General features: G+C 40.3%; 4 protein-coding genes across 13 annotated transcripts; all 4 read left to right on the top strand.

Annotated features, from left to right (window-relative positions):
• Positions 1-15,303: 15,303 nt before the first annotated feature.
• Positions 15,304-24,076, top strand: si:ch211-199g17.2 (uncharacterized). 2 transcript variants are annotated; one of them, XM_053334588.1, is made up of 12 exons: positions 15,304-15,373; positions 16,310-16,422; positions 17,828-17,869; positions 17,964-18,035; positions 18,122-18,264; positions 18,352-18,474; positions 18,571-18,628; positions 18,823-19,149; positions 20,347-20,483; positions 20,607-20,708; positions 20,855-21,400; positions 21,477-24,076. In XM_053334588.1, the coding sequence occupies exons 3-11, from the start codon at positions 17,845-17,847 to the stop codon at positions 20,972-20,974; spliced, it is 1,107 nt and encodes a 368-aa protein (XP_053190563.1). In that variant the 5' UTR covers positions 15,304-15,373; positions 16,310-16,422; positions 17,828-17,844; the 3' UTR covers positions 20,975-21,400; positions 21,477-24,076. The 2 variants fall into 2 exon arrangements, with proteins under 2 accessions (XP_053190563.1, XP_053190562.1); XM_053334587.1 differs by lacking the exons at positions 15,304-15,373; positions 16,310-16,422; positions 17,828-17,869; ... (5 more) ...; positions 20,347-20,483; positions 20,607-20,708 and having other exon boundaries at positions 20,973-21,400.
• Positions 24,077-25,286: 1,210 nt separating this feature from the next.
• LOC128374016 (regulation of nuclear pre-mRNA domain-containing protein 1A-like) lies at positions 25,287-33,339 on the top strand. 2 transcript variants are annotated; one of them, XM_053334237.1, is made up of 7 exons: positions 25,287-25,662; positions 27,729-27,858; positions 28,196-28,302; positions 28,981-29,075; positions 29,335-29,461; positions 30,473-30,648; positions 32,259-33,339. In XM_053334237.1, the coding sequence occupies exons 1-7, from the start codon at positions 25,512-25,514 to the stop codon at positions 32,355-32,357; spliced, it is 885 nt and encodes a 294-aa protein (XP_053190212.1). In that variant the 5' UTR covers positions 25,287-25,511; the 3' UTR covers positions 32,358-33,339. The 2 variants fall into 2 exon arrangements, with proteins under 2 accessions (XP_053190212.1, XP_053190211.1); XM_053334236.1 differs by lacking the exon at positions 32,259-33,339 and having other exon boundaries at positions 30,473-31,139.
• A 231-nt stretch (positions 33,340-33,570) lies between these two features.
• On the top strand, positions 33,571-44,394 carry si:ch211-13c6.2 (uncharacterized protein LOC100000125 homolog). Of its 2 annotated transcripts, XM_053334629.1 has the most exons (13): positions 33,571-33,735; positions 34,920-34,988; positions 37,381-37,405; positions 40,269-40,355; positions 40,448-40,593; positions 40,705-40,824; positions 40,912-40,957; positions 41,770-42,649; positions 42,761-42,881; positions 43,019-43,084; positions 43,199-43,300; positions 43,411-43,609; positions 43,945-44,394. In XM_053334629.1, exons 1-13 carry the CDS (start codon positions 33,676-33,678, stop codon positions 44,199-44,201), a joined length of 2,178 nt encoding a protein of 725 aa, XP_053190604.1. In that variant the 5' UTR covers positions 33,571-33,675; the 3' UTR covers positions 44,202-44,394. The 2 variants fall into 2 exon arrangements, with proteins under 2 accessions (XP_053190604.1, XP_053190605.1); XM_053334630.1 differs by lacking the exon at positions 37,381-37,405 and having other exon boundaries at positions 33,677-33,735.
• A 3,041-nt stretch (positions 44,395-47,435) lies between these two features.
• nfyc (nuclear transcription factor Y, gamma) lies at positions 47,436-69,950 on the top strand. Of its 7 annotated transcripts, none has more exons than XM_053334212.1 (11): positions 47,436-47,514; positions 59,147-59,256; positions 59,405-59,473; positions 60,876-60,989; positions 62,836-62,931; positions 64,009-64,185; positions 66,377-66,445; positions 67,447-67,602; positions 68,000-68,104; positions 68,205-68,264; positions 68,624-69,950. In XM_053334212.1, the coding sequence occupies exons 2-11, from the start codon at positions 59,158-59,160 to the stop codon at positions 68,741-68,743; spliced, it is 1,065 nt and encodes a 354-aa protein (XP_053190187.1). In that variant the 5' UTR covers positions 47,436-47,514; positions 59,147-59,157; the 3' UTR covers positions 68,744-69,950. The 7 variants fall into 7 exon arrangements, with proteins under 7 accessions (XP_053190187.1, XP_053190182.1, XP_053190186.1 ...); XM_053334207.1 differs by having other exon boundaries at positions 59,402-59,473; XM_053334211.1 differs by lacking the exon at positions 47,436-47,514 and adding an exon at positions 50,468-50,596.
• The last annotated feature ends 715 nt before the right edge of the window (positions 69,951-70,665 follow it).

The raw sequence follows: 70,665 nt of genomic DNA, 5'->3' as shown, positions 1-70,665 counted from the left end.
TTTATTTTTATAGAATTAACTGACTGCAGATTCTGTACACACATTACAGAGATAAAATGTCTCATTTTGTCAGTCTGTGCAATCTTACTATTGTTATGCATGTCCCTTCCTTCTGCTTTATCACCCATTTCCACCATCTCTCTCATTCCTACCTGTGAGCAGTGAAAGTGGATAAACTTCATATTAGTGCTGATCCTCTTGCCACTGAGTCAGACTCCACAAGCACACATCACCCAACTGCTCCTGCACAGCAAGAGACTCCTGAGAAGAGACAACAGCAAGATAAGAGTGAGGGGACACAGAAGGAGCTGGAAGCCACTCAGGGGAAGTCATCTCCAGCAGACTCGGTCTCTGATGCTGTTGCTGCTGCATCATTGTACACAAAAGAGCAGAACCCATCAATACCCAGCCAGAAAACAGAACATGTGATGAAAAGCTCAGGAAGTGGACCAAGACCTGAGCAGAACAGAGCCTACCGAATTGGTAGGTGTAGGGCATTAACAACTACATGAATCTACAGCTTAGGTAATATTGTACTGGATATGTTGTACTGATTTGTTGTTTTATGGCTGTCACAGGGGACAGTACTCAGGGCACCAGTCATTTGTCAATATACATGGAGGTGAAGGGACTGGACACTGAGCCAGTTATAGGTGAGTGTGTTTCCACAATAATTACTCTCATTATTTCATGTTATTTCACAAAGCATACGATACGATAAGATTAAAGATAATGTCTCCTCATCAGGTCGTGGCTGTGTTTGGGAGTGTCAAGGGAATTCTCTGATGACATTCTACTTGTGTGAATGCTGCAGTGAGAGGGTCTCTTCCCTGGACATGCATCAGCACATGGTCAGCCATGAGCACCAGTACAATTACATTGTGAGTGGTAGGAGTTTAAATGAGACAGACACTGTGACACAAATGTGCATGGTCTCAAGACGTGGTTCCTTTTTTTGTGTTCCACTTGAAGTACATTCAAATGTGCCATTTTGTTCACATATCCTTGCTTGGTACTGTATGTGGTCGAAATGATGACCACAATTATACAGAGATGTCAATTCTGCTGATCAATTTTGGGAAGCTATCCTGGTGGAAAAACAAACTCTGCTTTCTGACCAGTGACTGAAGTGACAGCTTTCCATGGTGGATATATTTTGGTTAGCTTGGCATTTTGCCTGAATGGAACCAAAGGCAAACTGCAACAAAGTAGGAATTCATCCACTAATTCGGACCAAAGCAAACAAAGTAGTGTAAGATAATTACTTGATTACTTAACTTCAGTAACCCTAAAGATAAGAGACTGAGAACAGAAGCTGTCAAACAGCCGATTGGGATCTCATTCGATGCGATGATACAGCAAACACAGCAGACACCAACGAACCGGTGACAAACCGTAGAACAGCGAAAACAGCCCCGTCATACATTCTTCCAAACACACACTATACTACTGTAGTGCGTGTGCCAGGTCAATCTGACCCGACGTGTTCAGCCAAGATTCAATTTCCTGGAAGCCTAAACAACTCTCGTAAGTGCTGGCTTCCTGGTCTCCTTTGGGGATATAGATATGGTAAAAACAAGTCCTTTTTTAAAAAGGCTTGTTGCGACATCCCCAGCTGGTTCAGCTGTTGACCTTTCATCTCTCTCATTATTCTCGCATTTTACCATGATGCACACATATCTGCCTCTACAGTAGTTGATTTGGTAAACCCCCCCCCCCCCATTTTTGTGTGTCATTAAACACCCAGCCACAAAAAACAAATTGTGGTCTGAACCGAACTGAACACCACTAGTGAATGGCATCTCAGTAATTCACAGATAATCTCTGAACAAGATTATTTAAAATTTCAAAGTCATTGTCATGTTACTTCTGCATTTTCTAATATGATTTCAATGTTTTTTCTTTCAGCAAAGAGAGTATCCTCATTTTCTTTCATTATTCTGGGCAGTGGATTATCTGTCCCCAGAGATTAAAATGGAAACTTTTGATGAAGTTGCCCAGATGCTCTCAGCCCGGGAACCATGGAGCAAGATAGATGTACAGGTACCCTGTTAAGTCTATGTGTCAAATATGATGTCAAAGGCAGAGTTTGTCCTAAACAGTCGTCTTGGAGAGCGCAGGGAGATAAACTGTTTCAACAAGAAAATCTACAAGAGGGTAGATTTAAGATTTAAGATTTAAGAGGGTAGAATTAAGAGCATGTTTTGGATGGGGATGATGTCAGTGTGCATCAATGTGGAGTGGAAGTATCAGTGCAGGTGAGCATGTTGTCAGGGGACTGAGGAAGAGCATTGTTATCTCGATGCATTGACTTCCTATTTCACAGAGCACGGATGCTGCTGTCAGCGAACTGACTTATACAGAAACACTGATTTTACAGCTCTATCAAGTGTCAAGAACATGTTTTGCTGTTTTAGCAGTTTAAATGTAGTAAACATACATATTTACTAAAATATGATAAATTACATTTATTGTGTATACATAATTTATTGTGATGTTTTTTTGATGAGCACGTAAAGGAATTGCATCATTTATGGTGGACAACATATGTTTAATGGCATACTATGTAGGATTTTCCTGAAAAAAAATGTATAGACTCATACAACCCTCTGCCTGTATTTCAACCCTCTGCCTGTATTTGCCTTATTTTCATATTATTTTGCTGTGTTCGAGACGCTTGTGGCTGTCAACCTCTGGGCACTGTATGTGTACCCCCCAGCCAATAACAGTACGCAGGGTGTGAGATCAGGACTTGATAGCGTAGTGACCAGTGTTCAATGAACGATCGTTTATGAACTTGTTCATATTTTGGGCGAACGTGAACTGAACGTACTGTATTTCTGCCTGATGAATGTTATTGTGAACGCGTTCATTCTGGCGTCTGTGAACTGTGCTCTCTCCCATTTTAACTTTGTTCAAGAGAGTGCCAGATTTCCATTCCATTTCTCCCAGCTAAAACACACTGTAAATCTGGCAACAGCAGCCACCACAGAGTCACACCACCGCATGCGTCATCAAAATGTGAAGCATGGAGGCAAAAACAAATGAAGGCAGCAGCACCGAGCAGCACTACCTCAGACTCTGCCTCCACCATTAATACGGCATCTTCGTATGATTACTTTAAACTATTTTGAAATCTGATGTATAATTTGTTAAAACTGATAAAAGAATTGCTGTCTGTGGTTCTATATGGGCTGTGGCAATAATTTTGAAAAAAAAAAATAGCTGGCAGCAACAAAAAGAACTATGAACATTTTTGGAACTGTGAACTTAGTTCAAATTTTTTAATTGTGAACTATGAACTGAACTAGTTCATTTTAAAATTTGTGAACTGAACTTTGAACTAGTTCATGTAGTAGTGACCAGGTTACATTCCTCTCTCCATCTCTATCCTCGGCTCTGCTCATTGTCTCATGGATGTATAAAGAGCTGTAGGTCTGTGTGTGTGCACATGTATTTGTGCTTTAAAATGTAACTGCCATGAAACAATAAGAAAATATGTTTTGTTTTCTTTTTTTAATGTGGTTCATGGTGTTGTTCCCTATCTTCATTCACTTTCCAGCTCCCTAGACCATCACTGCTCACTCTCTCTCTCTCTGTTTATTTACAAACAGTAACCAGATCCTGCATAGTATATATCTTGAAATTGCTGTCTAGGCGAATAAAAAAATGTGCAAAGTAGAAATTTACATCCATTATGCTAATTGTTTGTGTTTTCTCTTGCTAAGTGGATCAGACTGGGAGACGAGCTACACGAGTGTATTCGGACGGCTCCAGTCAGTGAAGGTAGATGTAAACTTAATTTGCAATAGTCTACAGAGTTCATGGTGTGTGTGGGAATATATAATTTAGTATTGTGGTGGTAGTTTCTGTAGTAAAACACTCACGAACCAGAGAATGACTTAAAGAGTTAAACATCACACTTGCACGTGGGTACAATACCAACAGCATAAACATAGAGCTGTCTTAGGTAAAGTACAAAATAATGCTCTGAATAGTCCATTATACCCTCAGCAGATAGGTATGGCCAGCCTCCTCTTCTCTTATCTCTACACATACGCAGTTTGTTACTATATTATTCTCAATAGATAGTGCAGCTGGCCTCTTTACTTGTCACACACACATACACACCAACACAGTCTGTCATTGTACTTTAAGCAGACTGGTGCAGCTGGCCTCTATTGTGTCGACAAAATAGTTACAACCATGCACAAATACCACCAAAGTCTAAGTAGAAACATATATTGTATTTAAGTCTACATATTGTATTTTTACATGACAGTATTAACTGTGCTATTTGCTTTTTATAGCTCTGAGCATGTTACAAAAGCTCAAAGAGGAGAATCGGCGCAACTCTCTATCCATCAGAGCTCTACAACAAAAGGGTGAGTCTCTCTAGCCCCATCACAAGAAGATTATGTATTTTTGTTAGTCTTATACACGGCTAAACAAAAGTGATGAACACAAGTAGCATGTAGGTGTGAGCTACAGTGTGAGTTATGGTTTCTGATGCATAGACAAGCAGCCTGAGGACCGGCAGAGTCGAGAGGAATCTTTTCAAAGGAAAACGCAGCCAGCCCCGGCATCTGAGTTGGACAAAAGCAGTGACAATGGTATGCATTTTTATATTTCTTACAATGTTGAAGTTTCTTGAGATAAAAAAAATGTAAGCTTATTTTTTTCTCAAGTGTTTTCTCATTCCTCTTCCACAATGTTTTTTCGAAGCAAGACAAAAAACAAAGAAACATAAGTTGAAAGAGGCTGCAACGGTTGGAGAATTGGATGGGATCAAACAAGAACGAGTCGGGCCTCCTCCAGATGTGAGCAGTATCCCTGCAAAGACTAGTTCTGTTGATCCTCCATACCCTGTTGCTAACACATATCTGAGTCCCCAAGAGACATGCAGAAACCCTTCTATACAAACAGCACTCAGATCACCGATCCACCAGCAACAAAATCCCATCTCACAGCCTGATACGTATATGAAACAGACAGAGGTGTTGTCAGAATCCTCATCTTCCTCTACTGTTTGTCCGAAAACCAGTCCATCACTGTCACTGACGCCAAGAGAGGAACATCCAACAGCCAGGACTGTTGCCTCTGTTGAAACACTGGCTTCCATCAATATCCCCAAACTCCAGGATCCTTTGGGAGCCAAATTCACAGAGAGCTCTCAATCAGTTTCCGAGTCCACTTCTGTGAACCCTGCTGCGACCCTCACATCGCTTTCTCCTGATGACCAAGACACAGGCCCTAGATCTGACAGACAAGACCCAATCGAAATGGCATGGATGGAAAGTTTGACAGCTCTGGTGAAGGTAGAGAGGTCTAAGATGATCAGCTCTTGCAAGTCAGCTCCAGATTGTGCTGAGAGTAATACCTCCTACACTACCATTTTTTCCAAAGATGTGGATAGTAGATGGGATTCAAAGTGTGAACAGGCTGGATCTCAAATGGCAAAACACAAAACAAGATGGGATTCAAAGATTCAAGTGGTTAATGACACAGTGAATAAATGTCCATCCACCACTAACTCATTGGAGAGAACGTTTTCAGCAGCAGCACCTTTGGTCTTGGGCTATGAAAACCAACAAGTCAACCCTAATGCCAACCATGGCCTCTCTGACATTAATTCATCTCTTGCGGGCTTTTTAGCTAGAAGTGACACCCTGTTCAGAGTGACTGAAGGCCAGGCTGCTAGTACCATGTTACCTACTACTGGCATAGCCAACTCCACTGACCTACAACAGGGAAGTGTCACTGCTCACAACATTCTTGGATATGTGAGCCCGACCACACCTACTCTGGGTTATGGTCATGTAGCCACCAATCACAGTTCAGGTCAGATACCACAACCGCAAGACAAGACAGAGACTGACAACAACAAGGTTTGTGAGTTGCCAATTAAAACAATCGCAACAGTCATACCAGACCCCACAAACCAGCAGTTTATGAGCAGCTTTAACAAACAGGACCCCGCTGAGGTGCAAGGAGGCTATCTATCCTCTGGGACCCCTCTTTTACAATATGGGAGTTTATACCAAAGTGAAGGGTACCCTGCAGGCCTCTACCCAAGACAGATTTACTTCGATCAGCAAAGAAATGTGGTTAGTCTGCCATCATTTGGACACAGTTTAGCAACTCCAGTGCCCCCAGGATATGTGAGCCTGCAAAGGCCGCAGCAGAACCAGCAGCTTGGGTTGCAGCAGCACCAGCTGATAATGCAGCAGCAGCAGCACCAGAACCAGATACTGTTGCAGCAGCAGATGATGCAGCAGCAGCAGCAGCAGATACCATCGCAGCAGCAGCAGCAGATACCACCACAGCAGCAGCAGCAGCAGATACTGCAGCAGCAGATGATGCAGCAGCAGCAGCAGCAGATACCATCGCAGCAGCAGCAGCAGATACCACCACAGCAGCAGCAGCAGCAGATACTACTACAGCAGCAGATGATGCAGCAGCAGCAGATACCACCACAGCAGCAGCAGCAGATACTACTGCAGCAGCAGATGATGCAGCAGCAGCAGCAGCAGATACCATCGAAGCAGCAGCAGCAGATACTACTGCAGCAGCAGATGATGCAGCAGCAGCAGATACCACCACAGCAGCAGCAGCAGATACTACTGCAGCAGCAGATGATGCAGCAGCAGCAGCAGATACCATCGAAGCAGCAGCAGCAGATACTACTGCAGCAGCAGATGATGCAGCAGCAGCAGATACCATCGCAGCAGCAGCAGATACCGCAGCAGCAGCAGCAGCAGCAGATACTACTGCAGCAGCAGATACCACAGCAGCAGACACCAGCGCAGCAGCAGCAGCAGCAGATACTACTGCAGCAGCAGATACCATCGCAGCAGCAGCAGCAGCAGCAGATACAGCAGCAACAGCAGCAGTACTACTCATTGACAGGTGCTGCCCTGACTGGCTGGAGTGGTGATTGGAGAAGCATCTAAGCAGAAACATCACTGGTCACTTTTGCATCTCCAGCAATCACAACAGTTAATGAATGAATACAGCAACCAACAGACTCATTCCAACGCAGGACAGTCTTAACATAACAGCACTCCTCAGGTTATCCTCGACCTTCTAGTCATTCATTATCCTCCTACAGCCAACAGTGAAATCATCACTTTTTAAGTCCATTTTAGGGTCTGGCAGAGGGGTTTTTATTTTATTCTCAGTGGTCAGTGCCACTTCTAACAACAGTACCAGTTAAAACCATCAAAAACATTTAAAGAACTATACTCCTGATTGCACGGTAAACATTTCTTTGCGGTACACCTGTTTAAATATTGTTTTGAATTTGTCCATTGTAGACATAATTAAGTTTAGATATACGGCCTAAATTTTCAGCCTGTATCAGTGTTGTACAGAATTATACAATTATAGAATTGTACAGAATACATTAGTGTTCTCTCAGAAAAAGATGTACCATCATTCCACATGTGGTGTAAGTGATTTATTAGCTTGCTTTTATATGTGGCTATAGAGGCACTCGTGCATCTGAGCATTTTATCTGGATGTTGAAAAGGGAAGACACATTTCCATTTATTCCTAACCCCTTCAGCTTGTCAAGGTGTAACATCTGGAGACACACCCGACAAAATTTGGTTCAATGTTCATCTTAAATTTCACTGGAGTGTTACATTTTTGCATCTTGATAACATTAAATGTTCAAGTTTTATTCTTTTTCAAATATTGGGCAGTTTCATTCTTGCCACAAACAGTTTGTCATGTTTTAAAGGAAGTTTTTATTTCAAAGGGACATCAAGATTGACTATTCTTTTTGAACTTTAAGATTGCTTTCAACTCTCAAAACACCTTCAACTGACTTTTTTTATGGAGATTAAGTTTTAAAGAAGGGAACTGATTTAGTAGAAACAAGTTAGGATACTTTCAATATCTTTAAAACTATTGCTTTTTGAAAAACCATATAAATCCACTGTAGCTTGTTTTGTTTTCAACTTTTCTAATTTGACATTGTCATCTACTGTAATCGTTCTACTTTATATTCATTGTAATAAAGTTGCTGTAAAATTGAGCTCTTGTGTTGAAAATGAATGTATTCTTTTCATAAAAGTGGCTAAAAATAGCTTACTTCAAATGCTTCTTGTATTTTGTATATTTTGTAAGGAGAAATTATAATGAACATTAAATAAATCTCATTGTTTAAAGGTCATGAGTCCGTTTGACTTAGTGAGCAGATGCGTGTTTGAACTGCAAATTAAAATCATCAATCCATTGCAGCACTGCCTCTGCTCTTTGAAAGAGACTTGATATTAATTAGAGTTGTGTATCTGAGTCTGAATCAAATTTCTCTCACAGAAAGAGTGGGCTAAAACTTTGTCAATGTCCATGTGCCAACAAATTGTCCATATATCATTCACCCCTGTCACTCAAATGTTTTTCTTGGATTTCTTTCCAGCTTTATGTCAGATTTTGTCTTTCATCTTTACGTCCTAAAATTGCTCAGCTATAACAAAAGATGAAGTTTTAATTTAACCTGTAGGATTCTTGCTCTCCAGTCATAACAGTCCGCATCACAATCAATCACAGTTTTTCACCCAGTTCTTGGTTAGGACTTGAAACTGAGGAAAAAACATATTCTATAATGGCAGTGCTCAGACTTCACACTGTTAACAGGATGTGAAAGAAGAGTGAGGGAAGGCTGTCACCTGTGAGATACCAAGAATGGGAGTAATGAAAAAGGGAGTAAGCACAAGTTGACCTTGTACTGTTACAAACTGTTTGAGTTGTTCAGCTGTGTGGGAAATTGTCTCTGAGACAAAGCAAAGGATGTTTCTGGGCTTACTCTCCTTGAGATTTATGCACACAGTCCTTGAAAGTAGTATATAAGTAATATTTGGGGGAGTAGAGGAAATATCTATTTCACATTTTGTTTAATCTGTCAGGTTGAGCATCCTCCTCCACATCTGTGGTATTAAAAACGTCATGTAAGAAAATGCATCTATGAGAAATTAATCAACAGGTTTCCTGGAAAATGCAAAGTAGATGTTACGTATGTGTTACAGTATGAAAACCTATGTCTTAATGTATGTTTATGGGCTACAACCAAGATATATTAATTATTACAGTTACCCAGTGTGTGCTTTGTCTAATGTATGGATTGTGGACACAGATGTTCACAGAATGGAAATATATTGAAATCAATCAATCTTTATTTGTATAGCGCCAAATCACAACAAAATCATCTCAAGGCACTTTACACATAGAGCAGGTTCTAAACCGAACTCTTCAGGTTTTAATTTTAAAGAGACCCAACATTCTCACATGAGCAAGCACTTGGCAACAGTAGCAAGAAAAAACTCTCTTTTAACAGGAAGAAACCTCAGGCAGAACCAGACTCAGAGTGGGCGGCCATCTGCCTCGACCGGTTGGGGTAGAGAGAGGAAAGAGGAAGAATAGGAGAGAGAAGCACAATGAAAATCAACATTGAAGCAAGTAGGTCTGGGACTGTCATCCTCTGTCATCCAGACGTCTACAGGCCATGAATGTTTGAGTGAGTGAGTGAGTGTGTGACTGAGTGACTGAGTGAAAGAAAGAGAAGCTCAGTGCATCATGGGAGTCCCCCGGCAGTCTAAGCCTATAGCAGCATAAGCTAAGAGCTCTAAGAGCCCTAACTATAAGCTTTATCAAAAAGGAAAGTTTTAAGCCTACTCTTAAATGTAGGGAGTAGGAACTAGGAACCACAAGTAGACCTGCATGCTGGGAGCGCAGTGTTCTAGTAGGTACATAAGGTACTATAAGCTCTTTAAGATATGATGGAGCCTGACCATTGAGAGCTTTGAAGGTAAGGAGAAGGATTTTGAATTCAAAATTTTACAGGAAACCAATGCAGTGAAGCCAAGATGGGAGTAATATGATCTCTCCTTCTAGTTTTTGTCAGAACACGAGCAGCTGCATTCTGGACCAGCTGGAGAGTCTTTAGAGACTTGTTAGGACAGCCTGATAATAATGAATTACAGTAGTCCAGCCTAGAAGTAACAAATGCATGGACTAGTTTTTCAGCATCATTTTGAGACAGGATATGTCTAATTTTTTGCAATATTGGAAATGTTTCCAAACAGAGTTCAAATGTTGACAGGGGAGTGAATCAGGCCTGTCCTCTGAGGAAGAAATTAATATTTGGATAAAGACCCCTGATGATCTCACCTTTAAATGAGGTGATGTCTGAGAAAAGCCCTTAAATCAGTTTTTAACTTTTGCTACCCTCTTGTTTTGACCCTTTACAGTTAACATTGTCAACTGACCACCTAAAGACACCTCCCCCCTTTGACCATTGATCTTGCCTGTGTGTCTTACTGTATAAAATGCTTCCATTTCATTTGATCTGTGTCAGTCTAATGTCTGAGACCCGCTCTGTGTCAGTCCACTGTCGTGTTCAAAATTTGAGGGAAGCGATGCAGGCAATGTTTGAGGGTTCAAATATCAAAGTATTTATTTGACGAAACAAAGAATTCTACACAGCTGTGGACTTAATCTGCTTTGCTCGGAAGTAGAAGAAGAAGAAGGCCTGAATATGCATTTTTAATTCCTTATATACCTTTCAGTTTGGGTGATGCTATGTGCCACGACCTCATTGGCTCACACAGTGGATGCTTTTGTTCTACTTTGGAGGTTTTCCATATCATATGTAGTCATGTCATATGCTGTAAGTTTGTTGTTGACTCAGGTGTGTGATCTGTCAAAATAGATAATGTATTTGGCACCACTTCCTCTTTAATTAGTCCACAGGAACCCTAAATCCTCCAGTGGAACAGCTTAGATGCATAAATTGTCCTGCTTGTCTCGTATTGTTTACTTTCCTTCTCCTTGATATCAGCTGTCCTGGCCTTCTGTGCTTACTGAGAATGGAAGATATACTCTCACTTCTGTCTCCTAGAGTTGAATCAAAGGTCTTGGTTTTTCTAATCTTGTCTTTGTTTTGGAATTCATAAGGAGAAGGAATCACATTTAACACAGCAGTCTTAGATTTCAACAATGTATGAGTCTACAGCGAGTTAGCTTGCAACTATTTGAAAAGGACCCACTCAAAAGGTTTTTAGTAATCTCACCCAATAATGTTTCCTGGTTCAGACAAAATTGCAAAAAAAACCAACAACCTTTGCATTTCACTTCTTTAAAAGTAACTTTATTTACGATCTTGTGTAACCTTTATCTCACAAAAACCATGAAAACTCTAACATATTGTCTCGCTGCCAATGCCAAAGAAGTAATCTAGTCAAACACTACTGTAATAAACCTGCCCAAACGGCGTCTGTCAGAGGTCAGAGATCACACACACACATGCACAACAGGACATTTGAGAAGAATGTCACTTTATGAATTAATTTTAAAGAATCTAAAATTGGAGGAGATGATGGGTGTATCAACAGGGTTATCACTTCGGCCCAGGAGGGACTGCTCTCAAGCCTCGGAACACAAGGTCCATATGCACAGCAATATAAAAATCCACACAACATATAAAAAGGGTGCACACCAGTTGGATGCGAATGCACTCAATTGACCCCCCTCCCTCTATTTCCTCTAAAACCAGTTCCCAAAACACACAAATGGCAAGCTATGCATACAATTATATAAAGTAATACACAAGACGTACATGAATTAACAGATTTAAAGTACTTAACTCGCCCCACTGGTGATACCTAAATAATACCTAACCTTCATCCTAAAAAAAAACATGTGTTTGAATGTCACAGGATGCCACAGGATGCCACAGGACAAAGGCAGAACAGATACCACAGAAGAATGTTTGCAATTGGTGACCGATTTTTTTTTCTTCTAAAGCTTAAGGCATTGCAGATGATGCAAGCTAAAAAACTGAAAAAATGGAGGGATTCAAACTTGAGTTTGGGTCAAAAACTGGAACTTGGTCAATACATGCAGGCTTCCGGCTTCTCAAGAGACACAAAGAACAAGAATCAGACTGAGGTGCCTGAACACAGACCTCCCACCTACAGCCATAAATTCCTCCCGAGAAACACGGTGTCTGCAAAATGTAGTAATCCAGAAGATAGTATCAGTCCCTGAAACTCTTAGAGTTAACGTTAATGATAACAGGGTGGACAAAATATAATTGAATGCACCCCAGTATATCACCACCACCCGCTACAACTCCAAAAATAAACATAAAGTAGAATGATCCCCTTTTTGACAAGGTCAATAAAAACTGAACATCTGTAAGTTTAGTAAAAGTACAATTTATGGCAGATTTGTTGTTTTGGATTGCATTAGATTGCACAGGTGTTTCTAATGAAGTGCTCGGTAGGTGTGTATAATTAAGACTAGTGTAGTATCTACTCTGTCTTTGTCCTTTGTTAGGTGAAGCCTGGGGGCATCTCATGATGCCCTGATGAATCTGAATCAGATGTTGTGCTTAGGTCAAAGGTGAAAAGTCAGGTCAGGGGTTATTGTTTTCTAAACTGACCAGTAAGTTAGAAGGTCTTTGTTTTAGAAAGAAGGAACTATATAAGGGGGAGCTACAGCTGAAGAAGGCAGAGAGCTTCACATTGGGACTAGGACTCTCTCAAGATTGGATGTTTGACACTGTTCTCTTTGACACTGGTTTCCTTCTTCATCAACACATCAAGAATCTACCTATTAATAGAAACCTCGCTAGTATGAAGGTAAACTAACAGGAAACACTTAGAGTTATCATTTATTCATTGAATCTGTGTTACTTTATCCCTATATGTAAAGGAGGTTATGGTATGTGGTGTCATGATACATACGGGGGCCCCAAGGGGCCCCAAGTCTTGTGTTCCTGTTTGCCTGTGTTTCTATAGAGAAACTTTTTTTTCTCGAATAATTTCCACTACTGTAGGTGTTTTTCTATAGGTTGATTGTCTATAAACACCAAGGGGCCAATCATGCAAGGCTTCTTTGTGTTGCTGAATACTATTGTCTTCATATATGAAGACACTGAGCTTGTCTCTCCTTTGAGACACTTCCCTCTGACTTCAGTATCAAGGAATGATCTCCAATATAGTTGCATGAAATATATTTTAATCTTTAGCTTTTCAGTGTTGTTCATGTTGTTTCATAATTGACTGTTTGCAGGCAATTTCCATGACATTCTTTATTCGGCAGCTGACACAGGAATCTGACTATATGCTGTATGTGTACATATCGTAGATCCAATAATTTTTTTTCAAAGGTTAAGGCTTTGCAGGAGATGCATGTTAAAAAACTTAAATAATGGAGAAATTAAAACTAAAATTTGAAACTGTGGTGGAACAAATTTACCTTGGTGAGAAGAGGAGAGAAAAATGTCTGTAAGACTGTTTAATATGTTTAGAAGCAAAACAGAATTACACTCATGCAAGGGTGGGTCAGAACTGACTAACAAAGGGAAAGTTGGGTACAGCTTGTATGTATATCTAAGTGAAAGTGGCGTACATAACCTGACCTGAAAGAGGAGATCAGTGAGAAAACAAAAATAGAAAAGGAAGAAGTGTGTTTTGCAAATAAGGGAAGAGCTGTCTGAAATATCATGAACAAATATTTGGATAAAATTACTGGAAAAGAAACTAATAATTCTGGTTCTATGGTTAACATGTGTGGGTGTGAGTGTGTATGTGCTATGTCACAAACAATGGTGCAGGGTCAAAAGTGTACATGTATGAGTAAAATTGCAAATCACTGAGAGTAAAACAAACAACAACCCAAGGACAAAACGAACTTTCCTTAATGCAAAAATGAATAACAAATGAAACATTAAAAACAATTTCCCTCACAGGAATAAAAACTAAGGTGTAAATAATCAGATTGGTAAATTTAGTTTTAATTATGCCTGTAAATTTAAAGTGCACAGGGTCAATACAGGCATGCTATTAGTTGCTCAAGAGAGACAAAGAGCAGGCAACAGATTGAAGTGCCTTAACAGAAACCTCCCAACTGCAGCTATAAATCCTGACTGAGAAATAAGGTGTCTGCATCAAAGGAAAAGACGTCGTAATCCACTAGGGAGTATCACAATCTGAAGTACTTAACAGTTCCCAGACAAGAAAGAGGTCTGCATAGTTGCTCCTTTGCTGTTTTGTCCCTTTGACGTTTGTGTTAATGTTTGTCTCCTTATTGGACAATAATAAAATATAATCTTCAATTTAGCAGTGTTTAGGCATTATTTCATATGTGTGTTCAGTGTCTTTGACAATTTCTGTCACAGTGTCTTCTATAACAGGATATCTGGAAAAAAACGCTTGTGATGTCGTTAACAAGAACCTTGTCTTTGTATCATTTATTGGTAAAGAATCATATCAGTGTACAAAAACAGAGCCAGACTATCTCCAAGGACGCAGTCAATGCTCCTAATACTGACAAAAAGATATGAGCTGTTTTTATCACTTAGGTTGCCTCCTTTGCCCTATTTCACTTAGGAGATGTTCTTAGTTATTGTGAGCACTATTGGTCTGTGATGATCCACAAGGCACAAAGATGAGATAAAACAAGGAGTTCTCTTCAATGCACATTTAATAAGAGCTCAGGTCAAAAGGCTACATGCATGATTAAAATGACAATGAACAAACAAAAAGGAGCAGCTTATAGAGTATTCCTGACATGCCAGCTGTTCTCCATTGCACAAGGGGGTAACCTAAACAAAATATGAGCTGAGGCCTGGCCAAGTATTTTTGTCCAAATCTGTTAGTGCCTTCCATTCCTTCCACTGAGTGATAGCCATACTGTGTGCTATGTATGGAGGATAGTTATAAAAAGCTCACTAACGGTTACCTTTAGATTTGCTATAATAGTTTGCAACATCAGGTGCAGCTCATTCCAGACTTAGAGAACATACAGTTTTACTTGTTACACCTATGTACACTGCTTGTTTGGAAACTTAACACACTGTGTGTCCATCCACATCTTTTTGTTTCAGGGATTATGTCTGCACAATTTTAAAATGTCTAGCGGCAAGTTCATTCATAGGGTAGAAATTCATATAATGCAGAATTTATACAGATCTAAATCTAAATGTTAAATCTAAATCTAAATATTGAATCAAAATCTAAATGTTAAATCTAAATGTCAAGTGTTAGATCCAAATTTTTGTTTTGTTGTTTTACATGAATTTATATAAATGAAAGAAACATGAGCTAAATATGAGTAAAGTGAGCTATCAACTATAAAACTGATAGATTAGAGTCGTTGATTTGATTGGTCGAAGAGACAGAGTGTGTTACGTTCACGCCCACTCGGTTAAACTGGAGGCTAAGCAGCAGCGGAGGTTAATCAAAGTATTTCATCGACTGAGTGCATTGGGCAGCGTCATTTTGCGGATTTCACCCAAATCATGCATAGATTCTGCTTGACCAAACAACAAACAAACAGTTAGACAATAATTGTTTAACTTTCGGTAAGTATGAAGTCAGTGCCTTTACCTCGTTAACAAATTACTTATTTCGACAGCGGAAGGTGAGTTGGTTTCGGTCGCTTAACTGGAAAGTTTGTCTGCACTAATTTACATGTGTGAAACTTGTGGCAATCATCGTCACTTTCTCTTCAAAAAGGGGGATAAAGAACACATTTAAACCTAGTGTAATATGATGAACATTTAAACGCTACGTTACTTTTTAAAACATCGCTTATATGTAAATAACCATGTTAGCGAAGTGAATGTTAACTGGCAGTAACGTCAGTAAGCAGCTGTTGTTGCGTTGGTGGGTGAAGTGAATAATTTCAGCAGGAAGTACAAAAAGTTGGTCTATGTTTCGGTTTCCAGAGGTTCAGCCAATGACCTGGTGTGTCATTTATAACTGTAAGAGTGTTGAAGTGGCGCTCCATATGTCTGTAAATGACTCATTATGAGATATTTGTAATTTGACGACACATACAACAACAAGAAGCTACAATTTATCAGAGTATGTGATAGGCATGTCTTTATTTTTAAGAATACGCAACATAAGAAATGTCTGACATCCTCATTTTAAGTGACCACTGTCTCCTGTGTAGTGTGGTAGCCTGGCTGAACTGTCTCATGTTATTGAAGCGCCATCTGCTGGTTATAGTTGAGTTTGCAGCCACAGTTTATAGTGTTTGTGTCTGGAGGTGTAATGACTAAATACGAGCAGGATTGCATGGAATGAATATCATGCCATATTTTGAAACAAATAAAAAAAAAGGCTTGAAATGTTGAAACGTTTTGAAGGCTTGCATCATGTTTTGATTGAACATCATTCTGTGTTTGAGTTTTTCTTCTTTACAACTGCAGCTTCCTTTTTACACAATCTCTCCCCTCACATTTTCTCAGTTTTTTTTCATTGTTCTCATAATGTATTGCTTTGTTTTCCAGGTGACATCTTTTGTCTAGCAACTCTGGTCGTCTGAAACTGTGAAACAGACGGTCTGAAAAAAGGAAATCCTGTGACTCGCAAGCCTGCAACTGTGTGGGCAGATCTCTGAAAAGTGAGTGTCATAAACTCTGCTTCAGTGTTTCACTATTTACAAAGTTTCAAACCTGGAAAACATACATATACACAGAACAGTGGCAAATCTAACTGGAAATGTGTTGCCCTGCAGTTGTAACAGAAGGAAAACTCACACACAAAATATTGTTTGAAGAAATTTCAACATTTATTTCAGCCCATCCAAATATTATGCAAGCCTTCAAAACTTGGTTTCAATCAAGCTTGTTTTTTCAGTTTTTAAATATGACATGATATAAATCCCACAGGATAAGAAATAGATATAATAATAGAAAACCAAACATTTTCAATCAAAGCTCAAAGTGTGATGATATAATATAAACAGGTTTCAATATAACTCCATCAAAGTTGCTCGCCATTTGTAAAATGAATGACAAACGGTATGATGACATTACTTGTAATGATTAGGGTTGTAAAGATACCTCGATACACCAATTCAATGATCAACGAGCCAATAGCATCAATGCAAAATGAAATCATTGATTAGACATCAACACATATCATCATCTTTAAGATGTGCGTTTATTTTGAATGTAGACAGAAAATCATCAGTGAAGATATCCTGAGCAGCTTCTTTCCACAATAACTAAACCACTACTTGAAAAGAGTGATGAGTATCACAGCTGTGATTTCAGCAACATGTCCGAGTAGAGGCAAGTCTATCATACTATAGGCAAGTTAGACGTACTATAAAACTATAGGCCTGAAATGTGACATTGTCGCACATCTTTCTGGCAAAGTGAGGTGGGTCCTCTCGTTTTTCCCCCCTCCACAGCACGGTAGACACCGCCGTTTTGAAAGAGAAGCAAAAAGTCCTGCTTTAATGTATAAAAATAATAACTTATTGTTCTTTCAGTGGCACTTTATAGTGAACAGGTGATCTGAATTTATTTAAAAAGAATCGATTGCTTTTCATTCAAATGTCTGGTTGGGCTCAGAAATAAAAATGTCAAATTATATTTTAGTTTCTTTTTGTGATTCTTATATGAATGGAAGTTGTATGAGGGAAATACAGCACAGTCCTTACACCACCTGTGAGGGTCCTAAAACTATATTTAGGTCACATAGCTTGAGGTGCTTACACAGCAGGATTTTGTTCACACTCATCTTTCTGTTCATGTCCATTCTTAACTTAGCTTAGTGTCACATAAGTTAGGCATGCTAGGAGTAGTGACATGTGTACTACAAGTATCAAAGCAATTGTGTTGTGTATGTGTGTACAAATGCAGACTGCATTGAGCATGCCGTGCACTCTCTCTCTCTTTCGGCTGAGACGTCCACCTACAAAGGCCTGAATAAACTAAACTTTTTTCTGTCCCTTGCCTAGTATTTCTATACATTTTGCCATAATAATGTCAAATTGAATCTTAATTAACTGTGTGCAGGTTGTGACTCTACAAGCATGCAGCGAGGGGTGACTCAAAAAAGTAAGTATTTCACTTTGCATGTGAGCTACCATTCTTAAACCACATAATCATGCTTTTTTTCTGGAATTACATTTTTATTTTGTATTCTCTGTAGGACTTTCTAGCGAGCTGTTTGACTCTCTGAAGGAGTATCTGAACAACAGGAACAGACTACAACCCATTATTGGTCTGTAGCAACAAATCTCTAGTTTGTGTGTTTTGTTCTGTGTGTCCTGCGTGTATAGAACAATTTCTCATTTTGTGTACATTCAGGCCTGGGCAGTATTATAGAATGTGTGAAGACGGGATCAGACCGCAGAGAAGCACTGTACCTGTGTGAGGTGTGTGTGTGTCGACTCAGTATATCTGACATGCGAAACCACATTGTGGGAAGTCTCCACAGATACAACTACACTGTAAGTAGTATTGCCAAAGTCATTATGGCAAGTTTGTGAGCAGCCTAGTGATTGTAGTTTGGTAACTGTTAGTGTTTTGCTTGACAGAAAGCCTGGCACCCCGATTTTTTGTCTGAGTTGAAGGAGAGCTCAGACCTGTCACTGTTGGCCTGGCCACTGATGGAGAAGGCCAAAATGCTTGAGGAAAAAGAAGGACCTGGGGATATTAAGGTATATTAGCTTGACTGTGTCTGTCTTTATTTATGTTTGCAAACAGATGACAGTTTTGGATGTGAGTGTTCATATTTTTTGCACCCTCCTATGAAGTTGTTAGAGGTTGAAGATGCTGTATACCAGAAGATTGCAAGACAAAGTGACAGCGACGGTCAGTCTTTATCTGTAACGGTTCACTTGTTGAGAACAGTGGCTCTCAACCCCTGCTTTGTTCACCTCTCCAATCTCACTCTTGTTCTCATTTCCTGTCTGTCATCCTTTTTGTTTTTATATTTTTTTGCACTATTTTCATATGTGTCTTTCTCTTATTGCATAAATGTGTGGTCCTCTTTCTTAAAACCACAGCAGTCACTCTGATAAATTCCATAAGACATGGACAATGGCGGACAGACCTTGAGAACCGTTCAGAGGCTACATCTGTGCCACAGAGGATTGTATTGCTTGGCCAGGGCCACCAGAGACACTCCAAGAAATCCTTCAATGCTGACATGAAATCACAGAAGACCTCAGCACAGACTAACGAGCCTCCATCTCTAATCCAGTCAACTCTAGCTCCTATCGACTCAAACAGCTGGTTAGATAACATCTCTACATCACAGCTAGACAATACTGGGATGTCAGACGACAACAACAGCTTTATAGATGGCTACACAGGAACCAAGCTTCTTATTGGTAAGCATGGATAAAGAATAATAACAATAGGTGTCACAGTTACTCAAAACCTGAACCTTAAACATGATTGAAAAGTTTACATTTTGGTCATGGGATAAGAAAATTCCACATTTAATGACTGATTAATTGATTTAATGCACCAAAACTGTTTAGAATTTTAAAAAATCTGTTAAAATAAACAGTTCTTCCCAACAACATCACCAATAATGGTGTTGGATATCTGTACTTCATAGTGGATTTTCTGGTGAGAATACTACTAATGAGTGCTACTGCATATACTATGGATACGGATCATTTAAGCAAATAGTTTGAGTTTGGGAAATATGATCATTCTCTTTCTTAGAGAGTGTTAAATGAGAAGATTGATACCACTTTTATGTCAGTGCAGTAAATATCCCAGATAGCAAAATTCTTTTGGCCCATATCTGGCCCACACCTGACATGTTCATCCGGCCCACATACAGCATGGAGTGATGGCACTTGGGCGGTCCGCTCATGTTTGCCAAAAGTGGGCCATAACCAAGCCATCACAATGCCAGATGTCAACCAAAAACACACCAAATAAACCAGTTCGGCCAAGACTGGCCCAAATATGTTTCAACAAAGGTGGGCCAAGTATGTTTCCTTATATGTGGGCCTCTTTAGGCTCACATCCGGATTAGTCATTGCCATACTTGCCATATTTCGGCCAAAGATGGGCCATATTCGTTTTGTGATATTTGGCCCATGTAGCATTTACTACATGGGCCAGTTTAGGTTCACGTCTGTTTTGTCCGGGCCAGAAGAATGCCTACAGTGCCGGATCATTGCCTCAAGTGGCCCACATTCGCATGCTATCTGGGATGTAGCTAGTTTAGCTAATTCTCAACTGGAACCACTAACTTGCCACTTTTGGCCAAGAAATAGTACAGTACATAACCCCTGTAAAATTGTAATTTTTACCGGTCGTGCTGATTAAACTGATTAGAGTATCATCAAGTTAACTTCAGAGGTGTTGGTAGGTGGATTTTGTAGAGGCAGGCTAGGTGTTTCCAGTCATTGTGCTATGCTAAGCTAACTGGCTGCTGGCTCCAGTGACACATTTGAAGTGGTGTCAGTCTTCTCATGTAACTCTTGCCAAGAAAGAAAATAAGTGTATTTTTCCAGATCTTGAACTATTGCTTTTTTAAAAAAGCTGCTTTTACATGTTTGCAACAGGTCTTTCCAGAGTGGTTGAGTGTAGAAGTGAAGATGGTCACACATACTGTTTCATGTGCCACTGCTGCCGCATCAGAATCAACAAAAAGGACATCAATGATCACCTAACCAGCACTTGCCATCTTGTCAACTACTTGGTCAGTTTGTTGTATATTAATAATTTCAATTGAAATATGAACACAGATCATTAATCATTTATCAAAGGCTTTAGCAACATGCTAGAAATAAGTTTGAAGCTCACTGAAAACGTCTGCGTGTAGGTGGAATCTCATCCTGAGCAGGTGGAGGATATTAATGACAATCAGCTTCTCCAATCACTGGCAAAGAAAGTGGAGCAAGAGGAGGGCCGAGGAGAGCTGGAGGTATCTCATTTACTTTTATGCACAAACTATTCTGCCTTGCCTATGCTGGGTTTTAAATACAGTAGCTCTTGAGTTTTTAATTTTTTTTTTTTTTTTTAAATTAACCTAAAATATATTTATTTCACTTGAACATCTCATGCTCTTAGGTGGTAAATGCACCAGAATCCATCTGTATCCTACTGACTGGCAAAAGTTACCACTGGTGTAAGTACAGATATATGCCTGTCCACTGTTTTCGTTTGGCCATAAAACATTCACCTCTTTAGCCCCAACTCTCTGTTCTTGAGGAGGGACTCCTGATGTAAGTATGAAGATTGTTTAACTCTGCCCCCTCACATTAACACTTTTTATTACTTTTCTTTGCTTGAATAGGTGTTCTGCATAAAAATGATACTCCACAAGATCTCAAGTTTGAAACACTTGCTCCCTCCCGGAACTTATCCTTTTATTATCTATTGTTGTATCATTCACCCCTTTTTTATCTTGATTTTTCCTCTCTTATTGTACTTATACAGCACCCAAGCATACTATTTTGAACTACTAACTTACTCTTTCAGTCAGTGCATTTTGTGAACACAGTTTGTTTTTCTTTGTATACCCCTCGTATTGTTTTCTTTTTGTCCCAGGTATAAAGATGCTGTGTAACGGATGGACACAAAATAACACTGAAAAGAGGAAAATAGCTGTCAAAGGTGTGTGTCTTTCAAAGCTGCAGTTCATTGAATAGGGTGAAAAAGTGTTTGTAATTTTCTCCATGTTTAATTGAAGGGCCAATTGTCAACAAGACCTTCAGTCAAATCACGGCAGAGAAATGTGCTGCAGCGCGGTCAAAACGGGCACAAAGAAAGAAAGCAAAAAGAAAGATGATGAAGGTGACTAATACGGTGTTTAAGGTAAGCTTACCTCTCACCAAAGGTGCAATACTGCTGGAGAGGACATCTTTCAACATGGACAGACTCCCTGTGTCATCCTACTCCCCTTCAGCCGACTCAGATGTCAATCCCTCACCAGAGGCCCAGACAGAGGAATATGAGTACGACTGTGACTCTGGGTCATTTGCCATTAACCACTCTGAGCACACCTCAATGTGTGCACCTTCACAACTTCAGCAAGATTTTGGTAGAGGAGATGCAGGCTCTGGTCAATACATGGGACCAGAAAGAAACATCACTGTCCCTCAGTATCAGGAAGTGGATGGTTATTTCAATAACGGTGATTACTTCAGCCAGTCTGAACACATAAGTAATAAACAAAACCAAGGGGCCTGCGAGGAAAGGAATTACAACAGACAGTCTCAATCACAAGGAAGATCAAATAACTTTTATACAGAGTGGCAAAATCATGGACAGATACCTGCTGTGTCCCATGCTCAGGAATGGCCATCTTACCCCTCTTCCGACAGACGTGAGGAGGGTTACACTGAGCAATCGTACCATTCATCTTTCCAGAATGGATTTGACTCAAGAGTGGATGTACCCAGAGGGGAGAGACACGAGATAAGCTCAAATGCTACCCAACAGTATTACCAGCAACAGCCCACTATGCATCATACACGTCTTCCTGTGGGAAGTGAGGGACACTATGGTTTGTCTGGTGAACTTGCTCCTCATTTAGTTGCTGCTGAGATTAACGTGAACCCCCATCGAGGAGATTCCCATGCTCACAACGACAGCATTACGCCAGAGACCGGAGAACAATTTGTTAAGATGGAACAGAGACGATTGCAAACATACGCAGAGGTCACAACTGGCCAGGTCCCAATGGCTCCACAAAGTTATGTGATACAACCTTTGGCCTATCAACCCATTCAAGTAGGCCACAGGGTAATGTCTACAAATGCCGACCAACTCTTTCTTCATCCAGGCGGTGGTGGCGGCAGTGGCATGTCTTATTCAAATGAATACATTCCACCTGGACAAACTCCGCGTTATGAAGCGTACTCTGATCTTAACATCAGGGTCACTGGTTTTTCAGGTGGAATGATTTCAGGGAATGTAACTGGAACACCACACTGGAACATGTATGCATATCCTGTTTCTGCATACAGTACCCCATCTCACTGAAACCACATTTCCACTCACTACTGGCATGGTTTCAGTGGTTGCTGTCATACTACTTCATGTTTTTCTAAAAGAAAACATGTATGATTATCTAAGAAATGTGAATCTCCTAATAGAGGAAGCTTCTCAGTGTTATATGAAATAAATGTAGCATTGTCCCCGTTGACTTTCAGTATTAACACATGACTTTTTTGACTTTTCATTCAAAAAAGTCAGAGTTTAGACCATTAAACTGAAATGAGACTAAGTGGCGACATGTTTTCTATGATATGTTTGGAGACATAAAGAGGTCACTTGTTCAAATTTTGAATAATAATGAAATTGACTGGTTGTAAAATTGTAATGACTCCATAATTTCATATGGACTAAACTGCTGTTACAAAGTGGACAGAAATGCTAATTCTGTTTTTTTTTTTTTACATTGAATGTGATTTTTGTTTTTTTCTCTTCTGAACTTCAGGCTAATAGTCAATTTTAGGTCAAGTCAATTTTATTTGTATAGCTGAATATCTATAATCGCTACATTATCTGGTTACATATCAATAAACATCACTGCTTTTTGATTTAGTACTGAGCACAATCCTAACACCACTTTACGTTTTTTTTGTTGTTGTGTGAAATATAAAATTGACTCAAGCCGTGCTAAGCAGAAGATAATGAGATAATTTAAAGTGAAATGTACCATAATTTACTGATGAGGTTTTAAATTCATATCGAAAATGGAGTACAAAACATCCTCAGTATTGTTAAACATCACATTATATTTTTCAGTGCTTCATATCTGTAAAGAATAACAAAAAAGATCACAGTGAGGCTGTGGTTTGTGCTTGTTAATATGTTAAACTATTGACACTGAGATTTTCTTTGTCATTTGGACCATTACACCTATATGACTGGGTTTGTTATAGAAGTAGTGCCCGAACAACTCCATGATGACTTTACATTCATTAAATGTGTTATAACTTTTAAGTATGTTCTTGAGTAGATTTTCTGAAGTGATCTTACCCGGTCATGTTAATGTCATAAAACAATATCAAGTATATTATTTAACTAAATGTAATTGAAAACATCATCCTGGATGATTTTGATCCATTTAGCTGATTTTGGTGCACCACTAGAGACATATTTGTGTTAACCGGCATATAATAAGAAGGATGTGAGATCAAATGTTTTTTTGTTTTTTTTAGATCTGGTTAGTGGTTTAGTTTCAGTTTAAGGTGACATTGTTAAGTTTCTCATTTAAATCACATCTCTTAATGTTATGTCAGCTGTATCTGTTGTACTTAAGTTTCAAAATTAAAAGCACTTTACACATTTACTGAAAGTTTTTCTTCTAACCCTCCATGGATGGCATCAACAAGGAGACTTTTTAAGATGTTGACAGACTGATTATTACAGTCGGCATGCCCAATGCATAATTGAATGACTTTCTGAATGTCTTCAGAGTAATTTCCTCTTGTAGGTTAAATCATTGCTGTTGTGTCCTCTTAAGTAAATCAGTTGACTACATTAGTAATAGCTTATGGCAGTGTCTTGGGATTGATGGATGAATAATGGTCATGGTGGTCTCTGTCAATGTCAAATTCAAAAGATAAAAGTTAATATAAAGTGTGGCAGGATATTGTGAGTGTTTGAATCCAATTCAATAAATAATTTAACTAACCCTAACCCTAAAGTAAACAGACAAACATTGCAAAAATATGTTTTGTAATTGGCAGACACTGCAAGATTTATTTGTTTTCGTGGTCAAACCAGTCATCAGACAAACATTTACTCGACTTGCAAAATATCTGACAACATCTGACACTTTTATAATGATTTTTTCTGTGGATTTTTTTGACACAAGAAACACATACATATACCCTCACATATATGATAAATGAAACAAGAAAACAAAACACTATTGCAGAAGTAGTAATGATGATAAGACAAGAGGTTAGTATAAACCATACAAAAATAAAACAAAAGCAGAAGATAAAAATACATCAAATATACAAGACATTAACATACTATACAATAACATACTAGACAATATTTAATGTAGGGTGGATTAGGGTAATATGGGACATTGACCAATGTAGGACACCTAAACTACAGTGTTGGTGTTGAATCCAAGCTGGGATGTCATGTCATAAACAGGGGCAGGAAAAAAGTCTAACAGGAAGTTGTGAAGTCCACTCAAAGGTTAGTGATATAGGATTTGCACAATATCAATGTCATAATTAAACCAAGGAACGCTAATATATGTGCCATTTTCCCTTTGAGTACAATATCTAAAAAATGTCCTCTGACAAGGAGACATTTTTGGTGGTTTATAATGATATTAGGTGTTGATAATGTATTGGATTCGTGTGTAAATATAGTAAACAAGTCAGAATTGCAAAAAGTGTCCCGCATTACCATAATACACCGTATCTGAGCTAACACGTATAGCTGCCAGCTGTGCAAGGTGGACTTTAATGAGGAAACATGTTATTTCCGTCGGATGTGAACGCAGCATCAAGGGCGTACGGAAGCGCCTCTTGCAGGCTGCTGTTGGTTGACCGAAGCAACGCCAGCTAGCTAGCCCAGTCACCCTTTAACACCCCCCATTAACAACCAGCCTTTGACATAGAAAAGGTGGCGTAGGCTATGTAATTTGGATGGATACGTTGTGTGTAGTTACTGGCTAATTAATAACACATCTGGGAGAACCTTAAAGCTGCCTCTCCCGGTGTCTCGTACTCTGACTAATCTCGTCGAGATGTCAGCTTTCTCCGAGGCGGCTCTAGAAAAGAAACTATCCGAGCTTAGTAACTCTCAGCAAAGTGTGCAGACGTTGTCTCTCTGGCTCATTCATCATAGAAAACACTCGAAGAGTATTGTCAATGTTTGGTTCAACGAATTGAGAAAAGGTAAGGTTGACATGATAAGCTAGCTAGTTCCTCGCTAAGAAGACTGCCATCATGTCCCCACAAGTCACAAAGACTGCTAATATGTTTCTAGAAGTCACATGTTAGAGTTATTATAAATATCAAACTCTTTGCTAACAGTTGTGTCAAAGTTATACATCTCTGATCTTTTCTCGTTAATTGCTAACCCTAGCTAATGAGCACGGCCAGATGAAAACGTGTTGACTCACATTAGGCTAATACCAGTAAAGTTAGCACTTAACCGCGTTATCCCTCGTCTCTTTATGTACTGGTTATGTGAAGGCTGAAAAAGTTACTCAAAACATTAATACTGGATTTCTGCAATTGCACAACATTAATGTTAGCCTCGATAGACGCGATTATAGCAGTCTCTTTTATCGACCCTGGTCAAAGTCTTTCATACCATGTATCAGAGACCTGAAGTTAATCAGCTTCACCAACTCATTGCAGATATTAAATACTTGATAAGCCAAATTCATTAAGTTACAGTAAGTTACACCAATAGTGTTTGTACAAACAGTTGAGCTGGTGGTTGAGTTGGTCTATGTGGAAAAAGGGGGCGTTGTCACCCAGTTTAACTCTACAGAGCGTTTTAGTCTTTCATGGCTTTGTTTTGTCATTCACCTCTTTCTTTCCCAACACTAAAGGCAACTGTTTCCAGCTAAAATGCTCTGATAAAAACCCACTCTGTGCTATCTGTCCACTACCAAATGACTACTGAGCCAGATATTTTCACAGGGAGTAGGTGGAGACCAAAACAAAGCATTCAGGAAACTCTTCTACTTCTACTGCCCCCTGAGCACACAAGAAATCAGTGAGTGCAGCTTTAAAAAGCGCATGTATAAAACACACATTTGTTTGTAGTCGGTGAGATGGATCTGCATTTCTACTGGGGTGGCCAAAAGTGGCTTCTCCTTAATATCCTTGATTTATTTCTCTCTCAAGCAATGGTGCAGATATACTTAGGTTGACTGAAGTTTGAAATCAGTTTTTTGAGGCCCGACAGGCTTCAAATGTCCCACTGAAACTTTTAAGAATAGAAATTAAACTCTTCCACTGCTTATAATATTGCAAAACACTGCAAAACAGAATATTGAATGTGTTAAATGTAGTGTCACAAAAATGTAAGGAGTAGCCTATGGATTTGTACTTTTTTAAGAATAGTTGATGCCATTTAAAGTGTGTCAGATGGAAAATATTCATCACTTACCTGATACTGTAAAAACAAAAAAACAACAACCAATGACTCTAGATGTATTGTGTAGATTTAGTCACTGTATAGACACATAATTGAGCTTTTGAGCTTTGGGGAGAACTAGTCTTCAAACTGTGCTGCAGCCTGTTGTATAGATGGCAGGTTTTGCCGTGCTTGAAGCTAATACTGGCACATTTCTCCTTAGGGTGCAAGTCAGTAACCTAATGATACCTCAAGTGAATGTAGTATTTTGGGAGCTCATCTGAAGGCAGAAAGGAGTGTTAATAGCAGTGGGGATAGAGACAGCACATTTCTCTGGAGCTTTATGCTTGGCGTATTGTTGACTGTGACTTGTCCATAAACAACAATATGCATCATTAAATATATAATCTAACTGTGCCACTGAAGTACAGATTGGTGGATAAAACCTTAATGAAAAAGTCATGAAACAAGACGTGTTAGAGAGAACAAGGAAAAATAACTTGTGAAATAGATTTCCCCTTGGATCTCTATATTGTCATTATGAGGAATGAGCTGTGTGACTAAATGGTTGTTACTGGATAGATTTTATTCTTAGTGGTGAGTGATTACTGTGAGGTGATTTGTGACTTCAATTCACTATGGTCTGGCTTGTTGGGAAAATTGTGGCATTGCATTTAAGATTTTGTATTTTCTTGTGATCATTTCCCTGAATGTCACTAATTCATTAATTATTTAATTAATTCAATTCTTAAATCCAACATATGGTTCTGTCATATAAATCATGTCCAAAAGTCTGACAGTCAAGCCCCTGAGTGATATATGTTTGTGTGTGTGTGTGTGTGTGTGTATGTGTACATTGGGATATATGCAGCTCAGGTGTCACGGAAGCTGACCTTCCTTTATTTGGCCAATGACGTCATTCAGAACAGCAAGAGGAAAGGACCAGAGTTCACCCAGGACTTTGCACCGATCATCGTTGATGCATTCAAACATGTGTACAGGTCAGATTTAATATGATGTATCATCAGTTTGTGTACACCGTCTATATATCTGTAAATGGTTCAAGAAAATGCTGAGTAAAACTACCTTATGTAGGACTAGGTAGTGTGTTTATTTATTTTAGGCCGCTAAAGTTACACCATTTTTTATGAATTGAGTCATTATACAAAGATTAAAGTTTAAAAAATTAGCATTACAAAAAATGATGTCAGAAGACTTGCATATAATCATGTTGCCATCCGTATCAACATTGAAGTTGCCACCTTTTTATTTCTGTATCATCAAGTCAACATGCATTTTAAAGTGTACGTGTCTGTTGTATGTATTGTATGTATCCAGAGAGGGCGAGGAGGGCTGTAAGAAACAGTTGGGTCGGGTTTTGTCCATCTGGCAGGAGAGAACCGTGTACGAGAACAACCTGTTGGACCAGCTCTCACAAGTCCTGTGTAAGTTCACATAATACTATCCTGTAACTACACAGGTTCATGCACCACACCAAACCATGTGTACATGGTCTCACTTTAACACAGTAGGTAATGTGACTACTTACTCTGCCAGTCAACAGGGTTAACCTCACTGGGTTACCCCGTGTCTAGACTGCAAATGTAGCATGAACAGCAGCAGTGAGTGCTCTGTCTGTGTGTCTACACTGGAGGCGTTCAGGTGCAGTGTTTAGTGTAGGTCAGCCATGTGTTGGAAGCACACAGTGCTCAATAAACATGACTGTAGGAATGTGTGTGTAAGGACAATAGACTTGAAGTATGAATTGATGCTACAGGTCGTGGTTATGCCCTGGAGACACAGCTGAGACACACCTGCACAGAGCTGTTGCATACAGCTGTATAGAATAAAATGAGGAGTATCTGTTGTGCGTGAAAATAACATCCGACACACTCACTGTCTAGACACAAGAGTTAGTCTCGTAAGATGTCTCTGCACACATACATTTTTAAATAACACTTGACGTGTGTGTGTGTGTGTGTGTGTGTGTGTGTGTGTGTGTGTGTGTGTGTGTGTGTGTGTGTGTGTGTGTGTGTGTGTGTGTGTGTGTGTGTGTGTGTGTGTGTGTGTGTGTGTGTGTGTGTGTGTGTGTGTTTCTGGTGCCCTTTTCTTGTAAATCCTAGATGGAGAAAAAAAGGCTAAGAAGAGGTCATACGAGGATACCCAACCAGAGGATGAGGACTTTGCCTCTCAGAGCTCCCCAGCTGAACCCCCACAGGTCTGGGCCTAGGCAAACCTAACCCTAACCTATAAATACAGGGTTTAATGAAATTATACTTGTAACCACATTAAGGTCATTTAATAATAACACGGTTAACACAGTATTTCTACATGGATTCTTATCTTAATGTGATGCCTATCTAATATTTCTCATGTATGTCACACGTATCCTTGCCCTTAACTAGGCTTTTCTCATAATCTGTTCCCCCATTTGTTCCTCTCATCTCCCTGTCCTGCTTATCGCCTCTCTACCTCAGACAGCAGAGTTAATCCGAGCTCTACAAGAGCTTGAGAATGCAGCCTCTGGCGATTCAGTGCTGCGTCAGCGCATCTCCTCCCTTCCTGCTGAGGTACAGGACACGTCACTGCTTCACAGGATCACAGGTAGGAGGCAGGACACAGCACAGTATTGTGTACTGTGTGTATATATACAAACACACACAAGTCTTCCCCACAACACTTGTACTGATTAATTAATTGTCTTCACAGGAAGCAGTGTGGGGAAAATACTAGGGAAACTGCTATCTATCTAAAACACCAGGGTCCACATCTCTGAGGCAACAAATACCTGTCCTGTACAAATAACTTTTTTTTCTTTTTCACTTTTCTGTAAATTTAACAGTGTAACACAGTGAAGCATAAATACATGGAACATTCCCTCCCTCTCCACTCCTGCATAAGATTACATTAATTCCCCACCTATTACTTACCTCAACCCTGCAGGATGAGCAAAGAAACAGTTTTTAAAAATGACAGTACAGTTAGTGACAATATTATTAAGAAGGCTGTGAGAGGACAGCCAAAACACCAACGGTTTATACATTTACTGCTGAGAAACTTACAATAAATGATTCTTCTTGATATTCAAAGATAGTCACTATCAATATGTCTTAATAATTTTACCACTTAAAAAAAAAAGAAAGGAAAAAAAAAAGATTATTTCTTGCCTGTATTTGATAATCAAAAGTGCAGAGACACATGTAACATGGGTAGAGAGAAGGGTAGGATGTGCAACAAAGGTCGTTGGCTAGAAACAAACCACAGCTTTTGTGGTTATGTGGTATGTGTCCCTTAGTTTTACCACGTTGACGTATTGTACACCATAAGGCTATATGAGCATTTAAACTCTTGCCTTTTATATGCCTTTATATCTGTGCCTCACTCAGCAATGAAAACTGAAGTGTCGTTGAGCAGGACAATGAAGCTAGAGGAATGAAAAGGGCTAAAAACACCTTCACCTGCCATAAATAAGTGTCTGATTTACCAGTGATTTCACAACAGTGAAATAGTGACAATATTTTACCAGTACTGATGAATAACTGAGTGACCTCTAGTTCAGTCCTTGGTTATATTTAAGCATGGTGCCCTGGTCTTTGTATGCTTTCTGTGCTTTAGATAAGGAGTCAGGGGAGCGGCTTTCCCGGCTGGTGGAGGAGGCCTGCATGCTGCTTGCAGACTACAGTGGCCGCTTGGCGGCAGAGATAGATGATAGGAGGCAGCTCACACGCACACTAACGGTCTTCCTGCAAAGCCAGAAGGATGGCTTGGCCCAGAACGAGCAGAAACTTGAAGTGCGTGAATCACTTTTCTTCTTTCCATTATTATTTGTGTATCTGTGTGCCTTGTTCCCCTCACCTTTGTGTCATCATTATTCATTCTGGTTGTGTCTATCTGTCTACGTAACTGCATGCTCACACTTTGAAATAACATTTCACATATTTCAGCATGTTGCATACTTATTCAGAGTGCCTCTTTTCATATAAAAAACAAACTGTAGATTTTAGTTTTAGGCCTACTGCATCACAAACAGACAAATATTCCTAATAAATACACACTTGATATCCAAGTCAGGCTTTCATATCACTCTGTTCACTTACAGTGTACCTCCCACAAGGTAAGTACTGACCACTGACAGTGTTAGATCTTGAAAAACGTAATTACAGACTGTATTGTTTTCTCATAGCCATTCTTTGACAATAACTGTCCAGCCTTTATCCACAGGATACCAAGAGTATAAAGCATTTCATATTTGTATCTTCACACAGTCAAGTCTTTGCAATAAAAAAATGGAAATAAAAAAGGAAACTGATCTTGTGAGTGCTTTCATTTTGCTGTAACACTTGCAGCCCCTGATGATGCATGCTTTTTATGAATTTGAAATTCAAAGATGGTTTGTACTAACAGTATTTACACTTTTTTTTGTATCAACACAATAACTATTTACTACACACTCGATAATTGATCTTCAGATCAAGAAAAATCATGTCCATCCTGTTATTACAAATCAAACAAAACTTAGCAAAATAACAGCAAGATTTAGGAATCTTTGTATTTATCAGGTTTATTTCTACTGTTCACCACACTCAGTGATATTTTAGTCAGTACAGATGAAACCATTTTTGTGATTCATGATGAGCTTGTTCTGTAAATGTGTTCTGCTAGCACAACATCCATACATGCACCAGCTGTTTGGCGATCATTTACAACAAGCACAACTTTAAAGCAAAGCTGGAACAGAGAATGAAACATGACTGACATTTCATATGACTGCACCTTTTTAAAGTTACAATCTTTGCATATACATGAATTAGGGTAAATCATTCATCAAAAATAACTATGCTGACTGGCTTCTAGCTTTGTGCCACAGCCCTGACCTGTGTAAATTTCATTTACCTTTTTATGAGGCGTTGCTGTTTTAGTGTTTTACTACAAAAATGTTATTTAAACCTAAATACTTGAACCTTCTTTGCATAGTATATTCTCAAAATAAATTAGAATTATTCCTTTTTGTTTATTATGATATTTCATAGATTTTATAGATGCAAGTGAAGAGGTCATGAACTTGCAGAGTAAAAATATAGAGATTTAAAAAAAAAATCACATCTCATACATCCAATGGTTTGAGGGAGTACAGAGTTGAACTCATCTCAAAATTGACAGCTTAAAACAGAGTGCACAGGCTCACTGAATACCTTGTACATATTTAGAATTTTAATTTATGTGATGTAGTTTTCTAATGAGATTAATTAAGGAAAACACAAAATCTGTAATCTTGGATTCAACTTTTGGCTAGAAATCTAAACTTAACTTTTAAAACTTCAGTGAGATCTTTAACTGTATGTACACTTTTATTTGGTGTTAATATCCTCTGATGGACCTTTTCTGTGGTGGACTTTTTCAGGAGTACAAACACAAACTGGCGAAGGTGACCCAGGTCCGGAAGGAGCTGCGTTCCCGTTTGAACAATCTTCCAGGAGGACGCTACAACTCATCAAACTGACGTTTCGCCATCTGACCAGATACCCAACCTTCCTGCTACAGAAACATCTCAACCTGTCTGTTAGATATTAGCCATAGTACTTTTGTTCTTGATTTTGCAAAGTGTCAGTGTCTCCCTGTATGGCGTCCTGAAGTTCTCATTCTGTCTTCAGCAGTTTATTTATCCACCTGGCTTTTATTAACAGCAATATCAGCAGTAAACTGTAAATTAAGATTTATACTCATCAGACACAGGCCCTCCATGCTTTGGGGCCTGTCCATCTAACTTTCATAGCTTTAAAGTGACATGGATGATGCTGGTGTGATATTTTTGTATTTATACTGATTTAAGATAATGCACCAGAGTATATCCCCTTACTGTGACATTTCATAATAATTTTCAGTATTTTGAATTGCTGTCACACCTTTCTTTTACCCTTTCTGTAAATGCATCTGTTCTGGTTTTGGTTAGATAATCGCAGCAGGTATTGAAGCTGGAATTGTCTGTTTTTCTGCAGTGTGATAATGGCCTTTGAAGAGAATGATATACTAGTGAAATCATTAGGAAACCAGATTCTGAAGTTGAGAAGTGAACTATGTTCGTGAAAGCAAACCAACATATGTAATTACAGTTTACATAAAGCCCCCTGAAGAGAGGGAAGTGTGGATCATTGGTCAGTGTACATATTCAAAATTGCATGTAAATATGATGGAGTTATACCTGTAAGTCCTTATTTGTATCCATGTCAACATGGCTTATGAAAAGAAATTACTGAGGTATCAGTAGACTGATATCTTTGTAGTTGCTCAGACCTTCAATGTACTGAAAATAATTTGTAAAGGAGTCCGTTGTGATCTTGTTTACTGGATCATACTGCTTCATAATTTTATCCCAGTTTACTGAATGCTGTGCAGATGCCTTACACAGCTTGAGAAGTGCCCCAGTTTCCAAAAACAGCTGCTTGTTTTTTTGTACATAGGATGCAAATTCTTCTTAGAACCAAATAAACAGAATATGTACAAAATCTTGCAGCCTTGTCTCCAGTATGAGCAGCTGAGATTGTGTTGTATGCTGTGATAACACTATGGTTAAGGTTTGGTTAACACTTGGTCAGGATTAGGAGAAGATCATGGTTTGCCTTAAAATGCGCTCGCGATACTAGAACAAATGAACCCGCGCATGTGAGTTACAGAGGTCAAAATGCACGTACATACAGGAAGTAACGTTAGCCATCATTGTTTTCTGAGTGTAGCTGATAGCCATACAGTACAAATAGTATAAACCACACACGCACACGTTAATTTGCCAGTTTTGTACGGTAGGAGTAAAATATTCAACGATGGACAACTTCGAGACACCGTACGAAGATGAAGCCTCGACTGAGTTTATTGAATGTGCGGTAAGCTAACGTTACATACTGTGAAAACACTGTATACACTAGCTGTTACATCTAGCTACAGTTCGTCTAAAGCAGTTAAATACAACAGCTGCTCTAAAGTAGTGCTCGGGGAAACGAAGCTGTATAAAACTGAGTCAACATGAAACAAGTGCATTCAAAATTGTTGTTGTTTCCAAGCATTTGAAAGTCGAAGTGGCGACATCTACCGGGCAACTATTGGTGAATAGGTTTAATTAAATCTGAGTCCGAGATGAAACAGCCAGATTTTAAATGCTTACTGATTTCATTAGTCATTTTGTTCAATAAAGTACATCTAACGGATCACTTTTAAATAGTTGGCAGCTTTATTTTTAAATGTCGTGTTATATTTTACTCTCTTTATAGAAACCATCATTTACAACGTGTGACAATAATAGAGGACACTTGGACATCATAATGAAATAAAGATAACATAACAGGCCTGTCTTTACTTACACCTGGTTGATCCATTCAATATGGTAACAGGATATTGGCTATAAATGGTCCTAGTAAAAGTAATAAAGTGACTGTTTTTTTGTTTTCATAGTATGATATTACATGTGTGGCGTCTAGTTTAACTGAATGGTTGGTTTGATTGTCATAGTAATATTTTTTTTCCACAACCCTGATGTATACTAACTGACATTCATAAAATAGACTTCAGTTGTTTCTTCATAACTGATATTGACATCCACAAATCTTGGGTCAAATTTGTCAGTGGGATGCATATTATGCACAGTTTTGTAATGTGCTTCTTTGTTTGTTAGGAATAACACATTCATATGCTAGAAGCTGTGTTGTTTCAGATTGAATGTTCAAACCAGGAGTGTTACACACAAATTCCACATGGAGTAAATTTCCATTCTGCTGTAGAAATAGTTTCTTAGTATATATTTGACTGTTAGTATCCGATTTTTCGTGATTCATAGTGAGGCAAGGTTGATACAGTGTTGAGTAGTCTGCTTTGAGTGTTATGTCACTCCCAGTTTATCTAAAGCAGTCTTAATACATCAACCCCAAAGTAAGCCCAAGTTATTATTTTATTATAGCTATGAGGGAAGAATAAAAAATGCATTAGTTCAAGCTAAATGAACCAAATAATTTGTCAACCGTCATACCATTATGTGTGTCTATGATAGTGATTTATGTTTTCTCTTTTTCTCAAGGTCTGCGAAAAATCCATAAGAGGTGATACCTTGTACAAGATACACTTGACTACACCAGGACATATAAAGGTATACAGGACAATTTACCTGTGCAGACTTGCCTATGCAGTCTCAGAAAGTTGTACTGTTGTAGCTCAAATACCCAGTGATAGATTTATAGGTTGTTAGCGAGCCCTTTACTGTAACCACTGTTGTTCATTTGACCTGTTTTTCTTTTCATTCAGTCACAAGTCCTTCACAGGTTCTTATAGTTGGGAAACAAGGAGTCTCCATAAACTATATTCCCTACTGTTGGAATGACTGGGGATTTGTGGACTTTTTTCCCTCTTAAAGACTGGCCCAGTCTATGTCTTGCCTGCTTGTATATCCTTATAGTTTGTACCGGATCTATTTCTATTCTAGTCAAACACAATGCATCTTGGTATGTCAAAGCCAGATACACTGGTGGTACACTAAGTACCAGATCATTGTCAACAACAGGCAAGGTGAGTCAGACTTGATGCTCAAATCCTGTGCATATTGGCATTTTGTGCATATGTGCTTACATTCTTCATTCATGGAACCATGACTACTTTTTCCATCACTTCTTTAGCAACAATGAACAACCAGGGAAAATTGTTGCATACCATTGTTTGCCTTTAACCACCATGAAGACTGTGTCCTTGGTGGTGTGAGGTGTGAGGGTTGAAACTGCCACATCTTGGCACTCTGGTTGCTCCAGAACTGCCTACAAGTCTGAGTACCATAAGCCTGGCCCTCTCCTCTGCGTTCTTGGGGTTGGAATTGTGATGGCGAGGCAGTGCATTGTGCTCAATATTTTATTGATAATTCAATAATCACTAATATTACATGAAATGAAATATCTGCAAGGCAGCATCATACAATCTGCCTTCAGTTCACCATCAGTTTCTTCTGACTCCAAAACATTTGTATGCATGGGTCAGAGTTTCTGTACAGGTTTAGCTTTTTCATAGGAAGAGACCTGCATATCTTTCAAGCTCCATTTTGTGCATAAGGAACAGTCATTCTGAAGGAGCATTGTGTCTTTGAAGAGCCACCTGGTAGTATGGGTATGGCACGTGAAGGCAACATGTCAACATATGTTGGTCAGACGGACCCATAAGACTTGATCTTCATTTCTTTCATGTTATTTCACAACATTGTATCTGGGCAATTGTGATGCACGCAACTTGAATAGAGTAGAAAAAGCGTGCTGTGTAACAGTTCTTCACTACAAAATGTAACCTTAGATTTGTTTTATGAAAGCCATCACCTATAACTGAACTTGCCTTGGTTCACATGTCAAGTATGGTGCATCAATAAATGAAATGGTATTGATGGTTTTATACATGACAACCTGAAATCCTGGATAATGAAGTCAGGTCACTTCATCAAATGACCTTAGTCATTCTGTGGAACAGTATTTCGTGAGAGATTCTCTCTGATAGTGGGTCCGTCTTGTGGTTTCTTTCATATGGAGGATGTCCTTGAGCTACTGTCTCACATCACTGTCTGCTTCATATGGAAAAACATGTTTCCCATCACCTTCCAGAAATTTAATAGGTCTGCACCTTGAAATTTTGGGAAATCGTCTGCTAGAGTGTTGATTTGACCAAAAGCTGCAACACTCACAGGTAATGCACATGGGAAACTGGTATGGAGACTCGAGATTCTTGTGTTGGTGGGAAGGTCTGATAACTGACTTCAGACTCAATGCTTTCACACACCTTACTACTGGAAAATGAAGCCAACAATAACTTGTCAGCAACTGAGCAGCTACGGTCCTCCGTTAGTGTCTGCAGCAGATGCGTTTAGCTGCAGTTCTGCTGTGTGGTCAACCGTGTGGTGGCAAAGCTCACATTCTAATGCAGAATCACTGGAGTTGCATGCACAAGAAGAAAATAAACTAAAAGCCATCTTAAGGTTAAAGTCACACAGTCTGTAAGTCTTTCATTAGGAAGGCCTATTCTATTTAAAAGTAAATGTTATTTAGTAACAAACTTTACAGTGTAACCTTCTGTGTTTTTCGGATAGTTGAATCCGGTGGCAAACATGCGTTAAAAGACATTTTGGAGATCAACTAGTTTCACAGGCTTCTTGAGCACTTGTTTATATCTTGGTTATCTTAAAGAACATTAGATACTGCTTCCCTGCATACAGATAGCCAATTTTCACATTTAATTTGGCCTCTAACGTTCAATATAACCTTCTACCAGTTAGTTCATAAGACATACTTCTTGCATTGTTAACACCACTTATTTTAATCACTTATGTTTATTCATGACATTTGAAAAAGATGACTCCTTCACGACTACTTTAACTACACATACTTAAGTAAATGTGTTAAAAATGTTTTTCTTCCATGACATAACCTTATCTCTGTTTGTAGCAGTGGTGAACTCTAACCATTGTGAAGTGCTGATTGATTTAATTTTCATTGCTCTCCTTTCATCCCTGGCAGAAAGAGGATGCCTTTGTTGCTGCGGGTAAGTAAACTTCATCTTTCGTTTGGTCATTTTGTTATATTCTGGCTCTAGTTTATTTTCCATGTGATTTGTCAGGTAATTCCGTCTAAACATTAAGGTAATGGGAGGCCATTCTAATCTGTTGCCTGGTTTTAATGGACATCGAGCAAGGTCTTAGCGCCCAACCTCCCTAATGTTCTTGTGACTGAATTGAAACAAATCACTGTAGTAGGACTCCGTAACCTCCCCTGTAGAGGTGGCTATAGCAACATATTAATGCCCATGGAATGAGATGTCGAACAATTACTCAAGTGTTATACCAGGTAGTCCAACATATTGTGTATGTTGGACATTTATATATCATAGTTAGTTTGCAGAAAAAACAGTGTTTCAGGCAGCCAATATGGCTCAACAGTTGCATAAATCCAGCACGTCTGGTTGCCAGACTAATACAGGTCTGGTAATGTTACACTGGTAACTAGCCAAAGCAAGCCAGGGTGCAACAAATGGAGCTGCTTGTCACTTCAAATCTTCTCAATCTGGCCAAAACAGTGGCATGGCCAGAAATATCATGATGGATGTGCCTTGTATATCATTGGATGACCCAAGTATAGCTTGCTCCTGAGCAATATCTGAGTGAACCAAAATGTATCACCATAAGCCATGTGAAAACTTTAATAGCGCTCATTGGTTAATTGTGTCTGGGGTGGGAGCAAGGACATAAACACTGGAAAAAGGTCCTGAAAAAGGTCCTATGTGTCTGTATTAACAAGCCAGCATCCTTTGTGCTGTATCTAGGTTGGAATTCGATTCACTATCCAGCTACCTCCTTGCAACTGTTGATTTCGCTGATTCACATTTCAGGATGCAAAGTCCACTGTATAGCTCAAACTTGTAGAGTATGCCTTGTAGTTCAAGACAAGGTCGGATCCCACTCCCATCACAAATGAACCAAACAAACTGCACAAAGGAGGAAAACCAACCAGAGTCCCATTCAGAGCCTATACAGGGCAGATTTAAACATGCCCTTAGAAGGCTTTACAGTACAAGACGTTGAGGATTGCTCTCCAGGGATGCAATAGTGTTCATTGTCGCTGTCATCTCTCTTTTGAATGAAAGTTGCAACAAACTGTTGAGACAACTTTTCAACATGTATGGCCTGTTGGGTTTTCATCTTGTTTATGGTGGAGGACAGCCATCTCACTGTGCAACTTGTCATGGCCAGTTTTATTCTTGATGGATGAATCATGCTGGGGAAAGGACACCGTGATTTCTTGATTTTGCAGTCTCTTGAAGAAAAAATCTGAAGAGCTCCTTTTCACCATCCGTACAGGAAGAGTTTATGGACTTTACTTTTACATGAGTTGACTACCTTCATCAGCCACAATGCTAAGAGTTTCACTTAGGACTTGTTGTTGCGTGCTAACTTAGAGAGCAGCTTCCTTCTGCTTGTGCTCTTTGACACTTTGTTGTCCATAAATGTCATTCTTTTTTTCCCCATCATTCAAATGGGTGGTACTTGCACACATTTGGCTGCCTGGTCCTACCTGTTCCCACAAGGCTGCCCTCAAAAACTACTGTAGCCAAATTTGACAGCTATATGAGGGGTAGAGCAGGCTCACATTCAGTCATTCTGGTGCTGAAACATCAATGAGTTCACCAACACTCAGCTGCATTCATCCTGACTTGGCACGGCGCCACACATGGACGCAGTGGGCCGGAGCTCTCCATGTAGATACCACTTTTTCCATTAGGCATCTATGAGTTGGCTCCAAACAACACTTAATTGTACTTGTACATTGATAATGAAGTTATCCTATTATCTTATCTTACTGGCAACAGAATTGGATGATGAAAGATACAAGTAAACATCTCCACAATTCTGCACAGAGAAAGGTGTTGTGGGTAACCGTAGGTTGCAGAGGAGCTGACACCCAAATGTCATAACAATGGGTTGTGCAAGCTCATAGAATGGAGAAACTCCATTCATATTCTTGCATAAATAATAGAAATCACCATTAAACATTTATACAAACAACACCTATGCACGTTTGCTAATGTGCAGCCCCAAGAACCATGTTCCAGCTTTACCTGTTGAGGAATGTAGTGTACGATTAAACAAAGAAAACTGGGCCTCTGTTCTCATGCTTCAGGTATACAAAAATGGTGTGTGGTTCTGGTAGTAGTTTAATCAGTCAACATTTCCTTACATCAAGACATTTTCCATCAAATAATCAGATACAGAAGATTGTACTATGTGTTTTTTTCAGAGATCACTTCTGTGCTGATGTAAGTAGAGCATACTTTGAGGACTCAAGTGTTCAAAGCTGAAGCAGTGGAGATCATACATAAAATGTGTATGGTTACTCATAGACAGTAGTCAGATTTGACATTGGTGTGTGAACTGAAGAATCCAACCTCCAAAATATTAACCCTTACACCTCTTGGTATGTCATATGCATGTAATATGCGATCATCCACTTGTAAGACTTTCCAATGGTCTTGAAATCAAGTGTATTATGAAGCAATTCATTTAACAAAATAAATACTCACTACAAATCTCATGTAATTAGACTTTTGTCTCATCAAACACTTGGAGGTCTGGAAAAAGTTTAAGGCAAAAGTTGGTGAGACGTGTAGTGACACATTGGGGTGTTGCTGTACCATAAGCAAACAAAATAAAATTATACAAAAGTTAAGGGAACCATTGTACTATACTGTGATCTGACCAGCAGAGTAAGTTAATCTCACAAAAGACATCTGGTGCAAGCTAAACAGCAAGACAATATTCAAACAGGTTAGACCATACATTGTACATAATATTGATCTAAAAAAACCCTCTCTGTTGTAATGCCTGCTAACTATGAGTGTTTGGGTTTCTCAGGGCTTGGTGTTAGACAACACACTGTACCAGAATTTGAGGACATATTACAATATCTGGAATACCTAAAGCTTGATGAACCTATTATTGGTGAATAACTTTTCTTCTTTAAAAAAAAAAATCCATTTTGTTCCATGTTCATTTTTATGCCTATTAACATTTTCCTGCTTTTTTCCCCCTAGGTTTGAAGTTTTTGGATGAAGTGCCAGATAACGCTGTTGACCAAAACATTGGACCCAGATACACATGTAGGCTATGTAATGTGACTACAAATCTTCCAGAAATGGTCCATCATGTGATAGGACGCAAACACAGGCAGAAATACATGGTAAAGCATTTTGAATAGTTTTCACAAAACTCTAGTGGAACTTTTTTAGTGCCTGATATGCCTTTTACTTAAGAAGACAAAATGAAAATGTCTTACCTTGTGTATGTGTAGGAATTGAAACGGCCAGATTTGGTGACCTGGGATAAGCAATCCATAATGACCCAAGGAGGAAAGATCATACGTGCCAGAGCAGAGATAATAGAGAGACAGGATGGAAGAGGATCTCCAACGGTGGGCACAACGATTTTCATAACCATATGTCATGTTGAATAAATAATGTCTACTTTTTGAGAGTAATAAATGTTCTTTATGTTACAGCCAATGAAGAAAGCGGGGACTATGGGCAAATTAAACATCTCTAAAGGTACATTCATACAAAAAAAAAGATAATCAAGCTTGCTAAGCTTGTTCTCACTAGGCTTTGTAAGCGTTGATACACACATAGGAACGTGTCTATTGATAAGTCAATATTCCACCCAGAATATATGTGTTAAAGGATGTCATGTCAACATGCAGCTTTTTAACTAATAACAATTTTTCAGGCTGATAATGATAATGAACACATGAAATACACAAACACTCCTGATGATAATTATTTTGTGCCACAATGTGCATGTTTTGAACATGACTTTTTACAGTTAAAAAATAAACTCGTCAATGGTCTCTGGTGGGCAAATAATGTAATGCAAACATAGTTTGTAGCATTTCTCTATTGGAATTTCTTGTTACTCGTCAGCCAACATGCACATCCTTAGTTCACTTGAATGAGAAAGTGTGTCCAAACTTCTGACTGATACAATACTGATAGATCTGCAATACAAAAATACCTTTGAAAAAAAACATGTCTGACTTGGGTTTTTGGGAGTTCTCAAAGTCTTCACATGTTTTTAATACCTTTAATGGAATCTAACGAGATAGATCACAGTCATCTATTTAAAAACATCTCATAAAGGAAATATTGTCTGTAATATTTTTCTGAACTAATGGTGAAATGATTACTGCTATAAATAAAAAAAATAATACTTGAAGACCTGATTCCACATGTAGTTGAACAGTTTACAAGTTACTGTACGTAGCACACGGTTTAGGACCACTGCAACTGTAAAGAAAGTATTTATAAGAACTTTGCAAATGATCCAATACTTTGTTATTTTTACTTTTACATTTGTTTCCTAGTTCTCCCAAGGCCGAGGCAAAATAGGGATCGAAATATCCCACAGAGTATGACCCAACCTCCAGGACCCATGAACTATCAAGAAGAGTTCTCTCATCGAGAGAGGAGGTTTTCCCCAGGTTTCCAAAATACAGCCCCATTCCATCCAGACGACCCTTACACTTTGAACACAGACTGCACAGAAGAGGAACTGCAGAGAGCAGATTACAGAGAAAGCAATATGTACAGACGAGAGAATATGGACAGTGATTATCGTAGGGAGTATGAAGATGAGTATGTTGAAGATCCACTAACAGCTGCACTCAAGCCAAGTGGTGTTCACAATTATGATTCAAGGGAGGAGATGCACCATGGCCCAGAGTATTACCCCGAAGGGGCTCCTCCTTTCAGAAGGCCATATCCAGAAAAAGATCAGTTGAAGGAGTTCTACACTGAGGAAGTGAGGCGTGGGAGATATCAATCTGCTGAGTATCAGCCCTCAAAGCCGGTGTATCCAGAAGACAATAAACGCCAGTGGTCTCTGGACAGGGAATCTGGTAGACATGAAAGCAGGAATAGAGCAGGAAGGCAGGGATCTAGTGAATCAGAGGCCAAGAGGAGGAGCTTTCCTGCACTCATGGAAGGTGACCAGACACATTTTATTAGAGATTATGGGCATAAAGTAAGAGAACCTTATGAAGAGGAGCCATTTTCCAATGCTGGGCCTAGCAGAACAGGACCCTTCCAGAGACCAATGGAAGTTACCAGGTCCACATCTGACATCCCAGAGCCATTTAGGAACTTCCTGAAAGGGACTGTTGGTGATGAAGGACACTGTAAAAGAAAAAGAAAGAGTCGCTTCTCTGATGCCACTGCAGAGGAACTGGAGAATGCTAACGAGATGTGCGTGATTTACTATATACCCTTTTTTTAAAATGCAAATGTTTTATATTATTTAACTAAATGCTATATTTTCATCTTCATACATCATTTTATGCTTGATTTCTGCTTCAGGTTCCGTGATGACTATAGACCTCCAAATCCAAAGTTTGGCGGTCATTCTAGATCAGGTGGTGTACTTTTTGAACCTGAAGTCCATAGAACACAACATCCTGACCTCTACACAGAATCTCAGGTAGTTAACTGTAAAGGCAGGGTATTTATTGTGATGAACAAGTAATGCCAATAATTCATATTTCTATTCTTATTCACAATGTGTACTCATTTATGCAGTAAAACGGTCGTAGTGATGTCAAACCTGCTGTTTTTTAGAACCCATATGATACTGACAGCTACCAAAGAGCAGGCCCTGACTCGGGAAGGGTCCTTGATATGCTGGTAAGATTATGTATTAGAATTTGCAAATCCCATAGCAGTGATGTGTTTGTTATGCAGCCATTCATTGTACATGTGATCTTAATGTATTTTTCCCTTGTGACTTTCCCCTAATAGAACAACATTGAAATTGAGAATGCAGAAGAGGCAGAGTTCCTTAAGGACAAACTTTGCACTCTTCTGAAAGAATTCAAGGCCAAAAAATCTGAGAAGACTGTGGTATGTGCCACCCTGCAAAGAGACAGTTTTTATGAAGTAGCGTGTTGTTTAATTCTCTTCCTCTCTGCAAAGGAAAATAATTAAAGGAGCATGTGTTTTTGTTGTTACAGCAAAATAGCCACGGTCGTGGAGGCATGCCACGACATCAGTATGAGAGATCCTTCAGAGGAGATTCGGACATCAGACAGTCAGAAGATCACAGAAGAAGAGGCCGGGAGCAGCACCAGCACAATCCTGATGAGCGGCACCAAGAATACGACCATCCTGTACGCGAGGAACCCAGACACTCAAACAGACGGCGCTATGAAGGTACATTTTATGGCATTAGTCGATGTGCTCAACGTCAACATAAATAAACAATTTTCTATAAGCTGCATAGCATGATGTAATGGGTAAGTTGACAGACTTTGTGAGAGTTTGTATTTGATCAATATTACAAAATAGTTTTCATTAAAAGCATTTTATGGAAGAATTGTTTATATTGTGCATAAACCCATTTGAAATTATTTGTCATGTATGTGTGATCATTTTGGAGGCAAGGTTATTATCTTGTTATTTTATGTTGTGACTCTGTCAAAATAAGCCTAATTTTTTTTCCACTTGGAAAATCCATTGAAGTTGTTTCCCAAATATTTTTCTTTCAGAAGTTTTTGGGATGTCTGAGATGTATCCGACACCACATGCTACGCATCCTGATGAGCCAGCACATCATCCTGAAAGGTTTCAAGATCACATGCAGCATCGTGACTACCGCCCTGCCGCTGAGGAGTTTTTTGAATCCCACTCCTCTGCACCTCCCCTCCACATGGAGCGAGGGCCCAGGATGCACAGAGGGCCTCAGTACTCCAACAGCCTGGACAAAATAACCTCCACCCTCCTGGAACTGGTGGCCAGGAAATAATCATGAGATTTTCATGTTCTGTACAGTCAAGTTCAAGCCTTAAATGTTCACACTTTTAATACAATATTGGGTTTGAAAACACAATTTGATGTTAAATTTCCTTCTCATTGTTTATTTTTTAGATTAGTTGCTGTAGATATTTGTGAAGAACTGAATTCTTAAAAATGTGTTTTTATTAAAACATCAAAAAATGTGTCTACTACAGCTGTCATGTCTTTAAATTCTTCATATTACTATTATCACCTGCAGCAAGAATAGTATTCATTTTTCCATTTTAGCCTTGAACTGTGCAGCACATTTGACTTGGTTCAACTCACTGATACTTATAGTTAACACTATTACTGCAAAAACTATGAATACCTATTTTTGTTTTGTTTGTTTATTCTTTTTACTCAAACATTTCAAACAATATGGGGACACTTTATGCACTGCAATAAGTTACCCTACCAACTTTGTACTTTCTGAGGTACTGATTAAGAAATAAAGTTTATATATAACTTGTTGAGCTAGTCAACTATATAGTGTATACAGTGCAGAAAGTATTGAGACTTCCTCCACCTTTTCCATGTTTTATGTTGTAGTATTTTGCTATAATTAATTATTCTCTTATCAATCTGCACTCAGTACCCTAAAATGAAAACGCAAAAACAGAGATATTTAGACACTGCTACAATTACATTTAGCTCAGGTATTTACCATTTCTCTAAATATCTTTGAGGTGTTTCTACATCTTGATTGGAGTCCACCTGTGGTAAATTCATTTGATGGAACGTGATTTGGAAAGTCAAACACCTGTCTATAAGGTATCAGAGCTGACCGTGCATATAAGAGCCAAAGCAAAGCCATGAAGTCAGAGGACTTGGGAGTGCCTGCAGAGCTCAGTGACAGGAATGTCAAGGCACAGATTTGGGGAAGGCTACAATAAACTTTCTGCTTGTTCCAAAGAGCACAGTGGCCTCCATAATTCTTAAGTGGAAGAAGCGTGGAACCACCAGGACTCTTCCTAGGGGTGGCTGCCCGGTTAAACTGAGCAATTGGAGGAGAAGGGCTTTGGTAAGAGAGCTGACTGAGAACCTGATTGTGGCTTTGGCTGAGCTCCAGAGATCCTGTGTGGAGATGGGAGAAACATTGGAAGGACAACAATCACTGCAACACTGCAAACGAAGAATGAACTGTTTGACCTCAGTTCTAAGTATCATGTATGGAAAAGGCACCACTCATCACAGCTCATAACATCCCAATGGTGAAGCATGGTGATGGCAGCATCATGCTGGGGGTATTTTTCAGCAGCAGGGACTGGGGGTCTGGTCAGGGTTGAGGGAAAGCTGAACAGAGAAAAATACAGTGATATCCGTAAAGAAAACCTGGTCCAGAGTGCTCAGGTCCACTGACTGGGCCATGGGTTCACATTCCAACAGGACAATGACCCTAAGCACACAGTCAAGGCAATGCAGGAATGGCTTAGGGACAACCCTGTGAATGTCCTTGAGTGGCCCAACTAGAGCCCTGACTTGCATCACTGAATAGACCTGAAAATGGCTGTCCACCGACGAGTCCTCATCCAATCTGACAGAGTCTAAGAGGATCTGCAGAGACGAATGGCAGAAAATCTCCAAATCCAGGTGTGCAAAGCTTGTCACGTCATACCAAGAAGACTCAAAGCTGTAATCGCTGCCAAAGCTGATTCAACTAAGTACTGAGTAAAGCATCCAAATACTTATGTCAGTGTCGATCTTTCCTCTTTAATAAATTTGCAAAACACTTCTAAAATCATATTTGTCACTGGCATTATGGGGTATTGAGCGTAGATGAGGGAGGAAATGAATTTAAATGATTTTGACATATAACTGCAACAGAAAATGTGAAAAGTGAAGTGGACTTAATACACTACATTTTTCATTTGTTTTATTTGTATTTGTGTTTGTATTTGTATTTGTGTAAAATATACATAGGCTATAAAAACATTAAATATATTTAAGCAACAACAAACAAATCTTTATGAATGATACTACCTTTAGCTCAGTGTTTTTCAACTTCTGCAAACCTTAAGATGAATCATTTTGTGTTAGAGGAAATTAAGTTTTATGTCAAAGACAAATAGCGGAAGTGGTGTTTTATATCTTATTGTTACACAGGTGCACTTTGACATGTTAGGTGTATATTAGTGTATGACTCAGCTGGCTTATATTAAAAATTACTTCTACTCCTGCCTCATTAAAAAATTCCAGAATCTATAAATATGTAAATATATTTAATTTCAGAAGTTTAATAGTTTGACACATGATGCCTCCTTCTTCATTGTAAATTCTATTATAAGTGTTTGTGCGCTGCAGGCTTCAAGTTCCTGCACCATACTTATCTAAGTTGAATAATGGACTAGGATTTGCTCCAAAATATTTGTGATATCATAGATCATGCTCATAAGCCCATCTCCTCCAAAACTGTATTTTCAAGTAGCACAGAGAAACTTTCCACTTTCAGCAGATTGATGTGAAAACACAGTGAAGCTTAAACACGTAAACTGTAGGAAAAAGAAGGAAAACATATTTTTTAATGGAGGGGGACTTTAATTTCTATATGAAAAGTTGTTTTCAGGAGTTCACCTATGTTTCACTGTGATTAATAATATTCAAGGAGTTAATAAATTGTCTTCTACATTCCTTTATTTATTTATTTACTGAACAATCATAAAGGCACAAGTTATATTCAGGTAGTCATGCAGGTACATGACTTCTTTCATTTTACATATGTCTTATATGATGTTTACATTTCAATTTTTTTTTGTATTTTTTATAAAGCTTTATTGGTTCAGTAAGCATCATTTACAGAAACAATATGTTTTGAAACAGCAATAGTAATATGAAAATAGGGAAACAAACAGATATACAACACCAGGGGTTACAAACAAAACATAAATATGAAATAAAAATACTCCACTTGGAAAATAATACACAATATAAAAAAATATATATTAAAATTATAACAATACATTAAATTTGGAGCACAGCTTCAATGTTTTCACAGCTTTTCTATTGCAAAAGGTACAAAAGGAAGGTTAAGTTTTTAGCACTTTACATTTATAAATACTTGGCCAGGAATATGATGAGATTACGTAGAAAAAATAATGTTTACATTTCAATTAAATGAAAGAATGGTAGAAAAAAGACGTGGTAAGGGAGCGTAGTTGCAACGTCATGACGTTCGTGCGTCGAAGTCTTTCCGGTTCGAATAGCAGCCATCTTGTTTCCCCTTGCTAGCTAAATAAAATAAATAATACGCTGAGCCGGACTTCACTTCGACCCCGTAAAACAAAGTGAGTAACATATTAAAAATTCATCTGTATGTTGAACGTTTGCGAGAAAGTGGCCCGCGTTGGGTGGAAGCGGGGACAATTACTTCGCTTCTTTTCATTTGCTGTTCTTGACCAATAGACGATTGTTTTGGAAGATGAACACAGGCGCCATTTCCCTCCCCGCTCTCTGAGGCGCTTATTGGTGGCCCGCTGAAGGGATCACGGGCGGTCAGGAAACTGGTTTTCATGTCCGCCATATTGGCTCTTGTCTGAGTGGTTTTCAAACGGACTGGCCATTCCTGTTGGACCCCCGAATGGCGTCAGTTGCAGAAGGAACTTAGCCCCTAAAAACCTTGATTGGTGGAATCTAGTCCGAGGTTTGATTGGTCTGAAGGACAGATCCAAACGTTGTCTTTATTGGTTAGACTGCTTCTTCCTAGCTTCGGAAAGCTTTACTAACTTTCATTTGATGGTAGGGCTCGTTGTCCAGTGGCGATGAAAATTAAGGCACGTTGCAGATTGTCTCCCGTGCCGTGTAGCTGTCACCGGTGTTCATCTTCGACAAGCTCACATTAACTTCACTATCGTTAGCATTAAAGTCCCGGTCAGCATTGAGCATGATAGCAGTAGCTTCTAACGCTGAATGTGCAATTTTTAAAAAAAGCGTTAAAGCTGCCGATATCTCACAACCTGGCTCTACAGCTCTCATAATTAAAGTCGGTTTATTATTGCGACCTCAGTCTCTCTGTTGATTGAAAACTGACTCCTGCCTGCTACCTTAACTGGGACATTTGTTTCAATGCTACCACCTCCTGTTAGCCGCTTTGTTGATCCTAACTGGCTTATGTATCATCTAACGTTATTCATCATGAACTAAAGTTACTCTAACTTACTCTCAGTGGTATCTATGTGTGATTATCAATATGAGCCTCTGTTTTCTTACTCAGGTCACTGCTAGCAATACTGTTCTGAATAAACTCATAACGCTTAGATAATGAAATGATTGAAGTTCAGCCACAAGATCAAAACAAAATCACCCAACATGAAGCTGCATTAATGTTTTTGTCTTCATAAAAAAATAAATTGATAACTTTAGAGTAAATGTCTCTCAGGAATGTGTTTATTGCACATTAAAGATGATGATAAATAAATACCATCTCTTTGTTAGAGAATATGATAATTGCAAAGTGCCATTACTGCATCTCAGTTGACTTTATTAATCTAGAAGAGGTCCATTATTGTTCTCTTCCTAATTTAGTGTTCTTTAACATTACATTATATTTTAAATGACAAGATGAAGGTCACTCATACAGTAAAGAACTTAATCTGAGTAAAACATTTCATGTGGTTTTGTGTGTTTGTGGGTGAATGCATGGCTTGGCCTAGCTACCCTGAGGAAGCTGTGTGTTTATGAAACTAGCAGTCTAGCTGGGGTGTGTTTATCTCTAAACAACGTCAGTGAGAGCAAACATGTCTCTGCTACGGGCAGCGCAGGTCATGGGAAGGTCTCATTTGTACAGTGACCTTGCCAGGTGTCATTACTGAGGCATTTTGGGTAGCCAGAATGCACCTACAGAGAACTGCTCTGGCAAGGCAGCCATGCTAGATAGATTAATCTTTGTGCAGCACCACTTAAATCATTAACTGGATGGCTGTAGTACCTGCTCTAGTCCCCATGCTCCTCACAAAAATAGAAAAGGGAACATTTAGCTTTGTTTCTCTTGAGTCTCTCTCTCTCTCGTTCTCTCACCCTCTCTCCACTTGTTCTACCCCTCCCATCCTGTAACAACTCTCCTCTCTGTCCTTCTCCATCCTTCCGGTTCCCCTCCCCCTCTAGGTTTTTCATTGATGGGGCAGGTTTGCTCTCTTTCGCTCTCACTTAAGCTGGTTGTGTTCTTCACTACAGTCGGGATTTGCAGTAATATGCAGCATAAGCTTCAGGTCGAACCTCCATCTTTTGCACAAGTTATCAGTTAAAGGCTGCTCCGGCTAAAATTTCATTATCATAACACAAAGCCTCTGTCACTTCTCCACACTTTATCTAAGCTTTACTTAGTCCTAATCAGTTTGCATACACGATGTGGAACTACAGATGTAGTCAGTGGTGCATTAACACCATGAGTTGTGCACATGAGCGGCGTGTCCTGCCTCTGTGTTCTAAAGTAAAGGTTACTGTGTTGGAGGTATGCACATTAAACCAGCGTCAAGTTAACAAGAAGGGCATTGTGTGACATTGCTGACGTGGTTTTTTGATGACGTTTTAATTGTGGAAGTTGCTGTGAGCGTCGTTTTTGGGGTCAAGACAACATTGTCTTTGTTTACAGACTTTCACTCATATCTCTTAAGTCTTGTTTATCCACAAATAGGACGAGAATTAAATACACTGCCCCCCCCCCCCCCGGTGGCTGCTCTCCAGTCAGCTGATTTTTCTTCGTTTTGTGCAAAGACTCAAAGATGATATGTTTTGCTGTAATTAGTGTTTGTGAAAATTTGATTGACACTATAATTAGGATTTTATTGGATTAATGTTGAGATTGCAGTAAACTGCATATCTAAACGTTGTTGTTTGCGTCATGAGAATAAAGTCTAATTCAACTCAATTCATATGCTGTGTGGATAATGAGTGACCACGCGTGTAGACAATTCTGCTCCTCTGTTAGCATAACATGAACAATACAATAAATCTCAATATAACAAGTCGGCTGACTAGAGGCTAGATGTGTGCAGTGTGTACCTGTGACTGTGAGCAAGGATGAATAAGAAAGCAAGGGCAAAATGTGTATGTGTGTGTGGATGTGCATGTATGCCTGTGCACACGTATGAGACAGCGAGTCTGCCCAGTATGCTTTTGTACTTTAAATCATGTGGATGCAACATGCGGCATCCTTTCTGGCACTTCTCTCAGCCAGTGAGGGCCAGTGTGGCTGCCTGCATCACTGTGCCGTCAGCCTGTAGCAGCTGAGCGGAGGCGGGACAGAGGGAGACATTTAGTTTGACATTGTAAATAAGCAGAGAGCAGTTGTCAGAGAGCAGCCCGTGGAACCGTTCTCATCCGTCCAACAGCAGGAGAGGCAGGGACCGCCTGAGAACAAACAATGCCGAGGCAAGCCACCACTAGCACACCCTCACACACTCCCCGAGGAGCTTTCCATAACTTTATTTGCTCTTTTTCACCTACTCTCCTCTCTACTCTCTCTTCCTCTTTTCTTTTCCCTGACCCCTATCCTGCAGCTCAAGGTAACTTAGAGCAGGAAGTTGGCTGTCGGTAAAAGGGGGTTGGGTGGAGGAAAGGGGAGGAGCAGGGGATGTGTCAGTGCTGACTGATGTGTGCGACGTCCAATGGCGTGGGAGGACTCTGCGCTCTCATTGGTCGCAAGTGTCAGAGTGAAGTGGGAGCCCGGTGTGAGGCGGGGTTTTAGTATCATGTAGCAAGCTAGATTGATTACTCTTGAATGTTAAAGGGGAAGGAGGCTAGAAATTTTTGTCTGTGAGTCGGGAGTGCCGCTGTACTGTTTGCCTGCTGTTGCGCTGTTGCCTGCTGCTGTGCTGGCTTTCTATTCCCACTCGCCCTCTTCTTTTGCGCCGGGCCAGGGGTCAGCTCAAAGACAAACGCACGGGGGTCACTGGCTGGTAGAGAGGGAGAGGGGTTAGTGAGTGAAAAGAGACAGAGAAAGAGAGAGAAAGAGAAGGTCAGCTAGTTGAAAGGACTTGATCAGAGGAGAAACGAGAAGAGGCACCGAGCTTTATGTTTTTAGGCAGGAGTAGGACGTTGGGGGGCTGCTGAAGGAGACGGGGCAGTGGGAGAGAGAAGGGGGAGGGGTAGAAGGGGGGGGGGGGTGCTGGGCTGAGAGCCTTTTTAAAGCCATCCAGTGGAGCCAGAGTGCCTTTTGTCTGTTGATACGATCAGGGGACCAGAGGAAGTGAAGGAGCTTGATAGAGTTTTTCTGTCAACCTCTGTGCCTCTTCTTCCTGCTGCTGCAGCTGCTGCTCTCAAGGAGACTTGAACGGGGCTATCTGTTTCCCTATATTCTGCTCCGCTCCAACAGTGCAGACCGTTCACCATGAAGGGCACAGGGGTAAGTCTGACCGCTAAAAACACACTCAGAGAGAAGACCTGTCAAGTTGGTTAGGCTTTAGGTTTTTGGAGCAAAAAAAAAAAAAAAAAATAGTTTGCCTGCATTCACTTTCTGTTGTCTATCTCTCTCCATCACGCTCTGCAGTGATGAGACAGTGTCTGTCCTCTGCAGCCGTCCCCAATCCCCCTCCCTTTCCTGTCCTGTAGTACTCTCCTTGGAAGATTGGAGTTTTGTGTGTGTGTGTGTGTGTGTGTGTGTGTGTGTGTGTGTGTGTGTGTGTGTGTGTCGCTCTCATCCATGTCCTTCAGTTGTCACATCAGTCCAGCTGTGGCAGTTTTACAGAATGGATTGCGGTTAAAAAAACAAACTGTAATGGTTGTTAATGTTATGAATTTGTTGTGTTTTTTTTTTTTTTACCTTCAAAGTAACAAATCATAGTGGAGTCTGTTGCTCTCTTCGGCTGTCACTTGTTGTGTTGTGACTTTGGACCACCATCCATACAGACACGCACCTAAACACTTACTTGGAGCTGGGTTATCAACTGCATGGAAGTGCAACGCTTCCACACTCTGACATCACGTGCACTTGACTTTCTTTGTGGTGCTGATGTCCTGGAGGCCTGTGGCCGCAGTCCCTCAGCGTGCTGCTCCGGACCCCACTTTCCTCCCCAACGTCCTTGTTTACACGTTAGCGCCAGTCAGTGACGCAGAGCTGAGCAGTAAAGATGGCATCCATGTTGAAAAGGAGATTTGTTATATATGTATGTATGGGGTGGTGCTGGGGTCTCTCTGAAAGGATATCTCTCAGTGTTGTTGTCACTGTTGGTGTCAGGGGTCCCCAGGGGTGGGGGTGCAGCTGGTTGCAGTGACCTCAGGATCCCCCAGGCCCCCACCCCGGCAGTGCCAGACGCCCAGATGGGACAGACTGTCAGCCTGTCAGCTTCAGGGGCAGAGGAGGCTAATAGTTTGATCTGATCTCTTCTGATGGAATCTTTGGAGGGCTCCTCTTCTCTCTCACTTCTTCTCTCTGACTCCCTTTCTCTACCCTCCCTCGCTCCCTAATTGAAAGTTTCCATTGGTGCCTTTGACAAAACAAAGTCCCGTTGGGGAAAGAGAGAGAGAGAGGGAACGAGAGAGAGTGTGCGAGAGATTGAGCGAGGGAGACTAAAAATAACTCTTAAGTTGAAGCCCTTGCTGCCAAATCCCAGGGTTGGCTGCTGTCTGCATGAGATTTGAATATCATTTGTGCCCCACGCTGTACCAAAGGCACACCGGGGGAGGAAAAAGTAAACCAAACATGCAAACTGCCTAGACATGGCTCGGCCTTTCAGCTTATCATTAAGGTGACCACTTTTACTCTTTATTCACTCTTTTGCCCTTGCCCCCCCCCCCCTCCTCCTCTTGTGTTTTTACATGTGTACACTGTCACTAAAGACAGTGTGACCAGCCAGGGGGAGTCAGCTTTGCTCCAGCGTTGTAATATGCAGGTAGCTTTTAGCCCTGCCTACTTTGACGCCAGAGACCGGGCCTAGCGTTGGATGAAGGTCACAGGAATGTGAGATTGGCTCCTGCAGTCTCTCTGTCAGCAATGAGAAGGAAACATGTTAGAGGGAGATGAGAGGACGCAGAGGAAGCAAAACTCAAAGCGGGATACAGAACACAGCTAATATGTGCAGTATGTGATGTTTTTATTAAGCTTCTTAGAAAGTACACAGCCTGAACCACCGGGGTCACTTAAGTGCTGCAGTGAAAGTTGAAAAGCCTGTCCTTCTCTACACCCCCCCCCCTCTCTCTCTTTCATCTCTCTCTCTCTCTCTGCCCCCCCCCCACCTCTCTCCCTCCTCCCCTCTCTGGTTTCTCTCTCCTCTGTTGAATGACCTTGGGAGATCAGTGACTAGCACTTCCTGGAGTTGGCTTGAAGCAGAACCAAGGGCAAAGTTTGCAGGGCTGTTTGGTCGGCCAGTTTGGTCCAACCATGCCAAAGGGATGTTGCACTGCAGGTCATGATGTGCGTGTCTTTCGTTATAACCCTGTCTGTCTTTTTTTTTTTTTTTTTTTTTTTTTTTAATCACAAAACATTTGCACCAACATCTGTGAAAATGCTGTGCGTGCTCCAGTGGTTAATCTGTAATTCCTAGCTGGGAACTTCTTGTTTTTTGTTTTGCCTGAGTAGATCATTTACCCCGCATGCCGTAACCGTGCCAGTTTGTTTCTGTGTGGTATTTGTGATTGGGTTCATCAAGGTGAACGCTTTAATAATTGAGGATTTGTAAAAACACCCGCTTTGACTTATGGCCGTCATGTTTGTCACTGTGACGTTTGTTACCCAGACTGTGTTTATTACCTCTGTTTGGGTGCAGTAAATCAGAGTGAAGCCGTCATATCAAACACTAAAGGTTAAACATTAAGTTTAACTTTCAGTGGTTCAATGATATGTTCTGGTTTACGGTAATGTATGTTGTGTAAACATAGTTGCGCTCCCTTTTCTGCTTAGGAAGCTAAAACCTAGCAGGCTTCAACCTTTCATGACCTTCCTCAAAACTGCCCGTTCTACATCACTGACAGTTTCATACGGGGGGCTTGTGGAAACCTTTTTACTAAAGACACCGTCAGTGAGGCAACATTCATCCTGTAGTTACTTGCTATTATTTTATACAAAAATGTCTTTCGGTTGATTTCATCATTTATAGTGAAACACAGGAGTAACCACTAACCGGTCCAAGTGGGTTCATGTTTGCTCACCGTACAGCCTGATGTTTTATCTATCAGTAACCATGAAGAATAACAACGTGGAAGGTTACTTTAAGGTCATAACATTTTCTTTTCCTCTCTGTCGTCCTCTCCCTCTATCAATTGTTAACATGTTCATTTGCTTACATGTGTTGATATGCTAACAGTCATTGGGAATTGAAAGGCAGTTGTAAAAAATTGTAAAAGTTGGTTTTAAAATTTGTGTCACAATCTGCAGTTAGCAGTATATTCAGTAGTAGTATATTATTAGAAGTATATTCTTGGCAACTATGTAATATGAAATTGTTTACAGCACTGTAAAAAGTGAAACAGTAATTGTAGTTGTCGCTGCATTAACTCACAGCTTATGTGTTAATTGTTAATAGTCTTTCTCACTGCTTTTCACACTTATAAATGAATCAAATTGACCAGACACATTAGCTAAACGGCTTCACTGATAAAGTTTCTCTGCGATCAAGAGGGAGAAAAAAAACCTGCAAATTCTACTACTCGTTCACATTTCCACGATCATTTGTTATAATATGTGCCTCTTATATTTCTTTGTGGGTCAGGTCCTCTCAGAGTAGATCTGCCTCAATATAAGGCGTCAGTCCTGCTTCAGGGGAAAGATCTGGGATGAGATGATTTTTTCTTTACCATGGCGACAGTGTGATACTGAAACACCTCAGGGAAAAGTTCACTCCTGTGCCTCAAATAGGCCTTCAGGTTGTCCCAGACTACCTCGCCTCATTATACATCAACTACACTCAGCAAAATTAAGCTCAATTTACACCAACTGTCAGGTCATTAAGGGGCAATTAACTGCAGAACACTTCACTCTAACCAAAGACCAATTAATCCATTTGCTCTACTGCTCTCTTTTTTAAGACAATGTGCAGTTTTTGGCTGAAACTTTCCTCTCCCAGTTTGCCCTTTCCTTCCTCTTCTGGTTATCTAAAAGAGCAAATGAAGAGGAATACGGCTGAGCGATACTATCTCCTTGTTTTTCCGGTCTTCTGCGCCGCTATCGGGTTTATTTGGACAGGAATTGAAGCCTCATGTAAAGTGGTGTGATGTCAGAGTTGGAGCGAGTTGCTGATGCTGCTATGAGTGGCCACTTGATGTGACGTGCCAGTAGGCAAGGGAGGAAGGGAGGGAGGGTTGAGAACGAGAGAGGAGAGGCGCAGGAACAGGCTGGCAGAACAACGTTAGCGCTGATTCAGCTGCTCCAAGCGTAGAGCAACATTGACTTTCTCAGAGAAGTTGGAAGGAGGGGATCAGCCGAAAGTAAGTAAGACAGAGGAAGAGAGAAACGCACGCCCACGAGTGACAGAGAGAGATGGGAAGTACTGAAGGAGAGACAGGAAGAGAGATGTGGAGCCGCTGCAAGGAGGAAGAGCAAGTTGCTGTGTTGGACAGTGTCGACAAAGCACAGACATCACATTTATCCTCAAAGACAAAGTGAGAGAGAGAGAGAGAGAGAGAGAGAGAGAGGAAACCCAACACCGTCACCTCCTGTCTCAATGACCTGATGAAGGACAGCAGAACCGCAGGGAAGAGGAGAGGAGAGGAGAGGAGAGATGCACACTGCAGAACAACACAATGTTCCCTAATATAGCATACAGTAGCAGCTTAGAACAACACGGCAGTGATGAGCTTATAGGGTTCACTGCACAGTCCAACGGAAACAAGAAAATCAAGCACACATGACAGTACAATACATTCATAACATTTGTAGACACCACCTACAGCGTCCTCTTGCAGTGCTGCAAACGTTAAGTGCAGGAAATGCCACAGGAAGTGAACTGGACAAGCTTAAACATACTCTTAAGTACAGATTTCTATTTAAGTCCTGCAAAGCTCAGTCTGGTTTAGAAACCTGAAATATGGAAACAAAAGTGTGAGTGCAGATGAAATAAGCTGTCTTGACATTAGTTTGTTTGCGTTAACCTCCAAGACCTTTTTTTACAACTCCTCTAACACTGACATTTATTAGCTTTCAGGGAGTGTCGTAATTGATTTCCTTTGTGCTCGAGTTTTTGTTTGGTTATGACTCGACCCAGACCATAGCAGGTGTTTCACAGAGTCAGCGGAAGACATTACACTCTGTGCTTGTGTGTCAGGCATCGGCTGGCTCCCACGCAAACTTTCCATAGATACGAAGCCTTGGGAAATATGGTAATATTGGTGTACTGTGGGTAAGCCGGAGGAGCAACACTCAAGGGCGTGTTGATACTCAGTCCTTCACTTTTCTCACTTATGTTTCTTTTACCCCCCCCCCCCCCCCCCCACACACCTTCTCACGCTTCAGCCTGCCTCTCATCACACTTGCTTTCTCATCGCATATTGACTCCACCCCACCCACCTCCCCTCCACCCCTTGTGCCTCCGTCTGCTGCTGTGGTTAGTGTATAGCTCTGTATTTAGATTGAAGGTCACAGGGTCACTGAGAGGGGGTTGGTGTGTATGTGTTCGCTCTCTCGCTCTCTCTCTCTCTCTCTCTCTCTCTCTCTCTCTCTCTCACGCTCTCAAGTGTTTTAAAAGAAAACGTGAGAGTTTAAGAGAAATTAAGTGTGTGTGTGTGTGTGTGTGTGTGTGTGTGTGTGTGTGTGTGTGTGTGTGTGTGTGTAGCAGAAGGAGCTGCGGTGGCCTGCATGTTTTTTTTACTTATCAACTCGTCAATCAAATAATTTGCTATTTTAACTCCTTTATCCGTCTTGCACTTCCTCTGGGCCTTGGCGTTGTTACCATGGTAATTAGCCTGATGATTTATTGTAATGCCGTTAAGTTGAATTGTATCTTGAAAGGCTACCAGTAGCAGAAGGCCACACAAGCTGGGCGCGCACAGATACACAAGGCCGTCTTGTTCAAAGAAATTATCACAAGATCAAGTGCTGATACAAGTGGTAAAATGTAGTTTAGCTGGAAAAAAACAAATGGTTCTCATTGCTCTCACACTGCTCACCCTATTTGCATGGTCACGGTGTCAGTCATGGTCACGTTGTTCAGCTTAGTGGCAGACTACACAGAGACCACGAAAGAACCGGCAGAGGGGAGTTCAGCCGTCGGGCGGAGGAGGAGAAAAAAAAAAAAAAAAAAAGAGACTACAATTCCCATCTGTCATTCCTTCCACGTGGAATGCCAGGATTGTTCTAGTGACTGCAGGATTTCAATCAACCTTGAAATGCAACTGGACACTGGAGCGTCAGACAGAGAAAGGGAGACATTGTCAAGGTCAATCACTAGCCTGGCATGCCATAGCTACATGCAGCCTGATTGATTTATATAAAGCCACCCCCCCCCCCCTCGTCCTCCCCCTGCTGCCATTCTGTCTCATTGATTTAGGCTACACTCTGTCGAAAACTCAACGACAGACCAGGATGCAGCAGCGCTTCTTCTATATTATTCAGTAACTTCCACATTTGCTGGAGAGGCAGTCTTTCCTGTCAAAAATCAATCCGGTGAAGGGCCTGCGTTCTGAATTAGTGATTTATCAGTGTAAAATATTTACAACTGCACTTAACTGGTATGAATAAAGGAGCTGACATGGACCCAAAGTCAAAACCAACCGCTACACCGCCACTGTAACAGAACCAAGAGGGGGAGACACTGGATGTAGGCTTTGAAAGGCCGTCTTTTGTTTTGTAGTGGTCTGTCAGCTGGACCAGAGCTGCAGCCATTCATGCTTGTTGGGCCAGAGTGAGAAAAGAAAGGATAGGAGACCCCCCCCCTCCCCTTTTCTCCCAACACTCTTTTTCTTTGTACTGTCATGTGTCTTTTTCTCTGTGTGTCTCCCTCTGTCTGTCTTGTTTGACCCACATAGCTAGTTTGCACAGCAGTGTGACTGTGGCCCTGTCTGTCTCTTACCACCCCCTGTTAAAGCCTTTGGCACTTTGTCTTAGTGTTGGATTAATGCTGAACTGGACAAGGCACTGCCCCTCCCTCAGCAACACACACTAACGTCCCCCGTCTCCCCTGAGTAGCCCCACACACTCATCTCTTGTTCTGCCCCCCCCCCCCGTCCCCCCACCTCCATGTTTCTTGTTTTTTCTCTCCCTGCCGAATCTTTTCACCGAGGTAGGGAGAAAAGCGGGAGAGTGAAAGAGAGCGATCCAGACACTTCAAGATCTGCATGCTCAGACAGGCAGGCCAATATTCCCCCAGCAGATTCCTGGCATGCCATAGTAACCTGCTGGATCCTCTTTCCAGCAGTCAGACCCCTTGTAGAAACGCTGGCTCGTATGTAACAGTTGCTTTATTTCAGTTTACAACTTTTGGTTAGTTTGTGAGCGTATGTGTATGTTCACAATCTATTAAAACTAGACTTCAATTGTTGTTAGCAGATTGTTTCTCTATGACACAAACACAAAAATACACGTTCCTCTTAGATCTGTGGCTTCAGGATTGTCCTCAGTGTGGAGTCACCAACAGATATTGACTTTCACATAACATGGTTTGTGTTGGCAAAGAAGCTGCAGCTATGTGCAGAAGGTGATAGAGCCATTCATAATTAGGCAGCGTGCAGCCCGTCTGGTGGTGGGATCTTAGGCATGTCAACATCCCACAAGGACAAGAATAGCAGCCTGCCAGGGCCTTATTTTAGATTTCACTGTATTATAATTATAGGCCGTGATAGGATATGTGGTCCTGACACACGGGAAGCTCTGTGGGCAGCGCAGGCCTGGCTTGAACTGACACTATATCCTAATGTCCTGGTGTCTTGTGTCCTTGAAGAATGACTTATTTTGAGTGTCTGTGACTCTTAGCATGCCATGTCTTTGTTTTTGTTTTCTAATATTCAACCTTTTTCTTCCCCCCTCACCTCCTCCCCTGTCTTTTCTCCATGTAGCAGAGTAGAGGATGTCTGCCGATGCGTTCGGGGCCGGGGGCAGCGATGCCCAGCAAACTCTCCAGTCCTTTTGGCCCCGTGTCATGGAGGAGATCAGGAACCTGACTGTGGTACGATCACTGAAACAGACAGACACCCATGTACCAACAAAATGAACAATGATTCAAATGTTTTAATAATTTCTCTCAAGACTGATGAACATCCTGCTGTGCTCTGTTCTTTGTCACCAACCGAACACCCGTCTGTTAATTTCAGAAGGATTTCCGTGTGCAGGAGTTGCCTCTGGCTCGAATCAAGAAAATCATGAAGCTGGATGAGGATGTCAAGGTAAGAGGAATTGACACATCATTTTAGGACAATATTTATTATACGCTGGGTGTACAGAAATGTGCAATCAGAGCTGCACACAGCAGATCAACTATACTCTTCAGAAAAGTAGAGAAATGAAATGCACTATAAATATGTTTGGTTTCCTGATAATTTTCAATAACCAAAAACATAACATTGGGCGAGTCTGGGGAAAAAGTAAGTAGCAAGTGCCTTCTACCAGTGCTCAGACCACTCAGTGCCCATGAATGACCTGTTGGACTCAACAGCAAGGACTGTTTTATGATGGAAATATTATCAGCTCTTATGCATTCAGCAGTGTCTGTTGAAGTCCATTACTTATGTCAAATGGGTTTATATCAAAGCATAATAGTGTGCATAGAGGAATAATCAAGCATCATTAAGTAAAATTACAAAGCAGATTGTGTAATAAGTAGTTGTTAATGCCACTTAGTGTTGCCATTAGCAGTAGCTGTTGAGCTGTTTTGACCTTGTATAGCTTCACATTGCAGAGATTCTAGCTGCTTTTGCTGAACATATTGCTCATTTTAACAAGTTGTTGTTAATGTTGAACAACTGGGAATGATAAAAGAAGGATTTGATTTGATTTGATTTGGTTTATTATAACCAATACAAATACACCTTGATATCAATTCACAACATTTATTCAAAGAAATATAGCTTACCCATCTGCTAACATTTGTCAGCTGCATTAAACTTGACAGTCAAAGCACATGTAGGAGTAATTATTTTTCCCAAGAGATTATCAGCAACGACTGTTCATAGTCTTTAAAGACAGAACCTTGGAACATGTGTGTGCATGTATGTGTGTGGCTTGAAAGTGTCGTGTCAAGAGCACTATCCCCTTAGTTAAGCAGCAGCTTAAAGTGGTAAAGAGATCAGGAGATCACTAACATATCTGAAGACCAGACCCTTCTGGCAGGCCAGACACAGCAGCTTTTCACTGCATGTGTGCATGCACATGTGAGCAGTGTGGCATTATTTCAGCCCGTGTTGTATGTCTAAGCTTCACATTTATGTCCTGGTCTGAGAGTTCAGTGCTACTCAATGTATAAAAATAGAGTTTAAAGTTTCCCAATTTGCTACCTGAGGCTGGCATGTGACTTTACAACTGAAAAGGTGAAGAACAAACAAAGGTCTGACGGCTAGTGAAGATTAAAGTAAAAATAATGTAAATGTTTTGGTTTACACTTCTCCCAGGAAGCAAAGTGGTTTTGTTTGTGTGATGTTTTGGGCTTTATGCAAATGAATGAGTGTATTTCCTATTATGTAGCACCTGTGAGGTTGTTGCAGCTATTTGTTTGTCAGGTCCTGAGTGATTCATGTAGCATATAACATGTGGGCGTATTCAACCAAGTGTAACTCCATCTCCACTGTACAGATGATCAGTGCAGAGGCTCCGGTCCTGTTTGCCAAGGCAGCTCAGATATTCATCACAGAGCTCACCCTCAGAGCATGGATCCACACCGAGGACAACAAGAGACGCACACTACAGGTCAGATGTACACACATAAAGTTGTGTGACTTCTGTTCTCGTCATTTTCTTTTTACTCTTTCATATCTTTACCTGTTCTTCAATATCAGATCACATTTGTGTTTCCTTACCTCTCTCTTGTTTCTTTACATACCTTTATTCTACCACTCCTGTCTCACGTCATTGGATCATTTTGGTGTCTTTTGTCACTTGTATATTCACAAAGTGCTTGTGTCTGTGTGCATATACAAGCAGAGACCCCATATCAGCATCCCCTTGAGGAATACCCCTCTGTTTAGTTTTGTCTCCCTCCATTGACTTTGAAAGCAAAGCCATGCGGGCACCGGTGACCCACTTTTACCTCCGGTGCCATTTTGCCTGCATTGCTGTCCCAAAGTTGAATAAGATGGACTCTGGGAATGATGTGAGGGGTAAAAGGAAACTGGGAACATGAGAGCACTGATGGGAACAGTTGGGAAAATCAGACTGGAGCTTGTCTCACCTGGATGTCAAGGGGGGGGGGGGGGGGGGGTGCGGGGTAGAACATAAAAGTCTTTAAGTCCACTTTATCCATTCACATACCTCTGAGAGATTAGCAGCTCATGGATATGTGTGTGTATGCCAACGCAGGTAGAAAAAGAGGCTGGAAAAAAAGAGAGTGTAATTGCTTTCATCGCAGTTAGACTTGGAGGGGTCTTAAATTGAAGACCTGCTTTGGAAGTGTGTTCACTTTGCTGTTGTCTTGGCTTATCTGCATCCCACAGTTGATTTTTTTTTTTAGATGAGGCTCTCAGTTGGAGAATAGCTTCAAATAGTTAGTCTATTTACTGCAAAGGTTTACATGTTGATCACATTTTACACCACAGATGATGCATTAGACACACGTGACGTTTCAACTCATGAATGTGTTATTTTCTTGTGTGTACGTGGGGGAAAATGTGCTCTCCTTTTCCACACGTTTGCACATACACACACGTGCAGAGCCTGAATCCTATTGTGAAGAGGGCACGCCAATTGGGTTCACCATAGCAACGCTCATCAATAGAACAAGTGTAGATGTGACCCGGTGCTACCAGATATTAATCAAGCGACTATAAATAGCCTCTTGTGCAGGGAGGGCCACAATGGGGGGTCCTGACAGCCAATATCCTGTGGAAAATTCCAGAGACAGCACACTGCTGTGGATATAGGAAGGGGTATAGCAGCACAGCCTGTGATCATGAGGGCAGGAAAACATAATTTCTGTTAATTGTTTGACCCATCTCACACACACAGGTTCAAGATTGTGATGCTAGTTTTTTAGTTTTGGTTTTTATTAATTCATTTGCCTAAAGCTACTGTTGGTAAAAAGAAAGTTGTTGATCTGACATGTAATCTCTTTAGATCTGCAAGTCACCATTATTTTCATCTTTGACTAATTTGCCAATACATTTCTTATTGTTTTGTCTATAAAATGACAAAGATGACAGTTTTGCTGAGTCCAAGGTGACACAATGAGTCCACCAGTCCAAAACCCAAAGACATTAAATCTACAATAACAGAAGAAAACCAATAAATCCTCAAAAAGCTGAAATGTTTGCAATTTTTTGCTTGAAAAGTGACTCAAATTATTGATTTTTAAAAAAAAATGTCCCTTTGTTTCAGCTCTAAACTTGTCCTCTCTTTCTTTGAGCTGAGTTATCAAAGCAAATACAGTGCTACTGGGAACTCTATTTCAATGACGCAGTAGCCTGTCATGTGGCTATTTCAAGAGAGCTGACGTTAGGCCTTGTGGCATGTTTATATATAGGTAGCTACATGTATGGAAATAGTATAATCAAACTGTGACTACATCACTTGACCTTCTGTGTCTTTGTCATGTTAACAGAGGAACGACATTGCCATGGCGATAACAAAGTTTGACCAGTTTGACTTCCTGATCGACATTGTGCCCCGGGACGACCTAAAGCCTCCTAAACGACAGGTAGGGAAGCACACCAACACTGACTGGCAAACAGCTGGTGTATCCAAAGGTGATCTGAATTCAGAAAATACATTTCTTCACATGAAAATTAGACATCAGAGCTGATTATTTGTGTCTTCATCTTTGTTGGCAACCTGGAGGTGCTGTAAACATCCTTGACTGGAAGCTGGGATTTGGAAAGCAAGGGCTTTCAGTCGGATGTTTGCAGCATCTTATTGCCTCTGACAGCCAACAGTAGTACCAGCTATGACACTGTAGCTTTGAATATGTCCTGTACCAGGGACATTTCAGTTAGGATAAATTAAATTATGTTTAAGTTTGCTGAAGCTGGAGCTTGATGCACTGTATAAAAATTTAGGATGCCAGATGGAGGAGTGAGAGATTTACATTTGTTGTCAAGTAGACTGTCTCCAGACATGTAAACATCCTACACTCTCAGCTGTGTTGTCATGGAGCTGGGAGAGGGGTGTTTACGCTTCTGGTGATGGAGAAACCTCATCAAGATGAAGCCCTGCTCATTAGTCAGTTAAGACACAGGTCGGCATACCCTGACACTTAATTTGTGATAATTGTTAGATAGGACTCAAGCCCCCGTGCCAGCAAGCATCCAACCTGCTGAAGTGTGCTGAGTTAACAGAATCCCAACACACTCTGACACTGCATTTCTGTGGCTGACCCTGGAAGAGGACGAACAGAGAACGTGTTTCAATATATAAATCAATAACTGTCATATTATATCTATAATACATTAGAATCATAAATATCTGGTACAGTTCTTTTGTGTAAATTGTGCAAGTTGATCAGAGTTAACAGCACATTCAGTCTGTACAGCCTCTAGGCCTGAAGTCTATGGTATTGACCAGTGTGATGCTTGTAATGGATCTTAGGTCCAGATTACATTACTCTTCTGCAGCCACAGCCCATCAGTTATTTATCAGACGTGTCCTCCTCTACCGTTACACCAGCAAAAATAATTCATGGAGATGTAATGGACTGATAAGCCTCCTTGTGTGTGTGTGTGTGTGTTTGTCTGTGTGTGTGTGTGTGTGTGTGTGTATGTGTGTGTGTGATCTTCAGGAGGAGATGCGTCAGTCAGTAGCTCCAGCAGAGCCAGTGCAGTACTACTTCACCTTGGCCCAGCAGCCCGGAGCTGTTCAGGTGCAGGGCACACAACAGGGCCAGCAACCCGGGGCACAAACAGCCACGACCATCCAGCCGGGACAGATCATCATCGCACAGCCACAGCAAGGACAGGTACTGTCTACAAAGTGTCCCAGGGTTTAACACAAAGCATTTCAGAGTGCAGTGGACCTGCAGAAAAAGTAAAATCAGCAACAATAAAATGAAAGCACAGGTGGATATGAGAATATCAGGCAAACACGAGAATTATAGACTACAGCTGAGAGGCTGAGTTACCCCCACAATAACATGCAAATAACCAGTCGAGGATGCCTCTGCTAAACCTCCAATAAAAAGATATTGTGTGTGTGTGTGTGTGTGTCTCTGTACCACCTGAAGGATTACCAGTCTCCCAAATAATGTTAAGTAGTACATTATAAACTGCACCCGATCCCGGGAATCCTGCTGTAAAAGGCCTGTTCCTGGGGTAATAACACCTGGCTTTATTGATATTAGTCTTAGCTCATATTTAGGAGCTGACCGCTCTCCCACCAGCAAGAATAACTGAACCTCAGAACACACCCAGTGTATATAACTACTTCTCTGAAACCCTATCCAGGAAACATTTGACCTGAACACTTTAGCTGAATATTAATATTGTATATTATTTTGTATATAAATTATGTTTATAGACACATAAAATACTTAATGTAACTGAAGTTATTTAAATTCATCTTTTTCCCCCAAAAAATATAAAAATAAACACATCATACAGCTTTACAGTGTGTGAATCTGGGCTTAAATTCTGATTAATATAAGCATGAGGTATACACAGTATGCGTTGCCTTTAAAAGTTAATAACGCAACAATGGATTCAAAATCTGCCCTCATCTTTAATAATGTATTATCTTTTTTTAGCTTTGGCTTTTGTTTTTTCCTTTTTCTTACCTGTTTGTCATCCTCACTGGTGCTGTGTGATTCAAAAAAATTGCTGAAAGAAACAAAAACTGGGCATTAATAGCTGTATCCTAGCATACATATAAACACTTACTCAATCTCTCACACACAAGCACACAGTATTGGGGAGTGAACATTCACCCCTCAGGATCATAATCATTTCACTACCCAATAAGGTCACAAATATATTTAGGAAAACGTTTCAATTGTCTCTCTCTTTCTCTAATTGTCTCATTTCTACTAGTTTTGCTCCTGAGTGCTCCCTGTCCAGCTTGGACTCTGCATGTCATGTAGTTATGCTGCTGGGTTGCTGTGGTGCTTCATGCTGCTTCAGCAGACTGCCTTTAGCTGAGCTGTCATACTTGTTTAGACCTGGCCTGATTCAGTAGCGCTGCTACTGCTGCAGTCCCTGCAGAGAGCAGGGAGGTCACACTTTGACACTCACCTTACATAGACTCCATTGTAAGCTATTTACAAGGTAGCACTTTAAAAGGTGTGCCTTACGGGAATAAGTGAAAGATTTACATTTAAATCTTCAAAGAATGTATTCTGTTTGTTGATGTGCTTTTGAGATCAGATAAAAAGCTGGGATGTTCAAAGTTTCACCACAACTCTCTGTGTCATTGCAACTTGGTAATTGTATGTTTCCTATTCCTCAAGTTTGTTTGGTTTGTTGTTTGCCAACATAATCCTAGTGCACCTTAGCATCATCACAATCCCTCTTTTCAGTATTCAGATTCCATCATTACTTCCTAAGTGTCAACTAGTGTAAAAAACAAAAAAAGATTAGCCTGCCATTACCTATCAGGCACATCATGTCATGTTTGTTCTGCGGAGTGAGGTGCTAACAGGAAGTTCTTTAGAATATGGACTGACAAATAATATAAAGAAAAAACTGAAAGTTAGAATAGTGAAAGGTGATGGGCTCATTTCATTCCCTTCTTTTTGTATGTGTCCATGTGCAGAGCTTTCAGTGTCACTAGTTGTCACTGTTGAACCAATTCTGCCATTTTTTTCTCTATGAGGTCACCAACTCTCTCTTATAAAACCACAGTTGACATTACTTAAGCTGCCAGGAACGTCTCATGCATTTTTTAAACCTGTCCTAACACAACCATGATTGTTATTACATGTTTTTGTCATTTCACCGCAGCCCTCCCTGTTTTTACTTGCATTTCTGATAAACATGCTCCTAAATGTCATTTGCTGCTTATATGTCACAGTTTGCCGCTCTAACATTTAAGCTTTCTGCGCATACTCACATGCTTATATTCATGTGTTAAGTTGTTGCAATCGCTGCTTTCTCACTGTGTCTTTCTCTCATTTTCTCATTCTCCACCGCCTGGTCGTTTATTCTGTCGGCCATCAGATGCTTCAAGGTGCCACCATGCAGCAGTTACAGCAAGTGCAGGTGCAATCACAGGGCACACCCATCACGGTAAACACACATGCACACGTCCATTTATATGTACATTACTGGTTGCCATAGCCCTTTAGGTGAGGAGCTTTGTCCTGCACAGGTGACTGAGGTCTGTGAAGCCAGGCTCAGACTACAGTTTTAAAATTGGGTTACATCACGCATATAAGGAGAAACTTGACAAATGTTCACTTTAGTGACCGCAGCAACTCACGTGATCTTATGAGGAAGCAGATGTAAAGAAAATGCTTCGCAGTGAGAAAAAACTAAAGCAGTAGGCTAAACGTGTCTAGATGAAAAAGGGGTTGTGGAGATGCAGTCAACGTGGGTTGTCTGTTCTTCAGCGAGAATTGGAGGTGAGATTGTAACTGTCAGTTTTAATAGCTGTCAACAGTAGTATGCTAGCTAATGTTAGACTCAAGTGCTAAAATGTTCATCAATCAGCTCTCTCTTATTGGCTATTGTAGTCCAGTTTGGAAAATAATGACTTAATCATCCTGATTTTAACTCCTAAATATCAAACTGATGAGCAGTTCTGGAGGTTTTAAGATTGGATTTGTCAACCCTACATTTTACCAGATAATCTGGGCCGAACAGCGGTACTGACTAACTTCCCAGACCAGATTTCTCCTCCAATTGTCAGGAGGGGCGAATCAGGGATAAATCTGCCCAAAACACCTGTAGTCTGAGCCCGGCTTAAAGGTGACCACAGCTTGAGATCAGGTGGCCTTTCCTGCATAGACCAAAGAGAATGAGAGGTTTTCAAATCTGCTTTGTCATCTTGTGTCCTCGTGTCTTTTGTGCCTGCCTGATGATCTTTTAACAGACTTATAAAGTGAAGGGACACATGAGCTTCAGACTGCTGGGTTACAATCTTATTCCAGGAAAGTCAGTCATCTCCTGGGTCCCCTTTGCTTTGTGTCAATCATAAACCACATGCCTGAACCAGTCATTAAACAACTAATGTGTTACTTCTGTCTCTTTCTTTCTTTCTTTCTGTCTTTGCTCTCTCTCTCTCTCAGAGCGCTCCAGTGGCCATGCAGGTGGGTGAGGGTCAACAGGTACAGATTGTCCAGGCCACAGCCCAGGGTCAAGCTCAGACAGCTCAAGCCCAGGGCCAGACCATGCAGGTCATGCAGCAGATCATCACCAACACGGGAGAGATCCAGCAAATTCCGGTAAGAAATGGCATCAAGTTGGAAAATAAAAGTGAGGAGCATTAGAGGAGGCAGAAGCCAGCATTAGGTGATGAAGCAAGCAGTGGAAGGAAAGGTCAGGGATTTGAATGAGGGGAAGAAGAAATAGCCCCAAGCGGAAGCAGACGAAATGCCACAGTAGCATGTTTGCCGCATGCTGTTACTGTAATGGCGGTTGACTTAATTAAGACTATGATTTTAGTGAATATTTATCCTTCACTGGGAGTCATCAAACATACACTTTTAGAAAATTAACAATTCACTAGAGGAAAGTGAACGTTATGGTTATCTAGAATAGGAAAATGGCTGTGACCTCTGTGTTCGAATGACATTTGTTCTAAACCAAACTCTGTCTCCCCCTTGTGTTGAATGGGTGCAGGTGCAACTAAACACAGGTCAGCTACAATACATCCGTTTAGCTCAGCCTGTCTCCGGAGCACAAGTGGTTCAAGGACAAATTCAGACTCTCGCCAACACGCAGCAGGTAATCACAAAGAGAAAAAAAATCAACCTGATATCCGAGCATTCACTTGACTCAATTAGTTATGTGTTGTAAATGAATAACTTTTTTGTTTTGTTTTCAGATCACACAGACAGAGGTACAGCAAGGACAGCAGCAGTTCAACCAGTTTACTGATGGACAGGTACTGAATGCAAAAGAATATATTTCATTTGTCATATCTCAACCTTTGACAGACATTTTGAGATAAAAGGTCAATTATATATACATGTACAGACCAAAATCACAAGTTACTGTACAAATTTGCCTTAAAGGGCTTTATAGTTTGTACAGCACACTTGATTCAGATAAGGAAAGATTCCCATATGCAGTGAATATTGGTCTATTTTCAGGCATGTGACTTACTCGAGTTTGCTCATTTCTGTCTTATTAGCATTTTAACATCATTTGAATTAGTATACACAGGTGCCACTTGAAGGAGAATGAACCAAATGCATCTGACTACACCCACACCTTCAACATCTTTGTCTTTCTGTTTTACAGCAGTTGTATCAGATTCAGCAGGTGACAATGCCAGCAGGACAGGAGTTGACCCAACCAATGTTCATTCAGTCCACCAACCAGACAGCTGACGCACAGGTCACGCAGGTCACCACTGAATAAGCCCAGCCAGGAACCTTTCCTTCACACACACAAAACACACACCAGCCCATGTGATGCCGACACATGCAACCAACCCTGTCAAAGGACACTTGATAATCTTGATTTTAAGCACGGACGAGGGAGCTAAAATCTTGTAACGCTCATTTTTTTTGTAATAAATTTAGTACACTGGATCAAAAACCAAAGGGACACTAATTGACTTTCTTAAAACATGTTAAATTACATCAATGCATAGTTTACGTTTTTTTTGTACTTCTGTAACTCCGCATCTGTGCAGAAAGTGTGCACACACTGCCACAGTCCCTGACAACAGTCTTCTCCCCCTCTCATCTCTTGTCCAAACTTAAAAGGTTTTTAAAACATAAAAAAGTGTGTGTTTAATTCCTTCCTTTCTACTCTTCATTTAAAAATGATTTGGGGAAGTGTCCATCTCTGTCTACATTACCTGCTTCTGGCCTGTTTATCTGTGGTTGGAGGTAGCCATGGGACACTTCACCTCTTGCTTTCCTTATGGGAAGACATGAATCATACCCTCTTCATTGTTTGTCATGTATTTGATGGATAAAATGAAGCCATATACCTCAGATATCACTTTTTACAACGAGTCAATCTAAGGGATTGCCAGAAGAGGTTTTAAGATTCAATGATCATTTCATGTAGTTGTGTTGTTTTTCTAAATTTAATGATGAAGCATGACTTAACAATGTAAGGGCTTCAAACTGTGTAGTCTACCTGTATGTGACACTCTTCTATTTTGTTCTTTTCATTCACTCTCTCTTCATCCCTCTGTCTTGAGAGTGGGGAAACTGTTCTCTGCCTCTATGCAGTTTCACTCTACTCGGGTTGTTCTGGAGTCTTGTGCCCTGGTTTAAGTCTCATGTACAAACACATGACTCCGTCAGGAGCAAAAAAACAAACAAACAAAAAAAAAAACAACAAACAAAAACACCCTTTTTATAGATCTCTAATTTTTTTTTTCAATACAAGTGTTTTTTCTTTTGATTTTAAAATGATGTTTGGCCTCATATCTATCATCATTTTTGTACAGTAATGATTATTATCAATGTTCTTCTTATTATTGTTTTTGCATGTAGTTCGAACTGCCAGCATGACATGCAATAGATAGGTACAATTTTATTTTTGATGTTCCTTTTTTGTAAGCAAACTTTGTTTGTGAGAAAAAATAAAAACCATAACTTGTCTAAGAGTCGTGTTTCCATTGTATTTTTGGGGGATTTTGCGTGGTTATCTCATCATCTTCTTTTTGTTGTTTTATTTTAGGTGAGTTAAGCACGTTTGTGGACAGGAGACAGGTGAGAAATGCAACAGCACACCAGGAGATAAGACAGTAGAATCTCAGGGTAGACCCAACAGCACAGCCTAAAATATGTTGAAGTATCTCTGATCTTACAGGTGTAAAATGAAAGCAATGTTATAATACAAAGATAAAAGTATTTTAATGCTCATAACATATTTTAAATGAAGGCCAAGAGAAAAAAATGTGTGAATATGAGGTCGTTTGGAAACTGTGTTATGCTTCTAAATGACCACAAGAGGGCAGCACTCATCCAGCACACTGTAAATTCCTCTGTTACACTAAGAGCACCTGATTTATTGCCAAGCACAGGTTTATCATTCTTCACCACTAGCATTGTTTTAGCAGCATGGACATATCCAAAGTGCACAACACTGCAGCTGCCTGGTAAAAATGTGCAATCAATATCTCCACATTGCACAAAAAACCGACTATATGAACATAACTAATCTTATTTCTGCTGCCCTCCATGGAGTGCTGGAAAAAAATTCATGTGCCAGAGAAGGGCAAGCGGTTAACAATAGAGTCACGAGTTATTTGGCTGGAGACTGCTCAGCTCCTGTGAGATCAGACTGCATTCCTTATCCGACCTAAATCTTAAAAGGAA

This window comes from Scomber japonicus, chromosome 15, assembly GCF_027409825.1.
Source record: "Scomber japonicus isolate fScoJap1 chromosome 15, fScoJap1.pri, whole genome shotgun sequence".
In the NCBI taxonomy this organism is placed as follows: domain Eukaryota; kingdom Metazoa; phylum Chordata; class Actinopteri; order Scombriformes; family Scombridae; genus Scomber; species Scomber japonicus.
The sequence above is the reverse complement of the archived record's forward strand: the minus strand, read 5'-3'. Positions and strand labels throughout refer to the sequence as shown.

What these genes read in the sequence shown, in the direction of transcription:
- si:ch211-13c6.2 (XM_053334629.1), top strand. Translation starts at nt 33,676, where the DNA reads ATGGACAACTTCGAGACACCGTACGAAGATGAAGCCTCGACTGAGTTT. An exon ending in GCTTGATGAACCTATTATTG is followed by an intron (nt 40,356 to 40,447) that starts GTGAATAACTTT and finishes TTTTCCCCCTAG; the next exon opens with GTTTGAAGTTTTTGGATGAA. An exon ending in ACCTCTACACAGAATCTCAG is followed by an intron (nt 42,882 to 43,018) that starts GTAGTTAACTGT and finishes GCTGTTTTTTAG; the next exon opens with AACCCATATGATACTGACAG.
- nfyc (XM_053334207.1), top strand. Translation starts at nt 59,158, where the DNA reads ATGTCTGCCGATGCGTTCGGGGCCGGGGGCAGCGATGCCCAGCAAACT. An exon ending in ACAAGAGACGCACACTACAG is followed by an intron (nt 60,990 to 62,835) that starts GTCAGATGTACA and finishes TCATGTTAACAG; the next exon opens with AGGAACGACATTGCCATGGC. An exon ending in GAGAGATCCAGCAAATTCCG is followed by an intron (nt 67,603 to 67,999) that starts GTAAGAAATGGC and finishes GAATGGGTGCAG; the next exon opens with GTGCAACTAAACACAGGTCA.
- LOC128374016 (XM_053334236.1), top strand. Translation starts at nt 25,512, where the DNA reads ATGTCAGCTTTCTCCGAGGCGGCTCTAGAAAAGAAACTATCCGAGCTT. An exon ending in GCATTCAAACATGTGTACAG is followed by an intron (nt 27,859 to 28,195) that starts GTCAGATTTAAT and finishes GTATGTATCCAG; the next exon opens with AGAGGGCGAGGAGGGCTGTA. An exon ending in CCCCAGCTGAACCCCCACAG is followed by an intron (nt 29,076 to 29,334) that starts GTCTGGGCCTAG and finishes TCTCTACCTCAG; the next exon opens with ACAGCAGAGTTAATCCGAGC.
- si:ch211-199g17.2 (XM_053334587.1), top strand. Translation starts at nt 21,343, where the DNA reads ATGCTGTGTAACGGATGGACACAAAATAACACTGAAAAGAGGAAAATA. An exon ending in GAGGAAAATAGCTGTCAAAG is followed by an intron (nt 21,401 to 21,476) that starts GTGTGTGTCTTT and finishes GTTTAATTGAAG; the next exon opens with GGCCAATTGTCAACAAGACC.